Genomic DNA, 71,881 nt, shown 5'->3' with positions numbered 1-71,881 from the left:
AAACAGGGCGTGTGCGTCCGCACGTCCAGGAAGATTTTGAAAATGTGCGTACGCATAGGGGTGTGCGTACGCACAAGTACTAAAATTTATAAAGTATGTTCACTCGCACAAGCTATGCGAGCGCCCCTAACAGACGTTCCTTCTCGACTTGTGCGTGTGCATAGGGCTGTGCGTCCGCACAGGTCGTAATTCTTCATTGATGCGCGCGCGCACAACCTATGCTAGCGTTGCTACCAGAGCCCTTTCCCTTGCCTGTACGTACGCACAGGTCTGTGCGTCCGCACAGGTCTGTGCGTCCGCACAGGTTTGTGCGTCCGCACAGAATAACATTTTTGCAGGGTTGTGCGTGCGCAAAAGGCTGTGCGTGCGCACATACCAGAAATCCTGAAATTCTGCAACTTTGCAGAATTTCAGATTTTTAACACCAACTTTGAATGATCATAACTTCCTCTAGAAAATTCCAAATTTTGCAAACTTTATATCAAATCGAAGGGTTTTCAATAATCTTCAATTATAAACTAAATTCAACAAATTTTGAAAACCGAGGCTAAAGTTATGATCAGACAAAGTTCACCAAAAATCTTTTTTCACCCAAAACCTCAAATCCTCAAAGTTAACCATCTCTCAATTCAAAACCAAACCAAACCATGTCCAACCATCATAAACCACTACTACATACACCATCTTACCATTTCATATCATCCTCCTCAATTTCACACCTAAAGTACTAAGCCATTATATCATATCTCCCTACCAATCCAAAATTTCCAAATTCAATCATAAATCCACACTCATAATCATCATCAACCAACAACAACCTCAACAACTAAAACAAATCTCAACATTCATCATCAACTCCCAAAATCACTAAAATACCAACAATCATAATCAATTCATATAATCATTATTATTATTATTATTCCAATCCCTTCTACACAACACCACTACCACATTAATATCCATCATTATTCGTCCACAATAACAACAACACTCCTCAAAAACAATAATTCACACATTCATCAATAATCAATATTTTTAACAACATCAACAATAATTCTTATCCATATTTATTACACATCTTGCTCCAACACATACATTTCTCTCAATCTCATCATCAAACATATATCACAAACATCAACATATTCAATCCTATTTTAGGGTCAACTAGCCTAAGTGTCCAGAAACATTACATATTACATAAAGAAAACCGAAATCATACCTTGGTCGATTCTTAATATGCTCAAATATCAAACTTGATTCCAATCAAGCTTCCACCAAGCTCCAAACCATCAAAGTCACACTAAAAGCCACCACCAACTCCAAAAACAAGCTTCATACATACAACATAACCATACATCAACAACTAAAGCTCATACTATACCAAACCACAAGGATAAAGAGGTTCCTTACCTTATCTAATGAAATTAGGGGTAAAATTCATCAATTGTCCACTACCAGAGATCACTTAAACAACCAAAACCACAAAATCTACTCAAAATCATAACTCCAAAAATGCAGAAATATAGGGCACGAAACTGGGAAGTGAGACGTGGTTTCTTACCAGATTTCTTTAGATATAAATGTAGAGCTCAACAAGAGCTTCGCGTGGCCGCAAACGGCTCATCAATTGAAACTCCGGATCAAAAGTTATGGCTCCCGGAAGATAGAGGTGAATAGTGCACTCTCTCTTCTTCCTCTCCTCTCTAAAAACCGCAGCCCTCTCTCTCTTAGGGCTGGAAAATAAGCTCAAAGCTCATTAAATGAACTTATATATGTTGGACCTTGGGTCCGGTTCAACCCGTTAGCGTTTTTTGTCCGTTTGGCCAACTTTGGGGCCAAAACCTTTAAGATTAGTGTCCGGTTTTTTATTTTAAAATTATTTTTGTCCTTTCAAAACAACAAATCAATTTTCTAAATATTATTTTCCAAAATATGCGGTACTGGACAGTCTAGAGCCGGTACTGCCAGCTTAAGCGGCAGTACGCTTTTTTACAAAAATCTTTTCAAAAAGGTACATTTTCCAACTTAGAAAAATTCACTGAAATCAAATTTCATATTTTTATTTTCAAATTAAAACTTCTAAATTTTGAATCTATTCCGGGCACTAAAATTATTTTATTAAAACGGTTTTACGTGAAAACGCGGGTTCTTACATCTTACGTTTCTTTTTCTCAGGTTCAGAAAGCGGTCGGACTGGGGGGATAGGAGCAGGAAGAGGAGAAGTAGAAGTAGAAGCAGAGGTTACCATAATTAGGTGAGAGGAGGTCCCCGAATCATGAGGAGGAGGAGGAGGACCGCCAGTAGCCTTCGCAGCATCAGCTCTGGCCCGAGCCTTCCTCTTGGCCTCTTGGACCTTTTGATAGGCAGCACTGGATCCACCCTTCACCATTTATGAAAGGAAGAAATAAATAAGCAACTAGTTTACAAATCGGAAAACATCACAAGTCGGAACCTTCAGAAACAACTATAAAAAATAAAAGCTACCTAGTTGGGTCTGCACAAAACTCGGAAAACCCAGAAGAAACTTCTTTGTATCCAGATTAGAGGCTTTCCCCCAAGCTTCTCGGAAAAACCCCACTATGGCCTCCTTAACCTCGTTCAAGTCATCCAGGCCATACTTCTCAACAAGGGAGGCCTCCAACCAATAAAGAAGAAATCGAGGACAATTGTTCTCATCAAGAGAAAAGGGATGGTGACCCTCTATAGCTTGGACTTTGAAGAAAGAGTTTTTTAAGTCGTGGAAGGATTCGTCAAAAATAGAAAAGACTTTCCGACCCTGAATGGCCCGGAAAGACACCCATTGTTGCTTATTATTAAGAGCACTAAATGGCTTTGTCAGGTGAAAAAAATAAAAAAATATCTTCAAAGAAGTCGGGAAGTCTAGCTCCTGGCCGACAAATTGGTAGATTTTCATGAAACTCCAAGAGTTGGGGTGGAGCTAGGTAGGAGCAACTCGGCAGTGAGACAATACCCCCATCTCAAAATCAGATCAGAAACAACTATAAAAAATAAAAGCTACCTAGTTGGGTCTGCACAAAACTCGGAAAACCCAGAAGAAACTTCTTTGTATCCAGATTAGAGGCTCTCCCCCAAGCTTCTCGGGAAAACCCCACTATGGCCTTCTCAACCTCGTTCAAGTCATCCAGACCATACTTCTCAACAAGGGAGGCCTCCAACCAATAAAGAGGAAATCGAGGACAATTGTTCTCATCAAGAGAAAAAGGATGGTGACCTTCTATAGCTTGGACTTTGAAGAAAGAGTTTTTTAAGTCGTGGAAGGATTCGTCAAAAATAGAAAAGACTTTCCGACCCTGAATGGCCCAGAAAGACACCCATTGTTGCTTATTATTAAGAGCACTAAATGGCTTTATCAGGTGAAAAAAATAAAAAAAATATCTTCAAAGAAGTCGGGAAGTCTAGCTCCTGGCTGACAAATTGGTAGATTTTCATGAAACTCCAAGAGTTGGGGTGGAGTTAGGTAGGAGCAACTCGGCAGTGAGACAATACCCCCATCTCAAAATCAGAAAAAGGCAAGAAAACCCCCAGGCAGGTAAAAAGGCAATCATACATACAGAAAAAGTGAGGGTCAGAATCAGCAATCCTCCCGTAACAAACCCGGTCTTTAGAACCTGGGGCTACCAACTCGTATTTTGGCTCGTCAACTTCGAAACTACAAATCCTATGATGGGTGCAAACGTCGGTAATGAAATCGGTGTCTATTAAAGGCTTCTCTTCCAGTACAGTATCATTTACCCATCTCGAAAGGGACTCAAAAATATGGGAAGACATTTTTCCAACAAAAAGAAGTAGGTATAAAGGCGATAAGACCTACAAAGAAAAATAAAAAATCATCAAAAACAGGGTTTTCAAAGACAAAGCAGTCTTCCTCTAAAAAAGCAAAATAAAGAAAAGAACCACCAGACAGACAAACAGACTTGTGAAGATACTAACACCTCACATTACAAACGAGGGAATAGCAAAGTTGTGAAAACCTCCTTAAACATACAAAACGCACAGAGACAAAGCACAATATAAATGATAGAAGAAGATAAAGAAGAGACTAACCTTTATCTACAGACTTAAGGGGGAGTAGTCACGACAACAACAAAGCACCCCGAGGAGGAAGGCTAAAGGATTTTTCTTTTGAAATAAGAAAGAACAAGAAGTGCAGGCAAGAAAGCTTCGAAGACGAAAGAAAACAGAGAAAAGAGAGGGAAAAGTATTTATAACACGACAGGGACATGATGGTAAAACAACGCGATCATTAAAGAAGCGCGCTGTTACCAATGTAACTGCTCTCACGTGTAAATGGGAAACCCCCGAACGGACGTGATGTTTGATTAGACACGACGGTTGAAAAAAGTTGAAATCACGTCGGTTCCCAACTTGGACAAACCCGAGTTCAATTAATACTCGAATCCAACTCATGAGCAAAGAGATCAGACTCGAGTTGGGGCAATGTTCATACCCTGGCCCAACACTATGGTCCAGGTCCAGATAATAAGCCAAAAAATGCCCAATCCAAAGATTGGCTTTCACCACCCACCTGACCTCTTCCAAAGAGGTCGGGCTCGACATAGACGCCTCCCCAAAGAGGTCGGGCTCGACATGAGCTGGCAATTAACACTTATTCAAATAAGTAACTGCCCCTAAAATCTTTCAACCTACTTCTAGGAGCAATATCTCAACAACCCTAAGATAAAAGGACGGTTATCAACCTTCAGAAGTGGAACTACTCCAACGATAGTTATTGGATCACCACTATATATACCCTGACACCCCTCAGGTATCTCTAAGTTCCAATACTCATTAAACCTGCCAAATCCCTTGCTAACTTAGGCATCGGAGTGTCTTTGTAGGTACCACTGATGCATGAGCATCTTTCTTATCTTTTCCTAGTGAATTTGCATCTAAGTTGTTGAGTTTAATCAAGAATTAATTATATTTTAGCCACTATGGATGCTATTTTGAGTTTTATGAAATATTGTTTATTTTAGGTAGCATTCGACTGGATTTGATGGAGTTTCTGCAGCTCAAGATTCAAAGGAGATGGCAGCGAGGAGCGACGCGTACGCGTGATTTGGAGCTTTCCATGGCGACGCATGCGCGTGACTGACGCATACGCGTGATTTGAAGATTTGCTTAGCGACGTGTACACGTGACCGACACGTCCACGTGACTGCGAAGAAGACCAACGACGCGTACGCGTGACATGTGCCACGTGCAGAAAAATGCAAAAAAATACTGGGGGTGATTTCTGGGCTGTTTTGACCCAGTTTCCAGCCCAGAAAACACAGATTAGAAGCTGCAGAATGGATAAATCAAGTGGTCCCCACCCATCAGCTGAAGACTTGTTAATAAATTCGAATTTAAATTCAAAATCTTATTTTTTTAGGAAAAGATATTATTTTAGTTTTATATAGATTTTAAATTAATTAGGACTAATTATAAAAGGAAGGCCAACAGGGTTATTCCAACACAACATTATTCCATTCCAATTTACAATCCTAGTTTTCTTCTCTGAACCATGAGCAACTAATCCTTCATTGTTAAGGTTAGGAGCTCTGTCTATTTGTATGGATTGATTCATTAGCTCTTTCTAATTTAATTCATGTTTTGATTTATATTTCAATAATTGTTTTCGTTCTTTATTTTATGAATTTGGGTGGAACAAAAGTATGACCCATGTTCTAATTGAGTTCTTGTAAAACTTGAAAAAAGCTCTTTGCTTGAACAACAGCTTGAAAACATATTATCCTGAATTTCTAATTGTTTGTATTTAACGGGATACGTGACATATAATCCCCTTAATTTTGTATAATTAGGATTCTTGTGGCATATAAACTGAAATTTGATCATCACCTTCTAATTGGAATTAATTGACCAAGGAATTGGCAGTTAATGAATTTTAAACAATCCTCGTGGGATCGACCCTTACTCACGTAAGGTATTACTTGGTACGACCCGTTGCACTTGCCGGTTAGTTTGTAGGTTGTAAAATACCACACCAAGTTCTTGGCGCCATTGCCGGGGATTGATAATGATTAACAACTATCAGTTGTTTGATTGCTTAAATTAGGCGTTTTAATTTTAATTTTATTTAAATTTTATTTTATTATTTTCGAAAAAAATATTTTAAATAAATAAATAGCACCAACATTTTTCTTAATTTCTGAAATTAAGTTTGGTGTTACCTAGCTATTTTTTTCAATTTATTTATTTATTTTATTTAGTATTTTTATTTCTTTACACAGATTACCTCACTGGGAATATTCTGCACTCTGACGTAGAGATTCCCATCCTTTCTTGTTTTCTGTTTGTTTATGCGTAGGAACAGAGACAAAGAACATCTCTTAGACTTTGATCCTGAACCTGAAAGAACTTTCAGGCGACGTTTACAACAAGCAAGACTTTACAAGGCTGCAGAATCCACTATGGATCCTAATGATGCTGATAATGCCAATCTGGCAAATTCGAATGGGAATGAGCAACAAAGAAGAGTACTTGACTCTTTCTCTGCTCCTACAGCAGATCTTTATGGAAAAAGCATTGTGGTGCCTCCTATAGCTACAAACAACTTTGAGTTAAAGTCACAACTGGTCACCCTAGTACAACAAAATTGTCAGTATCATGGTCTTCCCCACGAAGATCCAAATCAATTTATTTCCAATTTTCTGCAAATCTGTGATACTGTGAAGACGAATGGAGTAAACCCAGAGGTGTACAAACTCATGCTCTTCCCGTTTGCCCTGAGGGATGGAGGAAAGCTATGGCTAGATTCCCGACCCAAGGAGAGTTTGGATACTTGGGACAAGGTTGTTATTGAGTTTCTTACTAAATTTTTCCCACCAAAGAAGCTGACTAAGCTTAGGGTGGAGGTTCAGACCTTCAGATAGAAGGATGGTGAAACTCTGTATGAAGCTTGGGAGAGATACAAGCTACTGACTAGGCAATACCCTCCGGACATGTTCTCCAAATGGACACAACTAGACATCTTTTATGAAGGTTTGGGGGAAATATCCAAGATGTGCTTAGACAATTCTGCAGGAAGTTCATTGCACAAGAAGAAGACACCAGAGGAGACTATTGAACTGATTGAATTGGTTGCAAGCAACCAATATTTATACTCATCTAACAGGAATCCTGTGAACTTTGAAACCCCTCAGAAGATAGGCGTGTTAGAAGTAGAAGCTCTTAATGCTATTCTTGCTCAGAACAAGCTTATGTCTCGCAAATAAATCTACTTACTCAACACATGGGTGGCATGCAAGTCTTAGCTATCAACACCCAAATCCACCTCAAGAGATCTCCTATGACATGGCAGGAAATTTAGTGCAAAATGACAGCTATGATTTTGCTCAATCCTCCTCCGAACAGGTCAATTACATGGGAAGTGGTTCTAGAAATCCCAATAATGACCCCTATTCTCAGACATACAATCAAGGATGGAGGAATCACCCAAATTTTGGATGGAAGGATCAACCTCAGAGACCTCAGAACTTCAACAATAGTTTTCATGGCGGTTTCCAACAGAACAATAATTTGGAAGCAATATTGACAGGTTTTAGACAGGAAACCAAAGCATCCATCAAGAATATAGAGATTCAAATGGGTCAATTAGCCACAAAAGTTAATGAGATTGATCAGAGGACTACTAATAGCCTTCTGGGTAACACAATTCCAAATCCAAGAGAGGAATTCAAGGCTATCACCGTGATAAGTGGACAAGTGGCAAGTACAAAAGCACAAGTTATGCAGAAAACTAGAGCCTCCATTAGAAACTTAGAGGTGCTAGTGGGCCAACTGAGCAAGCAATTACTTGAGAGGTCTGCATGTAAATTTCAAGGTGATACAGTGGTGAACCCAGGAGAAGATTGCAAGGTTATTCAATTGAGAAGTGGTAAAGTACCTGGCTTTGAGACCAAGGCCAATGAAGAGCTAGTTGAAAAGGAAGCTCGAGAGGAGAAGAAGGGAGAATTGGAGCACGCCCCTCCAAAGCGTGCGGACAACCCATTCCCAGACTCTCTTGACACTTATCCTACTTTGCCAAAGGCTCCTGAGTACAAGCCTAAAATGTCATATCCTCAGAGACTTCAAAAGGAGACCAAGGACAAACAGTTTTCAAAGTTCTTGGAAGTCTTCAGAAAGTTGCAAATCAATATTCCTTTTGCTGAGATTTTGGAACAAATGCCTCTCTATGCCAAGTTCTTGAAGGGACTGTTGTCAAAGAAGAAGCCTTTAAAGGGAGATGAGACAGTGGTCCTGACTAAAGAATGCAGTGCCATCATTCAAAATAACTTACCAAAGAAGATACCAGATCCATGGAGCTTTCAAATTCCATGCACCATTGGAAGCACAACCTTTGAGAAAGCGTTATGTGATCTGGGAGCAAGCATCAATTTAATGCCCTTGTCTGTGATGAAGAAGCTGCAAATCCAAGAGGCACAACCCACAAAGATAGCATTACAGATGGCAGACAAATCTATGAAGCCTGCATACGGATTAGTGGAGAATATCTTGGTCAAAGTGGGTAAGTTCTTCCTCCTAGCAGACTTTGTGATTCTCGACACGGGGGAGGATGAGAATGCCTCTATAATTCTGGGAAGACCATTTCTAGCCACTGGAAGAGCTCTGATTGATGTAGAAGTGGGCAAATTAGTGCTTAGAGTGCATGATGAGTAACTAGTCTTCCATGTTTTCAAAGATGTACATTCAGCAGGTGAAGAAGAGAGATGTATGCAGGCTTGAGCTTATTGATCCAAACCTTCAAAAATCCCCTGATGATACACAGTAGAATCTGTAGCTCAAACCTCCCTTGGCAACAATCAATAAAATTCCTCCTGACATCAAACCTAAGTTTGGTGTTGGAAATGCACCATCTACCAAGAAGGAGGTTCCCAAAAAGAAGAAAATACCCAGAGGATAGAGAAACAAAAAGATCCCCCACTGAAGGTTTCTCCCCAGGAATGAAGGTGGTGTTGAACAGCAATCCAGCATGGGTGTATACAGTAATCAGAATCCTCTCTCTGGAGCATATTGAGCTACGTTATGGAGACACAGGAAATAAGTTCAAAGTAAGAGGTGAAGAGCTGTGCCCCTATGATCCTCCTCCTTAGAGGAGCTGACTGTCAAGCTAGTGATGTTAAAGAAGCGCTTCTCGGAAGGCAACCCGATAAATTCGTATCCGTAGCTATTTTTCATACTAGTAGTTTTCCTTTTTTATTTTTTTTTATTTTTATTGAGTTTACTGTTTCTCTGATCATGCAGCTATGTTATTCCGGAACCGAATACCTCAAGCTAAAAAAAAAAAGAAGAGGGCACACGACGCGCAAGCGTCGCTGACGCATACGCGTCAGATGGGTGTGCATGAAAAATAAATTTGAACAGAGAGTTGCGCGGGAGTGGCGCAAGAATGATGCCTCTAGCAGAAAAAAACCACAAGTGCGCGTCGTTTGTGATTTTCACCATTCACGCAGGCGCGTCAGCGACGCGTACGCGTGACCTGCAAAATCGATGTAAAAGAGTGTTTGGGAAGAGAGTTATGCTGGCTTGGGGCAGGAAGTATGATAGACGCACAAATTTTGTCACGCAGACGCATCCCTGACGCGGCGCGTCATTTGACCAAACGGCCATCCACGCGTTCACGTGCATGATGCGAACGCGTCGTTTGCCAATATTGGTTCCCTAGCCACGCGAACAGAGAGATGTGTGTGCGCGAGGCTGGCTTCGCGCAAATCGCACAAAACCAAGGGCATAGGACGCGTGCCTAGCGCTTACGCGTCATTAAGAAATTTCCGCGACCCACGCGTACACGTGATGCACGTGTACGCGTCGCCTTCGTCGCACAACTACACTTGTTCGCCGCACAGTTTTCACTTTTCTTTCTCTCTCTCCCAATCTTAACTCTCTCTTGTTCTTTTATCTTTATATTCTTCTTTTCTCTCACTATTTATTTTTATTTTCAGTTCTTCTTTGCTTGAGGACAAGCAAACCTTTAAGTTTGGTGTTGACTCTTCACTTATGGATTTTCTGGCACAAAAGGGAGGTGAATCATCTTCACAGAGGAGCACAACTGGAAGAATAAAGCGACCACTAGGATAACTAAGGTGGTTGAGTTCCTTTCATTCTATATTCCTTCCCGCTTTTACTATGTTATGTTCCGGTTTCGTGCTATTTTTCCTGGTTGTTGCATGACCATTTATTAGTTAGATTCCTAGGTTCTAGTTTAGTTTTCTCTTAATTGCTTTAATTCTGAAAAGATGTCTCATGTATTACTCACTAAGCTTGAATTCAAATAAAAAAATACAGAAGTGATGTATTGCATGAGAAATTGAGTTTAATTTTAAGAGTAGTCATATTTACTTAAATGTGGTGGTATTTTCTGTGACTCTAAATGCATGACATGAACAATGCATATTTAAATTTGAATCAAAGAATATTGATGTACAAAGAACAGGAATTTAGAAAATTATTATGATTTCTCTGAATATAATGGAAGTTTAATCCTTGAAGCAAAAGAAACAGCAAAAGAAAAATAAATAAATAAAAGCAAGGTCCAAGACTCTGAGCATCAATGACTAGGGAGGTCAGACATGATTAAAAGCTCAAAGAGTTGTTTCCCTAGTCACATGCTTGTGGTGTTCTTGTGTCAAGTAATCCTTGAGACAAAACATTTAAAATCGAGATCAATTGCAGAGTACGCCAAAGGCTTTGAGCACCACTGTCTGGGAGTGACTAAATATATATATATATATATATATATATATATATATATATTTAAGAATAAAAAATAGAGTTCCCCAGTTAAGTGATTGTGGTGTTTCTGTGTCAAGTAAAGCTTGAGACAAAACATTTAAAGTCACAGTTAGGCTCAAGGTGCAAAGCACCAAAGAAAAGTTGTTGTGTTCAAGGATTAAATTGAGCTACAAAAAATCAGAGAATTCATAATATTATCCGGATTCTAATTCCGAATGACAATGACATCCTTCTGATTCAAAGGAGAGTGAGATGCCAAAACTATTTAGGATTACAGTTGTAAACCCCAATATAAGAAGAGACATGAGTTTAATCAAATTCTCATTCTCATGCAAATTCACATCCTAAAGCCTATGTTAGTTATGGTTGCTTGAGGACAAGCAACAATTCAAGTTTGGTGTTGTGATGCGTGAGCATCTTTCCTATCTTTTCCTAATGAATTTGCTTCTAATTTGTTGAGTTTAATCAAGAATTAATTATATTTTAGCCACTATGGATGTTATTTTGAGTTTTGTGCAATATTGTTTATTATAGGTAGTATTCGAGTGGATTTGATGGAGTTTCTGCAGCTCAAGATTCAAAGGAGATGGCAGCAAGGAGCGACGCGTACGTGTGACTGACGCGTACGCGTGATTTGGAGCTTTCCATGGCGACGCGTGCGCGTGACTGACGCGTACGCGTGATTTGAAGATTTACTCAGCGATGCGTACGCGTGACCGACGCTTCCGCGTGACTTGCGAAGAAGACCAGCGACGCGTACGCATGACTGACGCGTACGTGTGACATGTGCCACATGCAGAAAAACGCGGAAAAATACTGGGGGCGATTTCTGGGCTGTTTTGACCCAGTTTCCAGCCCAGAAAACACAGATTAGAAGCTACATAATGGACAAATCAAGTGGTCCCCACCCATCAGCTGAAGACTTGTTAATTAATTCGAATTTAAATTCAAAATCTTATTATTTTAGGAAAATATATTATTTTAGTTTTAGATAGATTTTAAATTAATTATGATTAATTATAAAAGGAAGGCCAACATGGTTATTCCAACACAACATTATTCCATTCCAATTTACAATCCTAGTATTCTTCTCTGAACCATGAGCAACTAATCCTTCATTGTTAAGGTTAGGAACTTTGTCTATTTGTATGGATTGATTTGTTTGCTCTTTCTAATTTAATTCATGTTTTGATTTATATTTCAATAATTATTTTCGTTCTTTATTTATGAATTTGGGTAGAACGGAAGTATGATCCATGTTCTAATTGAGTTATTGTAAAACTTGGAAAAGCTCTTTGCTTGAACAACAGCTTGAAAACATATTATCCTGAATTTCTAATTGTTTGTATTTAACGGGATACGTGACATATAATCCCCTTAATTTTGGATAATTAGGATTCTTGTGGCATATAAACTGAAATTTGATCATCACCTTCTAATTGGAATTAATTGACTAAGGAATTGGCAGTTAATGAATTTTAGAGGAGACTAGGAAGGTCTAAGGAATTAGGGTCTAGTCACATATAGTTTGCCATGAATTAAATCTTGCATGACTAAATTAGTTAGTAAGAAAAATCAATCCGGAAAATAGATAATTCTGAAGCTTTAACTGTTTTCTCCATATTTTATTCCCAACTCATTGCTGCTTGCATTCTAAAATTTTTAATTTACTGTTTAATGCTCTTTGAATACCAAAACACTCTTTTCTGTTTGTCTAACTAAGCCTATCACTTAACCATTGTTGCTTAGTCCATCAATCCTTGTGGGATCGACCCTTACTCACGTAAGGTATTACTTGGTACGATCCGGTGCACTTGCCGGTTAGTTTGTGGGTTGTAAAATACCACACCAACCACCTCCCATTCTCAAAAACACACAACTCGGATGGTGGCTCCCGAACGCAAACAAGTCGGAGCTTACCTTCCTTTGACGTTTGGGCCTATCCTACTAGCCCAATTCACCTATCTCAGGTTACCCACGTAACAGGATCCTTACACCAATTTCTTTTTAATTAGATTTCTACCGTGACAAAAATATATATTTCGTATCCAAATTGAAGATTTCCTAATTTTTTTTAGGAATTCCTAATTTCTCTCACTTCTATTTTTCATAAAGACAAAACTAACCTTATAAATTTCCTAACATAACACACTTTGCAAATTCACTATTTTCAGTCCTCCTCCTTCTTGCTTAACTTCTTCTTCAACAATGGCAAAGGCAAAGGCAGAGTCCGAGTTATTAAACACGTGTGCATACTTGTGGCCACGAACTGCCATCTTGGGTATATGGAGAAGGATGAGATATGACGACATGACTCCTTCAAACCTTTCGAGGAGATTTGTTCAATCGCCTTCACAAAAGCGCGTTGACTTCCTCCTCCTTACCGGATACCTCTTCTACGCGAACAAGCCTTCTTGCTCCATGCTCGTCAAGGCCATCGAGATCCTCCGCCACCACTACCTCAAGGGCAATCCCGTCCCCTTCTAAGCTGTCAGCGAGCAGACTCTCAACTTCTAAAATTCATCTAATTTCTCTCTTAGATTCCAATTATATTGATCTAATTTTTGCGAGAAATGATCCCAATTCCAAAGACATTCTCCCGTCTTCTTCTTCTTTCATCCATGGATTTCAATTTTCTTCTACAAAGATGTATTTTTTTATTTTATTTTTATTTATAAATAAAATAAGATGCAAATTTTTCAATTTAGCCGTTTTATGTTTATTGTCATTTTTGTTTCAAACAAAAATTAAATTTTTTGTTAGTAGCAGTGGTGGAAAATGAATCTGATATCTTGCATGCAAAAATGGATGTCAATTGGTGGGTTCATCTTATCAGAGGCTATGCTACAATTATACAAATCAATTTGAATTTCTTTGTTTGATTGATTATGCGTTTTACTGCTCTAAGAAATTTGATGCACTTTGAATTATAAAGTAAGTATTGTTTGATAAATGATGCATTGTGTTGTGCTTCTTAAATGAAATTAAAGGAAAAATAAGGTAGTTGATTTTGATCCATGAGTGTTCACAGGGTATAAGAAGCAAACAGAAGAAGAAAAATAAGTTAGAGAGAGGTGAGAAGAGTTAAAACTCTAGTGAGTGCTTTGTAATTTTATATAGAGTAAATAATAGGTATAATGGTAAATTTACTTATTCTTAATGTTTTTGGTAACGATTGTTATTAAGAGGGACCTAATTAAAAAAATATTAGTGCAGAGACTAAATTAAAAAAAAAATGTAAGGACCTAATTTAAAATTTGACGAAACTATAGGAACTAACAAAGAGACCAACAAAGTAATTAAACTTAAAAATAACTACCTATCACATTGACTGTGTGAATAATTATCCAAAAAACGGATGTGATAACACAATTATATAAAACGCTTTACACTGTCAGTGCATCAAAATTAAACTCTTATAAATATTAAAAAGATAAATTTTAAAATATTTTTTATTTAGAAATTAAGAGAATAATTAAGTTAATGATTTAGGATATTTCTTTATTTTTTTGAAAATTAAAAACCATGAAAATAATAACCGTTGACAAAAATAATTATGAAAGATACAAATGATAAATAAGCATCTAAAAGATAATAAGATGAGTTAATACTCAATTTGATCCTTAAACTTGCACGCATTAATTTGTGAAGTTTCAATTGCCTCTCTTTAGTCCCCAAATTTTATAAACATGATCCACATTAGTTCGTAGATAATTTACGACACAAAAATGTTAATAAAGTACTGACATAGACAACCAAATGTCACACTAGAACTTGTAAAACGACACCGTTTAGTTTTGGCGCTCAAATAGTCCAAAATGACGCCGGATTACTTGTTTTAAAAGGAAAAGTTTCAATAAGTATCATTTATAATATTTTTTGGGCTATTTGAGAGCCAAAACAAAAATGACATCATTTTACAGAGTCTAACGAAACATCTGACTGTTGACATTAGTGTTTTGTTAACATTTGTACGTCGAAAATTATCCCAAGAAATAACATGAGTCATATTCGCAAAGTTTAGAAACTAAATAGAGGCAAATGAAATTTTAGAGGCTAAATTGAGACTCGTGTGCAAGTTAAGGGACCAAACTGAGTATTATCTCATAATCAGATATTAGATATATATTTTCAAACAATTTAAAATAATAAATTTTGATATAATTTGTCAATGAGTTATATCTCAAATGGTATAATTTCTTTATACTCATTTAAGGGGTCGCAGGTTCGAATTTTCCTATCTTTGATTAAAAAAAATTGATGTAATTTTGTACAAATATTATTACAAAAAATTTAATTTAGATACACTTTCAACCTAAAAAATATTTAGAATACATCATGTAATATAACAAAAATATATAAATAATAATTAGTATTTTAACATTATAAATAATAAATAATTAATCATAATAAAAATTACATTAAAAATGATTAAAAATATTATTGTTAAAATTTGTGCACATACACATATTAAAAAAAAAAAATAGATCTACATGGACATAAAACTCTAGACTTATGTATCCAATCAATTTCAAGAGTATTCGGCATGGATACGACATGGATACATCAAAGTTTCATATGTGTCCATGTTTCTTAGCTTTCGGGATAAAATATTTTACCCAATTGTTCAATTATGTCTATTTTTTATGATTATTTATGTTATTAATATAAAAAATAAATATTTTTTTTGACATGAAGTTACATGATTAATATATGCTATTTAAATTATTTTACATTGGGAGTATATTAAAATTAAATTCTATTACAAAAATAAAATATTTTAATCTTTAAAATTTAGTAATTTTTATGTCAAATAGGCTTTTTTTAATTTTTTTGAATAATCAAAAATTTTTTAAAAAATAAAAGATAACTAGAGATCAAGTTTCTCTCTATTATTTTATATGTATCTTTTAAATAATTATCCAAATATTTCACAAAAATTTGAATCAAATGCACAAATTTTTTTGATAAATTTAAAAGTCATTTGCCATTACTAAATATATATGGTCCCTGTTTTTGTTATTTTTGAAGTTTTTATTTTATTTTGTACATAATTTTTTAGATAACTAAAATGATAATAAATAAGTTTTTTATTTTATAATTAATTTTAAAATAATCTATATAATTTGTAAAATAAAAAATTATATTATAAAAGATTTTATAGTATAATATAATGCTATAATATAGTATAATAAAAACTAATTCTAATAATGTATATATATAGTATTTACTTAAGTAGAATTTTCTGATAAAGTATAGAAAAGAGAATCAATTTTTTTGTCTATTTAATTTTGATAAATTATATCTAAATAAAAAATAATGTATAAATACTACAAAAAATAAAATTCTACTTCAAAAAATATTTTTTTATCAAATAAAATTCTACAATCATTTATGTAAGTTAAGAAAATAAAATTATAAAAAATTAGAATAAATTTAAATATTTATAATAATTCTTCTTAATATCATTGAATATCAATTGACTTCACAACTTATAATTTAATTTCTATAATTAACAAATTTTAAGAAAGATATAATATATAGATTATTTGATTTATAACATAAAACATATCAAAATAGAATAATATTTTTATAAATATAGTTAATGACAAAAAAAGAATAATAGGATAATTTTTCTCATAAAATAATTTAATAGTGATATTAAATTTATTAATTAAAAGATAATGTTAATGAAAATTATTGGTCATATTTATTATTAATATTAATTAATTAAAAATACTATTAATGGAGGTTGTTGATCAAATTTATTATTAATATTAATTAAAAGATAATATTAGTAGAAATTCTTGAATGAATAGAGAAAAATTACAACATAGAGAAAAAAATTTGTGACAATAGAGTAATAAATGAAATGTTACCTTTTAGTTGTAGTAAAATTTGGGGTAAAAAACTCAAATAAGCCAGGCTGAGAAACATATTACCCAAATCAGCCAAAATGATATTTTTTTCAGCATTCAACCAAAGATCACTTTAATGTAATTCGAATCAATATAATTCGAACTATAATTGCAAGTAATTCGAATCAACTAACTTCGAATTAAGAGCATAGAAATTTACATGTAATTCGAATCAAGTTCTCTCGAATTACAATAGCATAATTCAAATCAAATCGATTCGAATTAGTAGGAGAAAACGAGTTAAACATAATTCGATATATGTCGATTCGAATTAGTAAGAAAAGTAAATCAAACCTTAAAGTCTTTTTCTTATAGTTGCTAACATGGATAGCCCAACGCTGTGTCCCTGTCCCATATACTGATATACCTTCCATTAGTTTGAATAATAAAACTTATTTTGAACAAAATAATAATAATAATAATAATAATAATAATAATAATAATAATAATAATAATAATAATGAGATTTCTTTAAAATATTAATGAGTTATCAATTTGAATTCCATACAATACACTTTTGTCTATTTTTAATAGTTCATAAATATTTTTTAATAAGCACAAGTACTATAAGTGTGTTTGGTAAAACAGCTTTTAAAAATTAAAAAAAATATAATAAACATATTTATAACGAAGAATAATATTTTTTTCAAATTTTAGAGACCAATAATTTAAATATTTATTTGATTTACTCTCTATATTAATATAAATAGAGTTATCATTAGTCAATAATAAAACTTGTACTGATACGTTTATTATCCATTTATATATATTGACTCACTTATACAAATCGCAAAAAATGAAACACATATCTCAAGTAAAATTATATGAAGATTGTGTTAGAATTTGTGAAGGTTAGGTTGAGAAATTAAAAATATATGAGGATTCCAATGGCAACATAATGACAGGAAATATGTGTGGAAAAATAAATAAAATATATTTTTAATTGTTTTGTATGGAATAAATTTTTTTTTTAATTTCTAAATTATTAATGACTATGTAGAGTACTTTATTTAAAATTTGAGTACCTAAGTCATTAGAACATTACAAATTTTTATAGTACTCCTAACATTTTTTAAGCCATTTTTTTAAATTATTTTGCATAGAATAAAATATTTTTTGTAATATAATTTAAATAAATTTATTAAAAAATTTTATTAAAAAGTATTTATGAGCTATTAAAAATGGACAAAAGTGTATTATATGAAATTCGAATTGATAGCTCATTAATATTTTAATAAAATCTCGTCATTATTATTATTATTATTATTATTATTATTATTATTATTATTATTATTATTATTATTATTTTGTTCAAAATAAGTTTTATTATTCAAACTAATGGAAGGTATACCAGTATATGGGACAGAGACACAGCGTTGGACTATCCATGTTAGCAACTATAAGAAAAAGACTTTAAGGTTTGATTTATTTTTCTTACTAATTCGAATCGACATATATCGAATTATGTTTAACTCATTTTCCCCTACTAATTCGAATCGATTTGATTCGAATTATGCTATTGTAATTCGAGAGAACTTGATTCGAATTACATGCAAATTTCTATGCTCTTAATTCGAAGCTAGTTGATTCGAATTACTTGCAATAATAGTTCGAATTATATTGATTCGAATTACATTAAAGTGATCTTTGGTTGAATGCTGAAAAAATTTTCATTTTGGCTAATTTGGGTAATATGTTTTTCAGCCTGACTTATTTGGGTTTTTTACCCTAAAATTTGCTTATCAACTTTTATATAAATAAAATAATAAGATAAATAGGTAGATAGATAGATTTGATAATTTACCACCAAAATGGTATTGAAAAGTTCATTTGTTGAATAATCTTAAAAAATATAAATAACAAATAAATTTTTGAAAAATTAAAAAACGTAATAAAAATTATTAGATATTAAAAATATATATTCTCAGAAAAAGAGTTTTAGAAATCATATTTTTATGACATCTTTTGCAAGTTTATTATTAAAAAAATAAAAATATTTTTATTATTAAAATAATTCGATAATGTTACGTGAAGTGAAACTTTCTTTTCAAGATTAATTGAGTTTTTTTTTATTTTAAAATAAATAGTCTAAATATATTTTTACATTAGATTTTTATATGTACATTCTAAATAGTTATTCAAAGGTTTCTACGAAAATTCGGATCAAATAAAAAAATTGTTTGCTAAATAAAAAATTCTTTATCCCTTATAAAAAAATAAAAATAATATTTAATTTGATTCCTCAACTTACACATGAGTTTTAATTTAATTTTTAATATTATAATTGTCTTTATTTAGTTTTTAAATTTTTCAAATGTAACTTATGTTAGATTTTGTAAAAAATGTCGTTTTTGTTTATATACTCAAATAGCCCAAAAAAATATTATAAATGATATTTATTGAAATTTTTTTTTTAACAAGTGATTCAAATTAAAATGGTATTATTTTACAAATTTTAATTTGATTGTCTATATCAGCATTTCATTAATGTTATTGTGCAAAAGTTTTAGAGACCAATGTTACATCTGTAAAATTTAAGAATTAAAAAAATAATTAAATTGAAGTTGGAGTATAAATTCAAGGACTAATTAAGTATTAATTTTTTTTTTTTTCGGAGGAAAACAACTGTGATTGCCGATTACTCATTAGCCCTCCTTCTGGGTTACAAAACATACAAATCAAATGACCATATTATCCTTTGGGGTTTGAGGAAGGGGTTTAAAAGACCTATTTCGACTTCTCTTGTCTACTCCGTTTGCTGCTACTATGAACTCTGCGTAGCAAAGACCACACAGTGACTGAGTGAGGGTTTCGTTAAGAAGCTTCCAGAACAATGGAAGGCCAATCCTACGCCCGCATGCCGCGCGTGAAGATCCGCGAGCTGAGGGACGACTACGCGCGCTTCGAGCTCCGCGACACCGACGCCTCCATCGCCAATGCGCTCCGGCGCGTGATGATCGCCGAGGTCCCAACCATCGCCATCGACCTCGTCGAAATCGAGGTGAACTCGTCCGTACTCAACGACGAGTTCATCGCTCACCGACTCGGACTGATCCCTCTCACAAGCGACCGGGCGATGAGCATGCGCTTCTCACGTGACTGCGACGCGTGCGACGGCGACGGCCAGTGCGAGTTTTGCTCCGTCGAGTTCCACCTTATGGCTGTTTGCAGGAACGATGAGACGCAAGATGTTACGAGCTCCGATCTCATCAGCTCTGACCACACCGTTGTTCCTGTTGATTATTCTGAATCTGCTGCCTCCATTGATGCTTCTGATGGCATAAGCGGCAATAAGAAGTATTCTTATTCCTCCCTTTCTTTCTTTTCTAACGAATGCAGTTAGGGCACTTGTTAAGGATATTAGATATTAGATGTGGAAAATTTTAACAGAAAAAAAATTATTAAATCCTCAATGTGTTTGATGCATTGGAAGAATACAAATTTATGCCTATATTCCCTTTAAAGGCACAAATGTGTATTTTCGTTTTCAAGTAGGGGTCGTTTTCTTTTCTTTTTTTTCTTTTAGGCAAGGTGATTTTTATTTTACTCATTTCTTGAAAAAATTGAAGGAACTTTTTGGTAATTGTTTTTAATTGATCCTTTTGTTTTTTTTTTTCTAAAATTATTTTGCGTGGAAATTGTTATTTGGTGACACTGTGCAAGTGTGAATTTCAGTGGTGTAAAAATTTTGATATATAGATTAATTCTTGTGTAACTGAAGTCCCTAGTTATTTGAATTGTGATGATATCTGTTTTACCGAAGGCATAATTAAGCTAGTTTCATCGCTTACGTTCATACCTGAGATCAACTGGATGGTGTTTATAAATAAGTGAATGAATTGAAATAACATGGCTATCTTGGTCTTGGATGTGTAATTTTAGGTGGTTTGAGGTTTTTTATTTTTGTTTGTTGAATTCAGGGGAGGGATTACAATTGTGAAGTTGCGGAAAGGTCAAGAGGTGAAGCTGAGGGCAATTGCTAGGAAGGGGATTGGCAAAGATCATGCGAAGTGGTCACCGGCTGCAACTGTTACTTTCATGTATGAGCCGGAGATTCACATAAATGAGGATTTGATGGAGAGCTTGACACTTGAGGAGAAAAAAGAATGGGTTGAAAGTAGTCCTACCCCTGTTTTTGAGATTGATCAAGTAACACAACAGGTTGGTCACTTTTCACTGATATCATTAGTAATGCTAGAATTGCTGTTATCAATTTATCTTACTTATGTGCTCTGTGATTCTTGAATTTTCCTAAAAGTGCTGGTTTGAGGCTTATATTAGACTCTGGTATTTTATTATATAGTTTGTGATTATATGCTTATCCTTAATATTGTAAGCTGCATCTTTGAACAATAAAATGCATCTGCATCTTTTATGTTAAAGTAGGAAAGAACAATGAATTAGAATTAGAATATTAGATGTACTACTTGCTTTCACAATGGGATCAATGATTGGCACTTGTAACTTGATGGTCTGATAGATTGATTACATGATGCTTCTTGTGAGGAAACATTAATTGCTAATGGTCTTAGGAATTCTTCTTCCATTATTTTACAGAATCAAATTGTAATGTAGGCCTACAGAGTCACATAGTGAAGGCACATTCTACAACTTAGAGACAACTCAAGTCTATATTTTGGTGAAGCTAGCTACCACCTTGAAAAAAGTGTTTCTCCCTTTATTTTGGATTAAAGTGGTGTTTGAATATACAGTGTCTTGTCTGCATTCATCCCTTTGCCTTTCTATTTTGGAATCAAACGGACGTTTCTCTAGGGAGCTTTTTATACTTAAACTTTTATGGCTATGCCAAAAGCAAATCTGGATTTTGACCAATGAAAAGTAATCAACTTTGTATGACATCATTCTAAGTTGTACTTCCAAGGAAGATTTTGCATGTAAAATAACAAGTGTATGAATTATGAAAGTAACAAGGAGATTGCTAAAAACATTGTGAAGGATTTGCTGCATCAGGGCCAGTCAGTTTCTAAGCAAGCAATTGCATAATGAACCATAGGTTTCAAAAACAATATATAAAATGCTAATGTTGGGATTAAGTGATTAAGGAACCCATGATTGTAATTGTGCCATCTTACTGATTGAATCAAGCACAAAATGCTGTGTCTTTGAACTGTTAATATATGGCTCTTCATACTGATTTGTAAGTTCAGTTTGATTTTTATGGTGAATCCTTCCTTCTCATTCAACATATCATAAAATACCAAACTTTTCACTGCTATGATACAATTGTATCAAGGTGTTTATTGTAACCAAGCTTCTAGTACTTATCAGGTTATGGTGGTTGATGCCGAGGCATACACCTATGATGATGAGGTCATCAAGAAAGCTGAAGCAATGGGGAAGCCCGGCCTTGTAGAAATCAATGCAAAACAGGATAGCTTTATATTCACTGTGGAAACTACTGGAGCCATAAAAGCTTCTCAGTTGTTGCTAAATGCCATTGAAATCCTGAAACAGAAGCTGGATGCTGTACGGCTATCTGAGGACACAGTTGAGGCTGATGATCAGTTTGGTGAGCTGGGTGCACATATGCGAGGAGGTTGATCAAAATTATTGTTAGATAGCATGGCAAAGTTTTTATTGTTGAATATGCTGGTACATTGTATTAACCAAGGATGCTGATTATCTCACCTTTTGTCATGTGGAGATAGAGAACTTTCAACTTTGTGTAACTTTGCAAACAGTGGTTAGCTTATGGTAACATTTTTTAGAGCTATTGCATTCTAGCAAAGTACAACTAATTAGTTTCTTCACAATAAGTGATGAAGTATTTTCACATAATTTCACTTGCAATATAACCTATAAATCTTCTTATTCATAAAATTTATATTTTGTTTTTAAGTCTCAGAATGATAACTAATTTGAAATATATTAAATTTTTGGAAAAACAATGTGTGAAACAGCGGGAAAGTATGCAGATTCTAAGGTGTTTTCCCTGCGAAAGGTCAAGGAAATGACTTAAATAAAGCAAAGCGATAAAGCATGAAAACTTGGTTCCGAGTTCTGACTAGCACAGCGGAGACTTAATATGACATTGATTTTAAACTATCCAGGCTACTACAAAAGAAACATTTGGTATGATATGATGATATACATTTTGCCAAAACTTGTGGGAACCTGCTTAGATGATTTATGATATTATGAACAACTGATCACTAACAAATGGTGAATAATTTACCAGCTCTTTCTGAAGTATCTTAAACAATATTACTACTTGTATGCTAACGGACCAGATCTAGATACTGCAAACCTAGGGAGTGGACTTGGCCCAGTACTCCCAGAAGTTGACCCTTCAACAGATTTGACTCTATTACGGCTAGCGCCATAATCCAAAGGACCAGAGCGACGAGCGTTCCTCTGCCGGTTGTCCATGCTCCTTAAGTTGCTGGTATCAATCTCATAGATGTGTTCTTGGCTATGTGATGATGACCCTTTGAAATATCCGGATGAGTCATTGGTGTAATGCTGAGGTGTGGAGTCCCCGCGAGGCTGCCTTAAGACAGGAGAAGCATGAGCTAGTATGATGGCAGGTGAATGACGGGGAGATGAATTCAGTATTGCCAATGGGGTTGATGGAGTATCTGCGTAGTATTGGCTGTATATTGAGCGGAGAATGGAGTAAGGAACATGAGTTTCCAATGAGCTTCTTGGAAGGTATGGTGAGATCTCGCAGAGTTGGTCTAGGAAGATAAGCTGTGCTACAAGATGAGATCTGCACATAACCCAATATGTAAAAATAAAAATAACACCAAAAAGAAAAAGATCTTAGTAAACTACAAAATGAGAACGTTCCAGGCAAATATAGCAATGATGTAGAGCTTATAGTAGTCATTTGACGTGCTGCTACATTATATAATACCATATCCCTAAAGGTAAAATTTGATATATTTACCTATGTGTTTCGCTCCAATAATCTAGTATGATCTCAGCAGAGAGCTTCACAAATAACTGCAGCGTGGACTTGATGCTTGCTTCAGCTGACACATGACCTGTTAGTTCAGGATCCATTCCCTCACTAGCATGCACATTTGATAATGACGACCTGTGCTGATGTTCCCGTTCCAATCTCACAAACTCGCTTCCGGCAATCACCGCCGAAATACATCTGCTCAGTTGTAAGGGGTTAGAGCCAGATAAAAGATACCGAAATAAGTATGCGTAGTACATTGATCTCCAACCCCACCCCCAAGAGAAGAAGAGGGAGGGAGGTAGGAAGAGAGGGGGGGAGGAGAGAGAGACAACAATAACATGTAGGCTTGTTGTATGTCAATCCAATTCCAACAGCATTGGGTCAGATTACGGCTATGCAAATACAAGCTCCAAATAATTACAAAAATTAAGCACGATAATAACATATAGCTTGGATAATTATTCATACTGACCTGGCTAAACAGTGGATATTGTTAGTAAAACCCTCTGTGTCAACATTGAATGCGGTAGTGGACCAAATATTTGACGTCATAAATGTTGCAAATAAGTATGGTAACAAGCTCCATGACCCATCACTTGCACCGCCAACTTCCTCTAAAATTGATCTCACCCAAATAGAATCATGATCATTGACCACATCTGCAATATTTGCCACTGATCTTATTCTCTTGATTTCTTCCTTTTCTGGTACTTCATCAGGCAGATGCTTAACCACCCCAGCTAAAAGTGAATGTATCAGGGGAGCACCTTCTTCAAGTACAGCACCAGAAGCCTCAGATAGTAGCCGATCAAAAGCCAGGGCTAGGCCAGCCTGAACACAAAAACCAATCAAAGTTTCCAGATCAACTATTTGCCTCATGGAAGCTTCTCTTTCAAATCTATCACCAGCATGCAGGCTGGTAGCAACTGACTCGAGGACGTCACGGTTAGATCGCAATGATGTGTCAATACAATTTAAAAGAGCAGCTGTGTGTTCTTTTAGCATCCTGTCTAGCCTGTCTACCCCATAGCCACCAAAAATACGAACAAATGCCTGCAGTTCCCTGAGATCAGTGACTGAATCTGCAAAATATCCACCAACAGGCCTTGTACTCTTGAAGCATTTATGGATTGGAACAAACAAGATACCAGCACCAGATATGTCCTTGATTATGTTTTCAATATACCAATTGCATACAGATTCAGTGGCCGATCCTGTGTGTTGGTCTGTTGGCTTCTCAAACAAGTGCAAAGAAGAAACTGGCCCTGAAAAGGATTCTGAAAGCAAAACTTCACGAATACCCTGAGTGATGTCCATGCTGATGTGCTGCTCTGCAAGATGCACTATGCTAACATGCCTCTGAATCAGTGATTCCAGAACAGAAGGCCGTTGAAGATCATTATCTGTTTTTAAAACACTAAGTAATCTTCTCCTGAAGTTGCCAAGAATGCATTCTCTCATGTACTGCAAAAGAAGCATGAGTAAGAAAATAAGAACAGAAGGAATGTACTGGTTTGGAAACAGTACAACAAACAAAGTGGGAGTGAATGTGTAATGGCTTGGGTTTAATGTGTTGATCCATTACTTGAATGCAATCAATATTGGCTGTGGACCTTTAAAAATGAGAACAATACTTCCAATGGTATAGACAGCATTGCCTCCTGTTGTTGAGAAAACCAATGGCTCAGGATTTCACATGTACAAACATCTGGACAACAGAACATGGATGTGAGCTACTCCCTTGATTTCCTTATCAGGGTCTATTTCATGCGCTTCACTCTCTGAAGTGTATATCCTTTAGAAGAGCCATATCGAACCAGTGTCCAATAATTATCATCAGTGATTAATCCATGCATATTATTGTTATTGTTATTGTTATTGTTATTATCACAATTAGACAGTTTTAAATGCGAGATTTCATACTGTACTTCTACACGTAACTAGAGGAATGTTGATGTCATTCAAATTTTGTTTTGAACAAAATATTTCTGGAACATGATTCTCTCGAATAGAGGAAGGAAAAAAGAGGAGAGAAGGGGGGGGGGGGGGGGGGGGGGAAAATAATTCCTTGACTCTCATTCCCACGAGTAACCTTAACCAGATTAAATTGTATAGTTACCAAGTGAGACCTTTTCATTCACAATCAGCAATTCTACTCGTTTAAAAGAATCGTTTTAATAGTTATATGTTTCAAGATCAAACATTATTTCTTTACTATTCTATTCTATTATCTGTATGCTGTCTGAACCAAATCCTTACCAAGCTTTTCCAATGCTTCGATATCTTCATATTGAAACAACCAAGCATCTATGTCACTGTGGCTAGTTCAGTTTATCTGTATAGGAGCTCTAAAAAGCTAGAAATATTGCCAAAAGTAGTAGTTCCATCATAGATTTCTTACCAACCAACATTTATGCAACTTATAGCATTACCTAGATTGTTCTACATATATAAGTAAATCTCAGAAGGGAAAGAAGAGAAACAAAACGAGGATCCATTCTAACCTCTCTCAGAACGAAGACATGGTTTAAAACACATATAGGCTCCATGTCATTTAAGACTGAGCACAAATTAGTCAACCTCTGCATTGCAGCTTCTAACCTGTCAATAGAAAAATCAGCGACATTAAAAATCTATATGTTGCTATACATAATACATTTGGAAATGGTTTACAGTGTCATACATTTTGATAGAACTATTATTTTCAGGTAGGCTCTCATGTCCAGGTAACGGAAAGCCAGCTGCTCCTTTTGGAGATTTAAATGATGGAATAGAAACTCTTGATGCTTGATTCAGATAAGAAGCTGCTTGCTCTGGCAGAAGCTGAAATGGATCTGACAGTCAGTTTTCTTAAATGGAGTTAACTAGTCAAACAAAATTGTTTACCTGATTCTCTAGTGCACCAAATCCTCCTTCAGAGTCAAGAATATTTATTAGTCCTTCCAATCCTCCCATGATGGATTCAATCAAAGATTCAACGTAAAGAACTGCATCCCTTCCAATTTTTGTAACCTGCTTGCAGACAAAAATACAGTAATCACATTTATTTGATATTTCCCAGCTCTGTCAAGGAAGCTTACATGATAAAGTTTCAATTTTTGACCTATATGCTTTGTACTTTTGAGACCAGCATTGTTAGAAGTTTGGATTTGCAATCACATAGAATGCACAGCAACCACACAGATTCAAACAGAACCAGAGTTATTCATTACCTTGAAGTAAGATTAACAATAAGCCATATTTTATAAATGCAACAATTGTATGAACTATCAACCATTACAGACATGTGAAACACCCACTCCTAAAAGATCATTAGGTGCCATTGACTCTCTATTTTTTGCAATAAAGCAATTCTTCATTTTTATTACAACAACAAACCCTTATCACACTAGATGGGGTCAGCTACATGCCTACATGGATCAAACAACACCATTGTGTCTTATCATAGATCATGTTTATAATGAAAAATTTTAGATAGATCCCCTTTGACCACCTCCTATATGGTCTTTTTAGGTCTTCCTCTACCTTTCACCACTGGTCTATCTGCTATTTGATCTACCCTTCTAATCGGATGCTATGTCGATCTTCTTCCCGTATGTCCAACCACTTAAGATGAGATTCTACCATCTTTTCAAATTGGACAAAGGCAGTCACAAATTGTACATTAATGGTAATTTGTTAGGGACTTGGTTATAATGGGGTTCCCAAAGTCCCACATCTAGTATGAGATGTTTGATGTTGTATTTAAGGAAAATAGTTTATCTCCCTTAATAGAGAGCTTTTAAGGTGTGGTTGTTGGCTTCTTTTGGAAGAGTGGTGGGTCTGTCAAACACTCTTGTATCTTTACTATCTTGTTTACAGTTTCATATCAGACGCTGTATCAGCTTTGAATCCATTGCAACAGAATTTGTACTTCTCTTAGATGTGACCAGGTTTCTTACATATTAACATAAATGAAATTCTCTATTGTTCCCTCAGTAGTCAATACCTTAATGCAATTCTTTCTTTTGTTATTATTTAAAAAAAAATGAAAGTTAGAAATATAAATCATAAATATTTGCAGACCACGTCTTCATGTGAGCAAAAATACAGTAGCTAAATATCACACCATAAAAGTGAAACGAAGTACAACTCCATTGCAACTTGCAGTTAATGATTTCAACGTTTTGGTCAATACTAAACAACTACAGTAGAAGAATGTCAGGGAGACTTTGGTTTTACCTCTTCTGGAACAATAGGAGATGCACACTCTGGAAAACTACTAGCAATGCCAAGCCAAGCACAGCAATGTTGAGGCCGTCCTTCGGGACCAAACATAGTATTTCTAAAAACCTTTCATAGGAAAATACTTCGGGTTTTAAAATGAAAGAAATGATATATAACATCAAGTTGCAGAAATAAGTTATGTGGGAGGCAGAGTGGGGACACTCACAGCAGTTAGATGCTGGTGGTAGAAATAGAGCTTCCTAAGACTACCGTGCTTTGAAAGTAGGGATTCCAATTCATCTACACATCTGCATCAAAAGAAAACCAGATATCATCCTGATTTGTTTTAGCTTTTGTTTGTACGTAGAGAATAGCGGTGCAAAGAAAATCAAAACCAGGATAAAAACCTGGACCAATTATAAGCAGCATTCCCCTCAGACAATAAGCCTTCTTTGCCAGTGGAAACTGTAGCTTTCTCCAAGTGCCTAATGTTTATAGAAGAACGTGATGAGGTGACTATCAATAAAATTGATAGCCAATCCTTTCGAAAATCCTGAAAGAATGGGTACATGTCAGAAAACTATAAAATTATTAATAACTATAACAGCATAAAGGACTCGGAAAACTATAAACTATGATTCTGGCACCTAAGAGCAAAGGTGAACTGACAATCTTTGTATGAATCAGCCCTCACTAGCATGATTTCAGAACTTAGCTTTCTTTGTCATAACAGTGACTTGATTTATTATAAGCAAAATGACATGTAAAATTATTGAATGGAAAGTCACAACTGTGATGAATAGTTCAATGCAAGTAAATTTATATCAAAGCTTATGAAAGAAGGCATATATCCTACGTATAAGATTATTATAAAATAGTCCACAAGGATTTCTAACATACCGATAGATCACAAGTTATAGCAGATATATTTTCACCCTGTGGTTTTGGTAAGTTTTCAAGGTGGTGGACAATCTGCTGAAAAAGTCCTTTCAAGCTGGCATCTAAATCAAGTGCTACCATTCCAGGGGTCCCCAGCAAAAAACGGATTCTTCCCGCACATGATGAAAGATATGACAGTGAGTAACCACGAATTGCTGCAATAAGGGGGAAATTCCAAAAAAGATTAAGGCAAAAGTTACACGGAAAGTTAAAGGAGAAAGCAACACTAGTAGTAGTAACTAAGAGTTGCATATAGAACATACAAAGTATCAATTATAATACAAAAATACAATTTAATATATTAAAGAAAATCATGGATCATTCGTTAGAAAACAGCTTGTCAAGGAATTTTTTACACCATTTAATATCTGATTACTAAGTCAAAGCTTCCATACCAGAGACATATCCCAACTTCTACCATTCAGAACTGACAACTCTAGACTAACAGCAAAGTCTCCATGAAAAGAATAACTGCATTTTTCCTTTACAATTTTAAACATGCAACAACACACCCTATAGTTGTCACCAATATGGGAGTTCTCTTTTCTTTTACTGCTAGAACCAGATAATAACAAAAGAAAAACTTTTGCCAAAGAGAAAAGGTGAGATCCCACACTATGGAACAGCCACCATTTCAGATTCATTATGAAAGCTATGATAAAACATGGAGGCTACATGCCTACGACTTGACAGTGTGTAGATTTAGTGGATTTGACAACCCTGGTTAGAGGCTTACAGCAGAATGCAGACATTTTTAAGGGTATCAATAACATTGGAATGTGAGTGCACATTGTACGGAATAATATTCTTTCACAACAATGCAAAACACTTGTTAGATATTATATTCCCTGAACATAGGAGAAGTTAGTAAACATAAAATCAATCTAACCTGCAATGTATTTGCGTACCAAGCAACATAAATGGTCCATTCCATCTAACAGAAATCCAATGGTTGGGTCATTTGGGTCCTGTAACATGACCATGAAACTTTGAAGGCAAGACAATCATCTTATCAATAGATTCGAACAATACACTGAAAGAAAAATAAAAACAAGTAGTAAAGAATAAAAAATCTTTTCACCCAATTACAATCCATCCAGCAAACAAATCCACCGAAGTAGAGTATTTTCTATTTTCTCCTTCTCCATTACATGTAGTCCTTGTTCTTCTTCCTCTCACCACTGTAAACTCTATCTTCCTTGGTAGGTTGTTTGCAAGAGGCCAGTAGTTAGGCAGAAAAGACCATAAAGGAAATAAAGAACAAATGCTTACTATGTCCACTGGTACCACCCGAGTAGTTTTAGATTTTGAAGAAGCAATCCCTACATGTTGAAAATACCATATCACTTCACACTGTGCTAAAGCCAATGCTGAAAACACCATCTGCATGAAAGATTACATCCTCTCATAAACAAGTCATCTTAAATAGCTGTAAAAAAATGAAAATATAACAAAATACACAACTGATTTCAAAGTTATAGAAAGAACATGGTACAGGGCTGAAATTTCCAGGAATGAGACAAAATATAATATGCCATCATGAGGCCACCAAACATCTTAAGAATGTAAGACCAATGTCAGATACACTCGTCAATCTGTATACATGTCAAATATGTTAATAGAAAGAACCTGAATGTTAGGGGCCAATAGACTGGGCTGATCAGTAAAAAACAGCACCATTCTTCCAATTTCTTGTTTCAGTAAAATTCTCCTTTCACGATGTATGGCATCACAGGAATATATTGCTTGTTCATGAACTTCGCTGAAAAATTCATTTATTTTTGTGTTTAACACTGTTAACCGTTATTATGCCATACACATTAAAATAAAATGAAGACAAACAAATAAATATGAAGAATATGAAAGTATGGAAAAAAAATGTGTGCACACATCAGATTTGCAGAAGTGCTTTCTTGTAGTAATGCCAACTTTCTTTTGGAAAAGTAGTTTACATTTTATTCCTTAACATGGCACAGTCACCTCTTGTATACACATTTTAGTTGAAAATGCCACTTATTTTTCCAACAAGTATTTCGTAATTTGTTGAGCACTTGAACCTAATAATTGACGTTTGTCTTTAGATTTATCAGACCTCACCTAGGGGTGTTAGTATCAAATCAAAGTATACTCACTATATTAATTAATACACTTTTTAAATTTTTTAACATGTCACAACATACCAACTAAAACACATTGCATGTGAATGATTTACATGTCCAACACTACATCAAGAGTAGTGATCAATATATCAATCTTTTGAACAATTTAATACATTACATCTTTCTAGAAAGATAGTTTTCATTGTCATTTGTTCTCTAAGAGATCACAGATATCTTACTACTGCAATTACATCCAAAAGATTTTTAGAAATAGATTTAAACAAAAACAAAAAACAAAAGAAAAGAAAACTTTTAGACAACTACATTCTTTCTTCTGCTTTCGTTTTCTTTGTCCTGTTGTTTCTTGGAAAGCTACAGTGTCTGCTTTAATTATAAATTAAGGCAAGCCAGAAGCATGTGCATTATATACCACAAGTAACAACAAAGTATGCACTCCATTCCCTCTGAATATCAAACGGCAATATTACATGCAAATGAATTTGTCAAACACGATAAAGAGGCTGATAAAGCCACTGAACCCAAAATAAAGCAACCGAAATATAAAATCTGATAATCCCAACCCTTTATAAAATCACCCTGAGAACTCATAAATGGTACACTTCCCCAAATTTTTAAGCACATTATTTTCTCAATGGGATTCAGGATTTAGAAGTACTACAAATTTAAATAGTTCCCCTGATTATGTTAGAATTTAAGATATTTACACAGGTATTTTGAATATACCTTATCATTTTCTCAACCTGCTTTGCAACATTATACTCCAAATCAGCCTCTTTTTGCTTTGTACGTCCAGATTTTGCCATCTTCTTAGATTCTAATATTCGAGGCAGAACATATAACTGGTAATCCTCGTGCAAGAGTATGTACTGTATGTTGATTATTACAAATTGTCAGTTACAGCAGTTAAAAGACAATATTTGAAAGCCAATATGTCAAATTTACCTCATCCCTGAATAATGTGAGCACTAGGTTCTCCTTCAAAACAACCTGAAATGCCATGAGCAACCAGAAATTAAGAAGTAAACTTGGCATAACTCCAATAATTCAAGTGTAAAATATTGTTTTAGCTATAATGACGTTTTATTTGAATAACTTGGATGAAAGAATATCAAACTTTTTTTTGAAAAAACGGTAAACTCAGAAGCTCGCATTAAACTAATTGGTAAAGTGCATTAGACCTCCATCTTAACATACACTGTCGGACACATCTCTAAGTTAGTTGTATAAGCATGGAACATACCAAAGCAATATCAATGCTAGTGACACGAAGCAGCTCATCAGGACATACAAGATACCCAAATAATACCCATTCTCGATATGCAGTTACATTTGCAAGATCTTGTGCCCTCTGCACGTTGAATGATAAAAGAACACAGTTTTGTTATAGAAATAATTATCTTTTAAGAATAAAGTATCAATATGTTTTGAAAATTTAACATTACCATGGGATGGGCAGAATTTGTGAGAATGTCTGGATATCGGGGATGATATGGACTTAAAAACCCCTCATTTCTAAGTTTCCTTGTGTCTGTCGATAGAAAAATAATAGGGCCTACAGCCTCTAGTACCTGAGAAATGATATCAAAATTGTCAATGGCAGTATATTAACAGTTTTCCAAATGCAATCACATGTATTCATCCATAAAGGAAACCAACAAAAACAAATTCTTCATACAAAAATAATACGATGTGTATACATAAAACAGTGCTAAGATGTTTAATCTTCCTATTGAATTTGAGGACATTTTGCATTCTTTTGAAAATGTTACGAGTAACAGGCGATGTAGACTCATCATGGATGAAAATCATAGTGGATATGGAAGACTATAAGTAAGCAATGGAAAGTTCCTACATCAATGGTTTTTAACAGACTCAGTTACACAAAATAACAAAGAAAGGAAAAATATAAAAAAAAATAAAATAAAATTTAGGTCTTCTTGTAATCCTATCCCAATTAGAAATTTTCAGTACACACAAAAGAAAGCGACTAACCTCTCCAATACGGGGGCTCACAAAATTTAGGTCTTCTTGTAATCCTTTCAGTGGGGGATCATAAGAGTCAATGAATTGAACCAAGCTGTAGAGAAATAAACATAAGAAATGAAGAAATTAACATTTATTTCCTTCAAAATACGTGTAAAGAAAAAACATGATTTAAAGAATCATGAAAGAATTGCATAATAAAGCTAGTGTAGTCCACTTTTATGATCCTTAACTAATTTTGTCTCAGATCTTACTTTTCCCAATTAAGTCCATCAATCATCAACTCCCGACAATGACACCCCCACCCATTTCCCAAAACTGACTAGTATAGGAGTAATGCCCTTTCTAGAAATGCCGAACCATCTTTACCCTTTTCCATATGTAATGCATAATTACATGTGTAAGGCCTGTCTGCTTTTTTTTTTTTGTGAAGTTTTTTCCCATGTCTCAACCAAAAACAAAAGAATTCTTCTCAGAAAAGAGATATACAATTAAAAAAGGTTATGTTTGTGTATGCCCTCTTTTTTTTGTAAAATACGAACTATGATAACATAAAGAGAGAAAGAATATCAGGATAAAGACGGATATGAGATCCTTTCCAAAAACATGAACTAAGAAAAAAAAGTTATCAATAAAGCAAAGCTTTCTATCTCTTAGCATATTTAAGAGAGAAATTCCCCCTGAATGTGCTTATACATGCACACCTATAAATTGCAAATTTTACCAGAAACCGATGATAATATATGAAAATGTAATCAAAATATCTTACCGATGATAAAAATCACAATCCCGCTCATTTCTTGACATTGCATGTAGCATGTTATACGTCTGTAGCAACATCTTCCTTGGAATCTGTTATGAAAGCATTAGTGTAGATATAATTTCACCGATGTATAATTGGGAAAAGGAAGAGAGAGAGAGGGGGGGGGGGGGTAGGTTTCAATAACGATATAGCTTTTTCGTTCATGACTGAAAAGAAAACCTGCCTTCTCGGAAAAAAGGTTGACCCGCACGAAGGAACAGAAGAGATCCATAAATGCATGTAGTATAAGAGAATTCTGGTGGGGCTGCAAAAATGATGCAGTAATTATGCTATTAGTTTATTTCAAATGCTAAGAATTCTATCATACACTACGACTATACACTAAAGTACCATCTCCACATGAACGGGTAAAAATTGAATGGTTTTGTAGGAAAAAGTTTGATGTCATTGCATATAACATTATGTGTGTACGGGAAAACTAGTTTTAAAATCCATTCAACATCAGAGCAACTCATGTTGAAGGAAAGAAACAATATTCAGACTTACCAACAAAGTAATTACTGTACTACTCAGGTCCAATATAAGCCGCAGAGCTTGTTCACGGAACACCATCAAGTCAAGAAGTAGCTGTTACACACAATGCTGGCTGAGTTAGTTCAGGGAACATAAAGTTGAACTGGAAATCTAAACGATATGGCAAAGGTGAGCAAGTTTTAGTCCACATAAAATTACACCAACGGATCATTTATTGGTCACAATCACAAATCATAACGATGGTGGAACCTATAAATCTTATTAGAATTGAATGGGCCTAACTCACCTCAAAAACTAGCACAAGAGGTGAAAGACATCTCACACTTATAAACACTCTAGAGACCATATCCCTTGAGAGACGTGGGACTTGTAACAAATCTATCTCATTGAAGTCTAATTAAAGGTTATAGACTTAGGTATAAGCTTCATCTTTCACTTTTACTCTCTCCCAACCTTTCCTCCGACACAACTTTTAAAAAAATGAAGAGAAAGAAAAAGCTACAACGAATAACAAATGTTCAAAGTCCTATTCACTCGTGCAAATTAGTAGAGTAAAAAAAGATATTGACAAGTCGAATTTGGCAAGTCTTAACAAACCTCAATCAAGTCAAGCTAGTCAGGTAAGAATTAAGATGAGGGCATGCAATGGAATGTTTAAGCCTTTAATCGACAATTATTCATGTAATAACTTGTCAGATATGAAAGGGGGAACCAAATGGGAAAAAAAGGGAAAGAAAATCACACCTGCACCCAAGGTTCCAAGCTTTGTAGATGAAGTTCTGCATGATCTTGCATTGAATCCCAAGCAATCTTATCTATCTGCAGCCATTTCTTCTCAAATGAGGAAATCCCATGGAGGTTTTGATCAATACACAAAATTCAAAGCACAGCATACATCACTTCTTACACGTTCAAGTTGCAATTTGCTGAAGTGTTCAGGAAATTTCTTAGAGAGCATCACACAGATTCTAGGATGGTTGGGGAATACACCAGCTTTCCAAAACCCATCTGAAAATACATGATTGATGGGATCCGGATAATCCAAAAGCTGGTTCAACCTATACATTTTAGCCATAAGACCTTCGGCAACTTCGGTGAGTTGAACCACCCACTGCATGTTAAGACCCTTATGGGACTGGGATGGCGTGGTGGTCTGGGACTGCGCATCATTGTAGAAATTCTTGGAGCTGGTAGATGACAATGGAGAATTGATTTCGGTACCTAGATAGTCAGTCCATCTAGAAGGACCATCCCACTCCCTCGATCTTGCAGCGGTAGGCGATAACGAAGAATCCTGATTCGAAAACTTTTGCCTTGACCTTGCCATGAACCAATAGTCACCACTACACACAAACTTTTCTGCACATCAAGCGTTCCAGAATCAAATCCATACAAAATCACCACCACTAACCAAAGCTTCTCTCACTTCACAATTCCACAATATTCCAAAATAATTGTCAAGAAAAAAATAATAAAATGGGGCCTCTTAAGAAAAATTCTCAAATCTAAAACAATAACTTCAAAATTCCCTGGAAATTCTAAAGTCCACACCTATTATTTTCCCAGAACAAAAATAAACAAATAAATATATAACACCACAAAAATAATTAAAGAATGAGCTTAGAAGCCAGCAGGATCACACCAAACACAATTCTTGAGGCAGCTAAATTAGAAAGTTCAAAGCATCAAACTTCTATTTTTTTTTTTAGTTTATAAGCAAAACAATTTACTAAGAAAAAAAACCTAATCCCATTTCCCATTTCTGACCATAGTTTCTCGATTCCTTTGACTGAACGAACTGTAACATTGATCAGCAGAAGAGGTGCTAGAAACAGTAAACTAACTCACAAATTAAATGAACCAGAGTTTTTCAGAGCAAAAGCAGTAACGCAAGCACAACCGAACAAAAAAAAAAAAGCAGAAGCATTTTGCTTTAGAAGGAGCCAAAATCAATTGAGAGAGAGTGAGTGAAAAGACTTTCCCCTTTCCACATTTTTCCCGAAAAATAAGAGAGAAAGAGACAGATGAGAAAACTTACAGTGAGAGAAGATGATTGAGTTGTTGGAAGAGGTGCGAAATCAGATCTGAGATTGGAATGAAAATGAATGATTCATTATGAGAATGAGAATGAGAATGGTGGAAGTAGTAATGCAAAAGTGTGGGAGCTGCTTCTGCATTTTTTTCAGCGCTGATATGATATTATTGCTAGTTTTAGAAGCTTGCTGCTTCCCTTCACTCTAATAAATATTTTTATATTTATTCGTCTTATTATTGAAATATATAAAATTATTTAATAAATTTTCACTATTATATTTTAATTTTATCAAATTAAAAATATTTTCACATGACTAACATTTTTTCTTTTGATTTACAAAATTCTCGAGAACGATTTTATTCAATAATATTATTTTGATTTCAAATGTTTTTTATTTTGATATTCGTATAAAAATATAATAATCATTAATTAATTATTTTTAAATTAATAAAATAAATTAAATATACGTTAATTGTTAAGAAAATATTTATATTAGAAAAATATTAACCATAAAGAATATACACGAAACATTGATTTTTTTAAAATCAACTCTTCTTTAAACAGGACTTTATTTTGACTATCTCTTTCAACACATTTCTTTAATCCTTTCTTATCAAATTCGGATACAAAACTACAAATAAGAGATCTAAATTTTGATACTTACTAAATTTTAAGTCATTCCTGAAAATTCGTCGTCTATAAAAATTTTGGTAAATATTTTTAACGAAATCATTATATATTTATATATTAAAGACAAATCAGAGAGTGTCTTTACTCTTTAGTCTTTATTTCTTTCACCAAAGTCTTTCGTTTTCAAATAGTTCTTTGGGCTATTTCTTTGCTTATACTTCGTACCTCTCTGTACACGACGTGCGTCTACGTCTTCGCTTTTTCTGTCTTCTTCGTGTGTGATGACTCTTCCATACATGAGTCACACCAAGCAGCTATTGTGAATCTTCTTCATGTCTTTGTTAGTTGTTACTCTATCTAAAGATGAGTAATCTTTTTTTAAGTGGATTAAAAGGGTCAAAATTTGTTAGAGTAATAAAAACTAAAAATTAAATTTTAAAGTTATTTTTTATACCTATAATTTTTCTTCTTAATTATTTTATATTTTAGGAGTATAATTTGAAAAAATATAATTAATAATATTACATTGATTTACTAAATAAACACTTATTTGTAGAAAAATATATTTTAGAAAAAAAAAAGCTTATCTGAGGAAAGAAGAGACATGTAATTTAAGAATTTAACTAACAAATAATCTAAAGACACTTGTTAACATTAATAAAAGTTAAAAAAAATAACCAAGTAGTGCATGTTAAAAGTTACAAAAGAATATTAAACTGTGATAGTATATGTAAAATATTTTGGTAATTAAGTCTAATTAACACATTATGAATCCAACAAAAAAAAAAATCACACGCGTTTATTACATGGTTTTTTTTATTTTTGTACTTCTTTAGTACAGAAATTTTGTTACAGAGTATAGAATAAAATTTTATTATAAAACACATAAATTTTTACACACACAATATCAAAAATTTTACATATAACACATAAATTTATTAATATAACACATAAATTTTTACATATAATATAAAAATTTATTGATATAATACACAAATTTTTTTATATTACATATCAATTTTTTATATTGTACACTAAAATATTTGTGATGTATATTAAAATTTCTATGTTTAGTATTTTTACTAAATATGTATAAGTAAAGAAGAAGAGAATGATGATCATGATGAAGGAAAAAAAAATTAAATAAGAGAAGAAGACGGTCGTGACAATAAAAAAAATATGACAAAAAAATGAACAATGATTTAATTAAAGACTTAGTTTTAAAAATGTGCCTAATTTTATCCGAATATTAGCTATATTTAAATTTATTAAGATCTATGAGACATTTCTATAAATTTTGTTTATTTAAATTACGTTTAGATTAATTTTTATTATATTACAGAACATAAACATTACATTTTATTTATTCAAAAAATATTTAGCTAATATATATCCTAATTTTTCAATGTATTTATTTTGTACTTATTAAAATAACAAATGCAAGTATTTTTACTAATAATAATTTTTTAGAACATATGTTACCCAAATAAGAAAAAAGTTGTTGAGATTCGTAAACAATATCATTGGTTAATAGTTGAAGCATACCCTTTTGTGGGTCATGAAGATATTATTAGATATGTATATATCTTATGGGTATGTATATAAATCAAGAACAGTTTAAAGCAAAGAACGTTTAAATGAAGGTTAGAAAGACCCTATCATTTTATAGGGCCTATAATTAGATTGCATATATAGACATCATAAATATATCACCACTTATCAATAAAGCCATCATGGTTAAGAAAAGAAAGTAATAACCACGCCATCTAGTAACATCCACTGTACGAGGTATATGTATGTATATATAAGATCACGGATCATGGTACTGTTGTATCAATTTAAATTTAGATTTCATTTATGTACGTTGTTGGTGGATAACAAAAAAAAAAGTATTTAAATATTAATTATATATTTCTATTTTAATAAAGATATTGGATTCAGTTGTCTATTACTTTAGAAATTCTACAGATACAAATATTTAATTACAGGATACTAATAATATAGAAAATCTTATACTTCCAATGTATAACAAAAAAAAATATAGATAGATAATAAAATTAATAAACAATGTGAATAATATAATAAAAAAAATCAAAATTATAAATTGAATAATTAATTAATTATTTTTAATTTTTAATTTTAAAAATTAATAAATAAGAATTAGCAGTTACACCTAATTTAAATTTAACCTCTTTTTTTTATTTGTCATTTTGGGTTTGTATAGACACTCTAAGTGCCGCTTCACTTTTCTCTCTCCGATCTGACGTCATACAGCCTCCAGCCAACGTCCCATCCGTTTGCTGACGCCGTCTAAACAACTCCGCTGCGTGTCAACCGTGCACCCTGCAACCCCGTCTTTACTGTTGCAGTTTACCACCACTATTGACAACAATGACAATCACCTCGGCGCCAACACATTGTTCAAAGTCATGCAGAATCTTCCTTTCGTTCTCGCCTCCCACAGATTTGACCGCAAGATTTTATGGTGGTTCTCGCTTCTTCCTTTCCTTTTTCCTCCACCATCTTCGTCATAAACCACCGTACGGTATGGATCTAAAAGGCTACGTCTACAGCAACATATTAGACGTGCAGTGAGAAGGTATGCAACAAAAGTTTTATATACGCATGTGCATGTTTATTTTTCATGCAAATGAGATGTTTATTCTTAGTGTAAATGGAATGATTGTTATTTATATATAAATGAGATATTTGTTTTTAATGTAAATTGGATGTTTGACGGCAAAAGATGGCGACAGTGGGAAGGAGATTTAAATTAGAAGGAAGTGTAATTAGAGTTAAAAAGAAGGAGATAGTTAAAATTTCCAAGAACAATGCTAGGGAACCAAAAGGGTATTAGCAAAAAAACCAGCCAAATAACTATGGGTGAATCTAAAATCTCTACGAGTTAATATATATGGATGTTTCTTCTGCTAAGTATCAGAATGTTTCTTTTTCATACTAAATGGATGTTCTTTTATATATTTTTCGAATTTTTTTGTATTACAATGGTGAATGTTTCTATTTCTTTAAGAATTTCATAATTTTTTTTAAATTTTATAGATATTTAATTATTTTTGCTAAAATATAACTGGATATTTCTTTTGTTAAGTATTAGGATGTTTTTTTCATATTAAATGAATGTTTTTTTTTATATTTCTGTAATTGTTCAAGAACTCCTTTTGACTAAGATCAAGTATGTAGCATATACCCATAGGCCCAATTAATGTGCTTCTTCCTTGGGCCTCTATCATACACCCTCGCCCACCGAATACTTCACTCCAGTCTGTAGTAGTAGTAGTAGTAGCTGAAGCTGAAGAAGAAGCAATGGCGTATTCAACGAAAAAGGGTTTGCTACTGTACAACGTATATAGAACCTTAACCTACGCTCTCTCGCCGCTGATTCGGCTCCACTTGAGGTGGCGCATTTCCTGAGGCCTCGACTACCGTTGCCGGTGGCTGGAGCGACTCGGTCGCCCTTCCTTACCACGGCGACCGAGACCTCTGGTGTGGTTTCACGCTGTGTCATTAGGAGAAAGAATGGTGGCAATTCCAATGATCAGAGAGTGCGTTCGGAAGATGCCGAACGTGAACGTGTTGATGACAATCACTACTATGTCTGCGTTGTAAGATAAACTCTAATTCGAATTGCGTTATTTGCATGCTTTGTTAGTTGTTTATGCGTGCAAAATTTCGAGAGACGGAGAGGGCCGGTGAGAGAAAGGGTCTGTGTATGTGTATGTAATTGTTGGAGGTGGGTAGGTTAATGTGAGAGAGAAGAGGAAGGTTTTTATAGGTTTTAATTAGGTTTATTAATCAATTTTAAATTTTTTAAATTTAATTAATGTGATTTTATTTAATTTTTGACTAATAACCTTTTAGTTTCATATACTTTTTCATAGTAAAATTAAAAAGATTTTTTTTAAACTTAATTTGGGGTATTTTTTTTAATTTCTCAATGGACTAAAAAATTAGTCAATTATTCACGTTATTCAAATTTTTTATTGTCTTGAGCAGAATTCATATAACAATCATTAAGGATAATAATAACGTTCTAGTCTTAATTTTATGCCACCAATATGCAAAGGGTAGAGGTGCTATTAGTTATTAAAAATATCTATCCATACTAAAAATTAATATATAAGTTATACATATCAATTTATATATTTTTCAACTAAATAATCATCTATTAGAATAATTAAATTTACAATAGAAGAATAATTAAATTTATTTAGTATAATAAATTTTCTTTTATGTCAAACAAATATCAATATATTGAAAAAAGAAATTTTTAAATTTGAATTTGAACGACTATAAACTTATTTGGATGAAATTTTATGGAAAAAAACTTTTTTAAGTGATATTTTTTAAAAAAATCTTTTAAAAAAATAAAAATAATTTTATGTTTAGATATTTCATATAAAAATATTTTTTTATTTAATAATTATGTTTAAATATAATAATATAAAAATACTTTTTGTTTATTTATTATGTTAAAAATATATTTTTTAAGTAAAAATATCTTTTAAAAAAATAGAAATTATAGTTCTAAGAAAAGATATTTTTATTTTTTTTAGTGTTTTTATTTTTACTATTAAAATTTGTTTAAACGCACTAAAAGATAAAAATAAAATTCTTTTTTATTAAAATATTTTTTTAACAATTAATAATACCCAAACAAGCTCTATAAAGATTTAGATACATTCTAAAAGAATAAAAATATTATAAATAAAAAATGTTAGGAGCCAACACTTTTAATATAAAAAATGAGAATTGATTAGTTTAATAGAAAAATATATATTTATCACCTAATATTTTCATTATTAATATAGCCAAATATCAGAAACCTAGAAAATGAAGATGTAGAAAGTATATAAAATATTTTATAAATAACGATGCATAAATTTACCATCTATCCATTTCATTATTCTTCTTCCATCTAACTGATCCTTGGGACCCCATACACCAAAGTGATTGTATATGGAAAATTAATGGTAAGGTATAGTGGGTGAAGGTGATGGCATTCATAGAAGAATAATGATGATGTAGGGCCAGATCACATGTGTATTTTTAATACAAGAGATATGTTAATATAATTAACAACAGTTATGTTGTGTGTACATTTTTTATAATAGACATTCTTTTTATATTAGTATTTTGTAACAATTATATATATTTTTTGTTAATTAAAAAATAATATAATATAATTAATTAATAACAATTATATTTTTAGACAAGTATTAGAACACTATATTCGCTGGATATATGAACAGAATTATTAAATCTTGAATCATTGGATACTGCCTACTAAGACTATATGTGTACTAATTAGTGGGATATATGCAAAAGAAAACGTTGATACTTTGAAGCCAAGTGCTGTATCTTTGAAGCATTTATTTTCCCTCAGCGATTAACATACGTAGCTTACAAATTAAGCTATCATCATTTCATATCTCAATCTAAACTTTTTTTTTTTTTTTTTCCTTTCCAATAGTGTCTAGATGTCAAATATGTATGTTTAGTATTTTTCTTTTCACTTATTGAAAGATGGTTTGAAAGCCTTAATCTACTGGTTAGCTTTTTAGGAGTTTCGATTTTTTTTAGAGGTGTCAATATGCACCCTATGCGTGCATATTCAATCCGACCCAACTCGGACAAGTAAGGTTGTCAATAGCGGATAGGGTAAGGTGCAAGTAACATTTTCGTAGAAGTCGGGTAGGATGTGGATTGAGTCTCAACTCTATCCGACCAATCCGCACTCTATATATGTATATATTATATACTTATATTAAAATATATTTCAAGTGAATGTTAAACCAAAATTTTTTCATTAAATACAAAAAAATTTTACTTTTTTAGCCACTAATTGATAATTTAATACGTTTATATATATATATATATATATATATATATATATATATATATATATATAAAAGTCAATTCTATTTTAAAATATCATCAAATTATATAATAATGTTGCATTTTTTTATAATCCGCAAGTATGGTCGGAATATTATCAATTCACGGATAGGAATAGGATTAGATCCATACTCTATCTTACCCTACCCATTATCACTCTTACCTTTTTGTGGTTTATGTTGTTTAAATTTATATAACAAAGACAAAATAATCTATGTATGGATATACCATAAAGTTTAACTATATATGGGTAATGTTGCATGTAATTAACTTTTTTCCAAGGCTATATAGAAAGATCAACTCTATAAACTTGCTCATAAATAGTAGTTATTCTTTAAAAGTTGTTATTAGTTCAGATAGTAACCAATTGAGAGGAAATGTTGGGTCTGAAAGCTTCAACACCTAATTGTTTTTATAATAATCTACTACTTATAGCGGTTTTAATTATTCCTATAATTTATTACATCACCATAAGAAAGAAGGATGGCAGTTGGCCAATTATGAGGAACCAGTACAGAGTTTTTAATAGATTCATAATCATGGAAAAGTAAAACCTATCAGAGGAAGAGCAGTTAATAGCAGTTGTTGAAAATAAGATGCACTTGTTTTATATGGATTTCTATTCGTATTATTCTTCTTCTTGTAGTAGCGTTTTAGTTTGGTTAAGACAATTGGTCAGTGTCAAAGTAAGGCTGGGTTTGGTAAAGCTTTTTCAGGAGGTGCTTGTGCTTTTAAAAAACACAAGCACGTCATTTTGCGTTTGGTAAATTAAAAAGTTCAAGTGCTTGTGTTTGCGGCTTTTAAAAGTTAGGGGTGCTTTTGAAAGCACCTAGGAGGGAACTTTTCAAAGCTGGCTTGTGCTTTTCAAAATTTAAAAGTCTAATATAACCTCATATGTTAACTAATTTTCAAATTTAATGTTTGCATTTATGTCTATTATAGTATTTTTAAATTTTAAAAGCTATTTTACCAAACACAATTGATGTTACTTATGTTTATTAAAAGTTGTTTTTTATTTGATTTACCAAACATAAATGCTACAACTTTTAAAAAGCCATCTTTTAAAAGTTAACTTTTATAAGCTACTTTTAAAAAGTAAAAGTTTTACCAAACTAAGCCTAAGAGTGATCATAATAACAAAATGGTTTATAATCCCTTTCTCTAGTGAATATAGTCTGAAGTGTTTGGAAGAAAAATGGGTTAAGTAATGACTAAAGAGATGAATACCAAAAAACAAAACTGAAGAGTTAATGAGAGAAAAATTTTGTTAGCAAGTAAGTGAGAGCACATGACATTTATAATTTTATAAACTTATATATTTAAAATATGAAATAATTTCACAGCGAATGCTAATATATTTCGGAAAAAATAAAGTGCAGTGCTCTTTGAAATAATTTGCTATAAAGATAAAAAGAATCAAAAAATAAAATAAATTACATCCTGAATACTAAATCTAAACATTGATATAAAATATAATAAATAAAAAGTTAAAATTTGTTTAATTAACAAAGAGTACAATATTTCTTACTTAAACAAGGATCATTTAAAGATTAACTTAATTTCACATATATAAAAATGAGAATTTATCCAAATTAAAAGCTTGCTAAGGAATAAAAAACTTCAGGATTTTAATATTTCATATATGTAAAATAAATTCATTCGTATACAGATAAATAATCAGTGCATACTTTGGATTTATATATTAAATAAAAATGGATCATAGAAGATTCAGACACCACTTGCTATTCATGTTTTTTTAGTTGGAGATTAATAAGATTAAAAGCTATACCAACAAAGGAGAGATTAGAGAGGAAGCAGTTATTTGTGTGGAGCAATGTCAAGTACACTATTTCCAGTTTGCTAGGAAGAAGAATGGTTGAAAGATTGTAATTAAAATTCTAATAATTAGGAAAACTAATTATACACAAGTTAAGAATACATGCAGGAAAAAAAAGTGTGTTAGGCTTGTGATATAAAATGTGGTGGAATGATTTTTTTTTTTTTTTTGCAGGATAAGTTTCCATGCAATTTCAACAAAATTCTTCATGGCTGCATGGCACATGGATTTCATCAAGTCAATACTCAAATAAGCAGCAGCAACCCGAGACTTTTCCATTCATGGCAAGAGCATTCTTCTCGCTGGCCGAGTGTGAATCAACAAAAGGGACATTTGCAGGCTTTGATTCATGATACTAAAGTTGATTGTCAAAATTGTAGTGTTTTCGCCGTTTTAAGGTATCATACCAGGGAGCAGAGGCACAGATGGCTCGGGTTTTTTTGTTTTGTCCACCAATATAGCCTGGGTAGTTAATACCATACCAGCAACTGAAACTGCACTTTGAAGAGCGCATCTGGCAACTCGACAAGGATCTATCACTCCTGCATTTAGAAGATCTTCATATGTGCCTGTCATTGCATTATATCCAGTTCGCCAATCAAGTGTTCTCGTCTTCTGGACAACAATGTCTCCATCAACTCCAGCATTGGCTGCAATTGATTTTGCAGGTTCAAGCATTGCCTGCAATGCATTGTGTGAAACTGCTTACATATATCTAAAGGCATTCAACACAAGTTCATAAACAAATTGCCTCACAAAATTAATCCCAAGCCTCGATGAACTAATGAAAGTACAGGGGAAACAAATATGGAATGCACCAGATTTTTATTTTTTTATTTATTTCTTTTGAAAAGAAGAATGGTTTCAAATAATATGTAATATCTAAGAATAACAAGGTCAAGAGAGCAATGAGCAATCACATAGAGAGGTTGACAGAAGACCTGACACACAACCTCAACCTCCAGGGAAAACATAATCAAAGTTAAATTCTCCCTGCCAAGTTCACTATTAGAATTGAAATTTCAAGCCCAAGTACCAAGTATTGATAGTAACGAGGGAGATAGCTGATAAGATATCAAAGTCATGATGTGAACTTAACAAGGACAGTATACAGATGAGCAAGTTTCTCTATTAATACGTTTTGGACCATCTTCAAAACAAATAAAGTGATAATGAGAGACTTTTGGCATGGATGAAAACAATCAAAATGAGGCTGGAGTATTTGGAATTTATTGAGACCTCTCAGCCTCAACGACATATTGTAGGGTTAATTATACAGATTCACAAATTGTATGAAGGAGCACAAGTACGAGAGCTAGGAAACTAATAAACATAACCATACCTTAGCCACAATATCAGCACCAATTCGCTCATCTAGATCTTCCATGGAGTTCCTTATTGTTGGTATCAAGTCCAATAGGTGGACATATGCGGCACCCCCTCCAGGAATAATTCCCTCATGTATAGCAGCAAATGTTGCATTCTTCGCGTCCTCAATCCTAAGTTTTTTCTCCTCTAGTTCTACCTCAGTGTGCGCACCTACCTGCACAATTGATACAAAACAAATGTCAACATAAAATGTTATTTGATATTGGACGTCACAAAAATTGTTTTATAGTAGAAGAAGCAAATTTGTAAGAGAGAAGGTAAGTATAAAAAAATGATATATTATTAAGAATAAATCATATTCATTACAGAAAATTTCTTTTATAGGACCTCTTTAGTAAGGAGGTCATGAATTGATCAGAGTACAGACAACTCAATACATGTTTATTGGAGTAGGTACCTTTACAATAGCTACACCGCCAGAGAGTTTTGCAATTCTCTCTGAGAGCTTTCTCGACAGGTTCGCGTTATCTGTTTTAACAAGATCCTTCTTTATCTGTGAAATTCTAGCCTTAATTTCAGCCTTTGTGGCAGGATCAGCAATTATAGTTGTCGAATTACTGGTTATTGTCACTTTCAGTGCAGTGCCAAGCTGATCTGATGTTGCACCTTCAAGTGTGAGACCCAAGTCTCCACAAAGAAAATCACCACCTGTGATTTTAATGTAAACATGATGTCAAACAAGCAGAGCAGAGAAAGTGGGTACATTAATGAAGGAAATGGGAACAAAGTATCCGGGCAAATTTAAGGGGAAAAAAAAAAAGAAAACCTCAAATTATGCTCATACAGTCAAGATATCATGAAGAGCTCCTAAATAGTGACACCCCATAGAAGATATACAATTCAAGTCATAAGATCAGGACTGATTTTTACTAAAGAAAAACAAAGACTAACAAAGAGTTTGCTGTTTATAGAATATGCATAACACTAATGTAAAGGAAGTTTCCAAAGATATTAATTGAGATTATTATATGCTGTAGGAACTCACCTGTCATAAGTGCAATATCCTGTAACAAAGCTTTCTTTGCATCTCCAAATCCTGGACATTTTACAACTGCAACTCTTAGTAATCCTTGCATTTTGTTCACTGTTAACGTTTCCAACACTGGCCTTGAGACATCCTCTGCAATAATTAAGAGTGGAGCACTCAACTGCATAGCCTTTTCTAGCAAAGGAACAATTTCGTTGACAGCCAAAATCTTTTGGTCAGTTACCAAAACTTTAGCATTGTCAAACTCAACAATGGACTTCTCCTGATTGGTAATGAAGTGAGGAGACATGTAACCCTTATCAATCTGCACAGAAGGAACCGAGAACAAATATAACAAGGGAAAAGACAATGATAGTGATCATTCACATCTGAATGACAGGAACACTAATGCTTGTTATTGTTGACTTTTATTCTAATGCATGATACCTTCATCCCTTCTTCAATTATCAGAGAGGTCTCAAATGATGATGACGACTCGATGGAGATCACCCCATCAGAGCCAATCTTTTCTATAGCTTCAGCAATCAAATTTCCCACATACTCATCATTTCCAGCAGAAATTGAAGCTACAGCTGCAAGAGGGACAAAAAATTCCTTCAATATTTTCATCTTGAGAACACCCATTGCTTTGGAAAACTCAAAAAATAGAAGAAGAAACTACCTTTAATATGAGCCCTTCTTTCAATAGGAACACTTTTCTGCTTCAAGAACTTGACCAAATCTTTTACAGTCTTGTCCATTCCCTTCTTCAAAGAAATAGGATTAGCCCCAAATGCAACTGCTAATAGTCCAGATTTAATCATGGCTCGAGCCAAAATAATTGCGGTGCTAGTCCCATCACCAGCCAAATCATTCATTTTGCTAGCAACCTACAAGCATTAAGGAAGGAAACAAGCAATACATCTCAAGTTATTTTGGTCTCAAATTTATTCTATTTAATCCAAGGCAAAACCTAACAAATGATCAACCTCTTGAATTAGCATGGCACCTGCATTCTCAATTGTATCAGAAAGCTCTATGGACCGAGCAATTGTAATGCCATCATTAATCACTTTAAGGTTTCCAGATTCCGAGAGAATAACATTACGTCCTGCACGGTAAGGAGCAAGATGAACAAACTTGTTAACTAGAATCACATAAGCAGCATGTACAATGAGCAGTCAATAAACAGTGAATAAAAATATCAAAATACATATACAATCCTTTTCCAGGACTAAAAGGATGCAAATGGAACCAATTTTCAGTTCCATTATAAGTTAATTAGCTGCAATTCATATTCTTACTGTTGGTACATACACATGTATATTTTGAAAATCATATATACTTTGAAGTATTTCAAATTTCAAACAGCCAGTATTTAATACTTTCTAAGCTCTGCCATAAAAAATATTGGAACATTCTTGACATATGTCAGTTCTCTCAATACATGCTACTACTAAATGTGAAAATTTTATAAAATATCAGTTCTATGGAAACTTGGTTCGTGAATCAGTGCTTTCTGGATGGAACATAATTGAGTATTGGTATAATATACTAGTCATTGAGCATTCAAAACATTGAAATTCATGATGAAATAAATTTGAAAGATGCACCTTTGGGTCCTACAGTAATAGACACAGCATCAGCAAGCTTATCGATTCCTACTTGCAATGCTTCCCTACACTCTTTACCAATCGATATCCTCTTCGGCCCTGCGCTCACTACAAACTGCGGTTTTCTTCTCCCAACACCAATCGCCATTCGGTTCGAACAAAGAAGAAGATTCTGCTGCTGCTGCAACAAGTTGAAAAAAACAATTTTGAACTCAGAAAATCTGAGACAACAAAGGAGGGAAGGGAGTTAAGGAGAACAATCGTAAGGGAGACTTACGGAAAAGAAAGCGTTTTGATTTGGAGGGAAGAGCCATGGACGAGCCATTGAAACTCCAACTTTCATCACTGCCTAGCGGATGTGAAAATCAAACATTCAAGTCTTCAAGAGCTTCTGCACTTTTTATATGACTTTTTATATGACTGCACGCATAATATTCACATATCCGAAGTAATTATTTATATCAGGATTGTGGATAAAAAGTCAGGTTCAACAGGGATAAAAAGCCCACCTAGGAGGTGGTTTTTACCATATATCCGATTTCTTAGGTTAAAATGGACGGCTTATGTTTGTCTAAATAAATAATTATCTCGGTAAATCTCTAACTATTATTTTTTCTCTCAAAAATAAATCTTAACAAATTTTCAAAATAAAAAAAAAAACGATTATCTATATGAAATTACTTAAATAAAAGTGGTCTATTATAAATATGAGTAATTCTTCGCATACAAGCGATTAAGGCTTGTAAGCCTTACAAGTTCAATTAAAACTAACGCTCAAAACGCGCTTCGAACCATTCTTCTTTCTCTTCGTCTTCTCCTTTTTCTTTTCTTTCGTTTCTTGCCTTCTCTTTCTCCTTCTTCTTCTTCTTGCTGCACGTTCTTCTTCCTCTTACTCTTTTTCTTCCCCTTTTCTTTCGTTTCTGCACGTTCTTCTTTCTCGTCTTCCTCTTCTTCTTCATTTACGTTCTTTTCTCTCTGTTTTCTCTTTTTTTTTCGATTTTTCATGGTGAAATCGTTTTTGAAGAAGAAGAAGCAGCAGAAGATGAGAAGGAGAAAGAGAAAGAGTTCTGAATTATGCATAAAATGTACTTCAACGAATTTTGGGTGTATTTCTTTAAATCCTTTGGGTGTAGTTTTGTAATCTTTTGGGTGTATTTTCTGTAATCTCTTGGGTGTATTTCTATAATCGTTTGGGTGAATTCCGGTAACCGTTTGGGTGTATTTCTGTAATTCTTTGGGTGTATTTCTGTAATCATTTTGGGTGTACTTCTGTAATCGTTTGGGTGTATTTCTGAAATTCCATTATCTTCAAAAGGATTACAGAAATATACTCAAAGGATTACGAAAAATACACCCAAAGGATTTAAAAAATACACCCAAAATTCGTTGCATAATTCAGAACTCTTTCTCTTTCTCCTCATCTTCTGCTACTTCTTCTTCTTCAAAACGATTTCAAAACTTGATTTCAGAAACCATGAAAATCGAAAAAAAACGAAGAAGAGAAGAAGAAGAAGAAGAGGAAGAGGAAGAGGAAGAGGAAGAGGAAGAAGAAGAAGAAGAAGACGAAGACGAAGACGAAGAGGAGAAGAAGACGAAGAGAAAGAGGAAGAAGAAGAAGAAGAACCGTTCTTAGTGTAGCGCTTTGAAAATAGAAAACGTTGAATAACGCATTAAAAGGCCTAGTAACTTGTAAGACTTGTAAGTCAAAAAGATTTGTATGTGTAGCACTCCTCTATAAATATATTGACACCTCTTAAATATATTTATGATCTACTAAAAATTTATCTAAATTCTTTGCTAATTTAAGAAATTAAATCCTAATGTGATATAAATTTTAGTATGTTGTTTTATAAATTTTATGATATCTTATTTTTAATTTTTTATGTTGCACTTCAATTTAGAATAATGAGTAAATACTCAAACCGACTCCTGACAATTACCTTAAAGGAAGAACGAAGCTCTCAACAAAAAAAAATTTTTCGACCCTGATCTTTATTTTAATGGGACTGATTAGCTCATATGTCAATAATAAAAAATATTGAAATTATTGACATATGGGCTAATCAGCCCCTTAAAAATAAAGATCGGAAAGGCCGAAAAGAAAAAGATATTTTTTGTTGAGAACCTTTGTTATTTTTCAAAGTAATTATTAGGAATCGTTTAGAATTTCTCTCAAGAATTAATTAAACTTTGATTTTGTGTTATTATTTTTTTTATTATTCAAAAAAACTTTTTAAAAATAAATAAGTTAAAACAGGTAAAAAAATAGATTTTATAGGCAGTTTTTTTTTGTAAAAACTAAAATCAATCAAACAAGACTTTAAAATAGTTTTTTTAAATTATACAAATATACTCAATATTCAATCCAACTTAAAAAAATATAAATATATCTAATTTGATGAATATAGTGCAGATCGAATAAAATTATAGACTATATCCTATCAATACTATCGTTGTCCAGCCCTACCTTTGAACTTATTTTGGGCCAACAGGTAGACAGCCTCATATTAAAAATTTTCAGGCCGATTTTGATGCCTCGAAATATTTTTGACTAAGTTACCAAAATCATCCTTATTTTTAATACAATGACAAAAATACCCCACATTTAAAAATGACAAAATATCTTTAAAATACTATAAAATATAATAAAAAAAATATCCTCATAAAGTTTAAAATATTACAAAAATAACACTATTTAATTTTTGTATTTGATAAATTATTTATCTACTTAATTTAAAATTTTGTAAAAATATTTAAATACACAAAAGATATCAAAACTTGTTCTTTAATTTTTTTAATTTTTAAAATTATTCTTGACCAGTGATAAAGAAAGATATTACAAAAAACTTACTATTATTAAATCTTAAAGATAAAAATATTTATTTTTTAATTATAAAAAAATCACATCAAAATTTAATTTTTAAAATATTTTTTATCGTTAATAAAAATGACATTCTTGTTGGGATATTCCAAAATCCGGGTGATTTTGGTAATTTAACCATAGTTTCATCATATGTGTATGTGTAGCATTTTTCTTTAGATGCAATCTGAAGGTAAAGCACTGAAGCATGCAAGTATCATCAATCTGCATAGCAAAATTTGGAGTTGGCGTGAAGGCGCAGCAGCACGACACCACCGTGAAGAGGAAGTCGATGGCGGAAGCCGCAGTTCCCAAGTGGGCTCAGAAGACTGTCAGTTTACCCGCCTATAAGCGCGGTTGTCATCTCGTCACTTCCAAGGTCCATCCTCTCACTCGTCTTTCTTCTTTCATTATCTTTTCTCTGTTTAATTTTTAATTTCCACGAACCCTAACTATTGATTGAACTTTGATCGGGAATCAGATAGTGAAGGAAATCGAGCAGGACCTGTCTGGATTCAAGTGTGGCCTTGCTCATCTCTTCTGTAAGTATAATCAATTTCGTTTCATTTTGACTTTGATTGTTTGAGCTCAGTGCCACTGAAATTGGAACTGGAACTGGAACTGAAATGGCAGTGCAGCACACGAGTGCTTCTCTTACTATTAACGAGAATTACGATTCTGATGTTCGTGATGATACTGAAACCTTCCTCAATCGAATTGTTCCTGAGGTTCTTACATTTTTGTTATTACTATTCTCTTCTTATTTTTATGTTAATAGTTAACTATATAGCAATTCCAAGAACGCAACTTGTTGGTGTGCAGGGTTCATCGGCGCCTTGGAAGCATACTCTAGAGGGTTAGTTAACTGTAATTCAGTGTTTCTTTTTTTTTTAATTTATTCTGTGAGTTTGGGTTTACAAGCTTAAGATTGAATCGCCGTGATTTTGTAGAATTAATTTTGATTATCAGTGGGTTTAGTTTCATGTGATTTGCGTTTGGAAATTTTTATCTTAAGTTCGGTCGACAATGAATGTTATTTTAGATGATTTTGTGGTGAAAGAAATATGGGGATTTCCGTTACAAATTATAGTTGGAGCTGTGTTTTTGAAGTCTGAACAGACTTTTCCAGTTTTAGACATTGACCTTGCTAGGCACCAACCTTCTATAATGTGATTTTTTGTCTTGTAAGTTATTCATGCTTTCTTCTAGTCTGCAAAACTTTTTCCTTTAGCTGCACTAGTATACAGAACTTCTAATCAATGATTAGCTGCTAAGAACTCATCTTCTAACACCAGGCCCAAGGCCCATAAACCATAAACATCATAATTCAGGAACTAGGCATAATCCTGTGTTTTTTTTCCCTCCCCCCCCCCCCCTCCCTTTTCCAGGCGGGGCCCTCTTTTCCCTCCCCAAGTTTTTCGGCATACATGTTGAGTATTTCTTTTCCTATATTGTATTTTCCATCCATTACAATATTCTTTGGATTTGAAATTTTGCTTGCAGGCCCAGATGACATGCCGGCTCATATTAAATCATCAATGTTTGGTTGTGCACTCACGTGAGAGCTGCTTCATGCTTTAATTTGATTCATTGTGCTGAAAATATATGTTACAATGTACTGATATCTTGTATATAATTTTTTTAAAGGATACCAATAACAAATGGAAAGCTTAACATGGGAACATGGCAGGTACCCAAATTCATCTTGTATTTATGGTTGGGAAAAACCTATTAGTTCACAAACAGATTTGAAATCTCACTACACTTTTCCAAGATTGCAGCCCTATAGTAGATATATATGGACTGTCTTGATCAATATTTTGCATTTCTTCCATATCAACTTGTTAGATTATATTCTCACATCATGCATGCATTTCAAGAGGGACAAGATTTACCAAATTTATAAATAAAACAAGGACAAAATAAATTATAGCAATGGTTAGCAACTTAAAAATACTTGACATTCATGCCTGCTTGTAAGCAAACCTGATTTTCATAGTGAATCTTTGGCCACAGTATATGTAATGGCAACTGCTTACTTAATTTACTTATGGCACTTCATTTTTTAGCATAATAGTTATCAAATGTCATTTGTTTTGTTCTAGGTTTTTCTATTAAACCTTTCTAATAGAAAATTATATTGTGTATATGGTGTTGTTTAGTAATATCTATTGTTGATTATTGATTATGATTAACATCAGACAACATTTTATGTTAGGATTATGGTAAAGTTGGTTGAGATTAAGAAATATGTAGTTACTCTATGTGGAAGTTTGCATAATGTTCCTGTCTCCACATTTTGGTTAACACCCAAGGTTGGATTGATATAACATCAAAATTATTAACGTTATGTTTCTTTTTTGGTACTGTTATGTGGTAGGGCATATGGCTTTGTGAGCATCGGGATCATCCTTCTTCGCGAAGAGTTGTCGTCACTCTTAATGGAATATGAGTCGCTGGCACCCATCTGTTTTACTTGGCCCTTTTTGTATGTATGATGAAGACAGACCTGACGTTGGAGTTTATAGCAGGATATGTGTGTTGCAATGCCTTTTTGTTAGATGTAACTTGAGTAGCGTGCAATGGATGCAACTGTTAAAATGATCGGGATCATGTTAATTTATACAAGTATTCCGAGTAAACATTATCCAAGTATGTTTTTGCTTGCAAGTGTTGGTGGAGATGTTGATGTGTGCTATTGCTTTCAGTTTAGCCGTTCTATAGGGCGCCGGAAAATGGAAATTGAGAAGTAGTTAAAGAACACAGTGTAGTCAAGTCTTAAGAGTGAAGGGAACAACTAAAAATTAAACTCAATTGTTAAGAGTCATGTTGATCTCTTCAGTTTTATTTTATGTTATTTTAAAAATATGATTCTTTGTACAAATCTTTGTCTGAATTCAATATCCTAGGAAAAAAGGCTCTTCAGTGAGTATTTGTTAGAAAGAATCCTGAAGGTCAGTTAATATTAGTATATTAGTATATTACTATTCTTATACCAGATAACCAAGCTCCAAAGATTGCGAAATAATACGAACTATCCCAAACTAGCAAATGATATATATTGTCTTAATATGAAAACTTGGCATACCATATCTTAATTCATCGTAAGCTGGTAACAGGTTTAGTATTAGATAGAGAAAAGCGGAGTCTCAAACTTAATAGAAATATCATGCAACAAAATAAGCACTACTTAGAAGGGTAAAAAAACGCAAGGCTTTTTATTATGAAAATTCACCAGGTTATATGTTTCATACTTCCATGGCAAAGGGAGAGAAATATAATCCTACTGAACCGGAGAAAGCTCGTGAAAATATAAAAATAGAGCAGTCAAAGCAAGAGACAAGTACAAAAGGAGAAGACGACAAAACAATTCTTAGCTTTCCCAATTTAACATGATCTCTACACAACGTATGTTGTAGAGTGCTTGAAAGATATTTTGGGCACACAATTAATGCTTGGAATCTTCTTCTTCACAGAATTTGGAATACTGTTCTGAATCCATCAAGTTGTTTAGTTCACCACTGTCACTGACTTCAACTTTGATTATCCATCCATCTTTATAAGGGCTTGAGTTAACCTATATGAAGGAACATTGCACAACTTTAACATGCATGGGACTGATACTCAACCAAATTGACTGATCCTTAAACATTAAATACTCCCTTCGTTTTCTTTTTATCCGTCATTACCATTTCTTGGTACATTCTTGAATCAATATATCTAATTATCTAGGTACAAAATAAAAGTAAATTGATAGATTAAAAAAGAATGGAAACTCACCAAACCAGGAGAGCTGTTAAGCTCTTCATTAACTTCAACCACTTTCCCTGAAACAGGAGAGTTAATATCACTAGTTGCTTTCACACTTTCAACTGCACCAAAACTTTCTCCTTGTGTTACACCCTTCCCAACTTCCGGCAATTCAACATATACAACATCACCCAAGTGATCTTGGGCATGATCAGTTATGCCAATAGTCGCAGATTTTCCATCTACTTTCACCCACTCGTGAGAATCGCAATACTTCAGGTCTTTAATGACTGTAGGAACATAAAAGGTTAGTTAATAAAAATCTAATAATTAACTTCTGTTTTTTTTTAGCCTTAGTCACCTAACAAGTAAATCAGATCAAAATGGTAATTTTGCTTCTTGCATCATTGCTAACAAAGAGGAGCTCCCTTCTGATTACCTGCATTCTTTCAAGAGCCACAAGAAGAATATTATCAATATTATCATTCTATCTTGTTTGTGTGTTTATTACAGATGATGAAAAGTTAGACACACTAAGACAACTTGATAGGCACTAAAAGGCAAGAGATATTGGATTAATGAACATTGTTTTGGTTAAAGTCAAGATATATCAAGGGCTAGGTTTCAAGGTGGAGACTTATGTTTGAGACGAATATATTTTGGGAGAACTACTTTGAAACAATTAGTTCTCTGTTTTGTAATGTATATCAAAGATAAAAACATTGGATTAGTGAGTATTGTTTGTATAAAGTTAGGTAAAGTTTGCGTACATACTAAAGTGAGAATTAATTGGTAAAACTGTGGTCCAAATACATTTTATTTTTTACCCAAAAATAAGTAGCAAATTCTTGCTTCTTTCCAAAATCTTGTGGGAAATTTACCTATAGAAGCCACAATGAAGTTTGAGAGACTAAAGTTATTCTCTCCAAATATTTCCAAATACACACAAAAGAATTGACAAACGATTTTTTCTTTTCTTTTTTTTTTATTAGAAACAAAGCCTTTTTCCATGAAATTGATACAAAAATTCAATCTTTAAAATGTTAAGAGCATAATGAGAAAAATCATGGTTCCATCTTCCAAAGAGCATGCAAAACCCTTTGAAAATGCATACAGAAACATGAAAGCTTTTTCAATTTCCATTTTCAAATCCATCATTCAAAGATCCAGTGATTAGAAAACCAAAAAAAAAAAAAAAATCTAACCTCTCCATTCTGTCACCATCAATTACCAAAATTTCACCAAACACCAATTCACCATCCTTGTCATTTAGCATATTACAACTACTTGAGCTGGTAAGGCCCCACTAGAATCATTAGGTAGGTCACAGACTCTCACATAACATACAAGAAACCATTTTCTGGTCCCTGCAGCACTAAAGGTCAAAAAATTGAACATAAGAAATAGGGGAATTGTTATGTTAATGCCATTGATGCTGATAGCTGGTAGGTGTTCTTTCCTCCTCCCATCACAACATATAAAGTTCCTTCCCTTTAAAATAGATGATGCAACTACCATTTTAATTTTAATGCTCTACCAGTGTCAATCTAATTTTTTCTTTTATACACGACATTCAGTCCGATACTATCACATAGATAAAAGTAATTTCATTTCTAGATAACACAGGTGGATATTAACTACCTTACAATGTTGAATGCCAGTGCATAAAAATTAGAGTCCATAACATGATCAAGAATAAGAGATCAGAATTTATGACATGAATAAAGGCGTGTCAATTTCCATCGAAATGAGAAAAAGAGTAAAGGTACTAAATTTAAGATGAAGCATTGAATGAGAAACATGCGGTGATGGATCAAGATCCAACAACATACATACAGAAAAGTGATCACGTAAACGAAACGAAAACAGATCGTAACAGGAAGAAGAAAGAGGGGAGTTACCAGCGGAAAAGCTTCGGTTGAAGAGAGAAACCCTAAGGTAGGAAGCAGCTCGTGAAGCCCAGAATTGCCTGCAAGCCATTCTCTCTCTCTCAAGACACTGACACTGCTTCTGCACCGCTGCTTATTCTCAATAACCCTTTTATGTTGCGGGGGGTTGGTAGATGTTTTTGGCTTTTTGCTTTACCTTTTTTTTTTTAATGAATTTAATTTGGATGGATTTCTAGGTTAAAACAATTTTACATGCATATTTAATTAATGTTAAATCCGTGGATGTAAAGACTTACATTTTAATTTGATATAGTAAATTAAAAATAATATTATATAATTATAATTTTTTTTTATTTTAGTATAATATTATTATGGTCATTATTATATTTTATATTTATTCAAAATAAAATATAAATATAAATTTAAAATTTATAATATTCTTGAACCATAAAAAAATTGAAAAAAAAAACATATATAACTATATTAGTAGAATATTAATTTTGTACTAAATTTTATATCAAAAGACTAATAAAAATTTATCGACAATCTAATATTTTATTAAGGACAATGTACTTAAATAAAATAAAGGAGAGAAAGCTTTACTGAATGTAACATTTGAAACTTCCTTAAGTGCTTTTTTTATTATTATGTAATATGTGGGAGCTAACCACAGTTTCCTATTTACATGTAAATCGTTGCTAGCTGGCACGTTTTATGAAGGATAAAGAATGAACATAAACTGTGGTAGGTCACCACGGTTTAGGGAGGCAGAAATATGACCATAAAATCCTATGAAAGGTTTTTTAAACTCATAAACCCTTGTTGGCTGCCACGGTTTATGAGGGAAAGAATTATATATATATATATATATATATATATATATATATATATATATATATATATATATGAGCGAGATTGAAGCTGCTGAAGAGATCATTATCACACAATGGCAAGTGAGGAAGAGAGTTTTCTTGTCCTAGTGCATTGTTCTGGGAAAATTAAAAGAAGCAAAAAATATAGTGTGAAGTTCACTGACAGAGAACCATTGAGTGTATTCATCAGTTCATCAAGCACTTTGTCAGATGTAAAGAACAGCATCTTGCAGAAGTTTGGGATATTTGGGAGCAAGTGTGTGAAGAAGCTATTCTACAAGATTTCCGTCGCAGTTGTCTCGACCGGTGTTAAGTATGATACGTTTGTGCTAGCGGCCGATGAAAATATTAGGATTCTGTTTCATTGTGTTAAGAGTTTTCCGGAGGTCAAAATACACGAGCTGTATGCGAAGTTGGAGGTTGGTGTCGATAGTTCTAGGGCATCAACTCCAGTTCATAGCTCGACTGCCGCAAGCGGTGCATCTAGTTCGATGCCTGTGGCCAGACCATCTGTTCCGCAAGTCGCATCCCCTTCCTTCGCGGCTAATTTAGATCGAACGGAGGTAGTTGGTTCTGTACCGTTGGAGAATCCTGGGGTCTGGCAGCAGGGATTTGAGGTGGATACCGGTGGTGGCATGATTCATGATGTTCAAGACTTCGGAAAACCTGATCGGGTAGAGAATGCAATGCGGGACAATGACTCTGACCAGGAGCCTGTAGATATCATTGGGGACAGCGATGATGACACAGGTGCCAATCCACATGCACAGTACGGGCCTTCAAGTTCTAGCATACAGCAGTACCCTCCACACTTCTCCACTCTAAACTTGGAGGCTCTGGGTCAACAGGCAGACGGAAGTGCTACAATTGGTGGTTCTTCTACAGAATTTCAGATTGGGCAATCATTCCAGAATAAATATGAAGCTGTTCTGAGTGTGAAGGACTATAGCATCTGTCGAGGTGTTGAGTACAGAGCCTTGGAATCAGATCATCTTAAGTATCATGGAAAATACAAGGAGTTCGGCAAGGGTTGTAGTTGGTTGATTCGCATATCGCTTCGTGCACGAAAGGGCACTTGGGAGGTTAGGAGGTACAACGGTCCGCACACTTGCTTGGCCACCTCTATTTCCAGTGATCACCGTCAGCTTGATTACCACGTTATCTGTGCGAAGATTTTTCCGTTGGTTATGGCTGATGCTGCGGTTACGATAAAGGTCAACAAGCAACAGAAGCCGATTACGGGTTCAAGCCTAGTTACAGGAAGGTTTGGATGGCAAAACAGAAGGCAGTAGCACAAATATATGGAGACTGAGAAGAGTCGTATGCCGAGTTGCCACGTTGGATGCTAGGGGGTACAGTAGACCATGGCCGGGACAGTCACTGTGTTGAAGACCTCTTCTGTTCGACTTGGGGATCAGGTCGATGAGTCAACGGTGTACTTTCATCGTCTTTTCTGGACATTTCCACCCTGCATTGAGGCCTTCCGGCATTACAAGCCCCTCGTGAGTATTGACGGTACCCACTTGTATGACAAGTATGGAGGCACGTTACTGTTGGCGATAGTGCAGGATGGAAACTCGAACATCCTCCCGATAGCCTTCGCCCTTGTGGAGGGAGAAAATGCAGAGTCATGGTCATTCTTCTTGTCCAACCTACGATCGCATGTGACGCCGCAGGAGGGTATCCTTGTTTTCTCTGACAGGCATAATGGTATCAAGGCTGCACTTGAGGCCCCCGAGAATGGTTGGCTGCCTCTACGTGCTTTTCAAGCGTACTATATTCGTCATGTGGCAGCGAATTCTAGCCTTAGCTTCAAAGGTAAAGATGCAAGGAGGATGCTTGTGAATGCTGCCTATGCAAAAACTGAAGCAGAGTTTTATTACTGGTTTGACATCATGCAGACTAAGAATCCGGCTGTAACACCCCAACTTTTGACACGTCATGACCATTGCCAAATGTTCAGGTGTTACTGGTCGTGCGGGCCTACTTAGCTCTAGACTCAGATTTTTATAAATTAATATCAATAAAATCCTTTATCGGGTTAATCGTGAATAAATTATTATTCGCGGATTAGCGTTTAGTTGCTCGCAAGGTTAGTTTCTTTAAAGTTATCATGTAAGAAAACACATGGCAACAAAAATAACATATATAAACATATATACAATATACACATGAGTTAAGTTCAAGGATACGTGTCATCTATCAAAGCCGAGTATCACACCAAGTGATATGTACAGATACAAAAGAAAAAATCAGTCCCATCCCTCACACGGGTTTTCTAAACTGGAACCGAACTACTAAGACGTCCTACCCTACCCCTCTAAAAGTAGTACAAAAGCGAGGGAAAGTAATACTAAGATCATAAAAAATGAGCAAAAGATTCACTGCGACTAACTCTGGGGTGATCTCCTAACATCGTTCAAGAAAGCGGTCCAAAGTGTGCTCCATATGAAGACTCCTCCGCGCGCCGGATCCTCATAACTCAAAGGTTAGAACGAAACTCAAAGAGCTCCTCTGCCGGACCCGTCTTGGGAGGGGGGAGAAAGAAAGAAAAGAAGGGTGAGAACCTAGAGTTCTCAGTAAGGTAAAAGGGGAACCTAGAGTCTTTATCTCTAAGTTGTCGCAAAACAGAAAAAAGAACAAACACAGAGACTCAAGGCACAAACATATATATATAACAAGTAAATAGCATGAACAAGAAAGAAATGGCAGTAAATAATTCACAAGAAGTTCATATGCGCAAACAAGATGATGCATGCTTGTTCCTAGCGCAGGCCATGAGCTCATGCGTCAGTTGTCTACCCGCAACCCGACGTTACTCGGAGTGAACCCCGAATATGGTCCCTTTACTGTGTCAATTAGACACATTGGCATCACGATTACCCGTGTCAATTAGGCCTTATTATAATAACATTTCAATGTGTATCACAGTAAGGAACAGTGCTATCAGTTAGGCGAACATTTCCGCATTAGCAATCTCAGGCTATCCGTTAGGCGGGTACTTTCGCAGTAGCAGTCTGGCACAAGGCCCATTCAACATACACTTTTCATAATTTATCATTCGTTTCAACTATCTCTTTCATACATGGTTTTCTCATTTCCTTTCTCTTTATCATGCCTCCACATTACTAACACTATAAAACATACCTCCGCATCACTGCCTAACTATACATACCTCCGCACCACCGCCTAATTATACATACCTCCGAATCACCCATTAACGTTAAACCTTCTTGGGAACAATTTACGCATTTTCATTTAACCAAGTCCCTGAACTTTTATAGAAATTCGGACATAATCTCCCCTAAAATAGCACTAAAACCACCCTTACGGGTTCCCTTAGTTTTAATATCGTTCAAACTTCTCTTAATAATTTACCAGGTAGACATTCTTAATTGGTCATTATACTCTCTTTAATCCCCTTAGTTATTATAAAACCACGGGTTTAGAAAATAAAACTTGGTTCTGGGGCATTCCTACCATAATTGAAACTTGTACAAATCTTTCAAAAATTATGCTATCATTGCAGAAAAAACAACAGCGAGCAGTAAATTTGTTAAATTTATTAAAAATTCAATTTTCACCAATTACCTTTCAAAATACATGTAATTAAACAAGATTCTTCCAGATTTTCAAAAAACTAAATTTCAGATTATTACTATGTCACCTGAAAAAATTATGAGTTTAGGAACACAGCCCTGCCTTTTAGAATGTTATTTTCAAAATTCAGCAAGCTATCCTCATTTCTTGAAACATAACTAATTGGTTAGAAAGAGTTTTGACACAAAATTTAAACTGAAGATTTTAGACACATAAAGCTTGAGACTGCCGTTGGTTTCAGCCCAAATACTCATTAGAATTATAAATTAAGTGAATTGGAAGTTGGTGCTTTTTGCAGTAAAGAAACAGAATTTTCTGCTGAAACCATCAATCTTCAAAAATTCCTTTCTCCCAATCCACTTATCAATTAATTCTAAAATTTTTACCAGATATTAAAAACACATTATATTTTTATAGAAAAATAATTTTATCCAAAATTATGATCTGGAATGCTCCCAGAAATTTGTTCATTTTGCTGCCAATTATGCAGAAATTACAGAATTCTACATAATGCACTTCCAACAACTTCACATGCCAAATCTTATGTTCAAGCCTAGAATTCATCTAAAACTATAATTTTACTTTTATTTTAACTAACTAAAGTTGCTAGAATGGTCAGAACAGCTCCAAGAAAACAAATTCAATAAATTTTACAATTTCAATTACTTAACCATAATCAAACTTCCACTTTTCAGCACTATATCAAACATAACAATTCATATGACCTAACCATCATTCAAACACAAACTAGAGCCATATTTATCATAAATCAAGCATATAATAGTTTATCTATTCTCATCACAAGCACAGCCACAAGAATAATAGTCTAATTGTCCTAACCCTTACCTCTTTTGAAGTTGAAAATTCTATTTTTACTTCTTTCCGGAATCAGAACCCTAACCGTATGGAATTGGAGCTTTAGCCTCTCTTTCAAGAATGAATGGCTGACCTCACCTCAAGCAAGGGAAGAGTTCTTGCCTACGGTCACTACTGTTCTAGCAAGAATTGGAATTAGAATGGCAGAGGTGGAATAAAAGGGAAGAACAGAATTTGAATTTGAAGAAAAGGAAGAAGGAGAGTTGCTGGTTCTCACCCAACAAAGAAGCTTCAAAGATTCAGAGTGATGAGAGGTGGGGTGCCTTCCTTCTTGCTGCGGATGGCTTCTTCCTTCCTCTTCAGTTTCGTTTTGCTTCCCTTCTCTATTCTTCTCCTTCGTCGTGCGTGTTTTGGTTCAAAGAAAATGAGAAGCACTATTAACAAGAGATAGAAGAAAAGGAAGTGGGTGAGGCGGTGCATAAGGCTTCGTGACTTCTCCTCACCTCAACACAGCATCAATGCATGCTTGAAGAGGTGTGACCATGGTTTCAAACGGCGCTGAGAGGAGAGGTGATCAGGGTTGGATTTGAGTAGGGAAAGTTTGGTTCTGTTGAACAGGAAAAAGGAAAAGAAAATCGTGCTTTTGAAAAAGAGGAAGGAAAAACCGAGTTAATGGTTGGTAACGCTTTTAGGCTAATTTCTCAACTAATTCATTATCTACGCTTTATATTTTCATATATCTAATCCTAGGTGCACCAGCGAATGCTGTAAGGAATCAGAAATCACAGGCCTCATGGGATAGGGTGGTTACACCGGCCATGTGTGACTGGACCAACCGGATGGAGTATGACAAGTGGACCCAACATGAGGATAGCGGTAGACGATTTGGGCACATGACAACCAACATTAGTGAATGTGTGAATTCTGTGTTAAAGGGAACTCGCAACATCCCGGTCACTTCGTTGGTTAAGTCAACTTACGGGAGGCTTGCTGAGCTATTAGTGGTCCACGAACAGACGGCAGAGGCACAACTTGGATCTGGGCATGAATTGTATCAGGTGTTAGTGAAGGCTATTGATCGGAACATAAGAGACTCCAGGTGCTTTACTGTCATGTTATACGACAGGCACCAATCAGAGTACACGATGGCTGAGACGACACCGACCGGAAACTTCTCGCTAGGTAGCTATCGAGTTTCCCGTAAGGATTACACATGCGATTGTTGCCACTTTCAGGCGCTCCATTATCTATGTTGTCACGCCATTGCATGTTGCGCCCACTCGCGTCTGAATTGGGCGTCATATGTTCACGAGGTGTATCGTATGACTGAGGTGTTCAACGTGTACAAGCACGGGTTTGTTCGCTTATCCCAGAAGGCCTATGGCCCCCATATGCTGGACCAACAGTCATTCCTGATCCTAACATAAGGCGTGCAAGGGAAGGACGTCCGAAGGCAACCAGGATCCGCGGTAGCATGGATCAGTCTGTGGCAGAACGGCGTTGAATGCTAATGCTGGGGTCCCTCCTAACGCGAACCATGGGTTAGATGGAGAAGCTGCAGGCTTATTGAGGTCAACTGGCAATTGAGGCTAAACATCGTGAACCGGTGGCTGGTACTCAGCAAACTGGGAATGAATCTCAGGCATCTGTGGCCTATAATGGGTCGCATCGTCATCCCTCAGCATGTCTGCTATATCCCTAAAGAACTCTAACTGACTAACAGGATCATCGATGTCCATGCCGACGGCCGCGGTAATAAAATCAGCGAATACCTGTGGCCCGATACTCCCGAACAGCTGAGAGCTACCCCCTACATCGTAGGTGGGCTGATCCATCCCGGTGCCCAAACCTCCAACATCCTCACCAACAGTGTGCTGAGCACCATCATCCTCAGCGGTTGGTCCTCTACCTCAAGCCCATCCACGACCATCCCGCCCACCCTGCCGTCTGGCTCTACATCGAGGAACATGATGATCTACAACACCTCCATCATCAGCACCACCTAGGTCCTCATCCAAACGGTCGTCGAGCCATCGCCACTCTCGATCGGTGGTACGTGTGCCTATACGCCGACGCCGATCCACTCGCTTGTTGTCTGGTTTGTCAGGAACCTGCACCCTGGGAGGTGCCTGCGACGATCCTCTATGACGAGCCTCCTCGGTCAAAACAATCGGTCTAGGATCATGAAATGCAATATTTGGGGATAAGAATCTGTGGGCCACACGACACCACCAGTCCAAGTACTCAACTGATAGACCGGGGTCAGCTACTCAATCGACTGGTATGACTGAATCAACCCGGTTCTCCCAATGCAAATGCCACTCCTGATAATATTTGGGAAACCATCGATCTCAACCCTTTCCATCCTTTGCATGGAGCCAATCTATGTTCAGAGCCAACTGAGGGAGATGCTGAACACCGCCGAACTGTGGTACCACCCTATCCACCTGATGCCACTCAATCGCAGTAAAATATATCAGCCTAGTGACCGCCGTCCATAGCCTACGGTGCTCGTCAACTAGTATATCCGGATGAGCAACAGTAGCAACCTTGGGAGAAGAATAAGGCTCCCACACAAATTATATTGGAAAAAGTAATGTTAGGTAAGACCAAAAGTGTAAACTTGAACCACTACTTGTAAGAGCAATAACTAAACGACTCACATCGCGGACAAGCAATCTATCCAAAGAAAGGTGTGCAGATACCACTCTTTGATCCCCTGTATCATTTCTCGGTAGATATGTAGCCCACCTACAAGTTCCATTGAAAGCATGTCATAACGAACAACAACACATGAAATTGAACAAGTTATGGACCAAAAATAATAAACTGTATCTGGATGCAAGTGAAAACTCGAACACATCAAAACCACTAGGTCTCAAACTGGGAAACCTCCAGAAAATCTAAGACTGTAGAAGCTGTAGTGGCCCGGCCAAGTTAACAATATTTCTGTTTATCCCACGATAAAGACATCTATACAACCAGGCCAGTGCAGCCGAGTCCCAGCTATATCTACCCAAGTCGTCTATCGATGCCAAATAAGGCAACTAGCAAAGGTGATCCCGGTTTGCGTTCTTGTCCGCAAACAGTTGAGAGGACAATAACATCATAATATAAGCACGCGCGTATATACGCACGGTCTCTTCACTCGTGTCTGCTGGGAGAATCTGGAACCTCTCATGGAACCATGTGTAGCACACCGTCATCTGCTTAACTTTATTCTGCGGCGGTAACTCGCCAAACAACTCACGAAACCACACCCATGCGGGTATTCCGTTCTCCATCAGATTCTCAAAGTCAGTCAGGCACCCACTAACGGCCTCGCCATCGATGGGCAAACCCAGTTGATATGCCACATCTTGCAAAGTGATGGTGCACTCCCCAAACGGCATGTGAAAGGTGTGGATTTCAGGACGCCACCTCTCAACCAATGCGCTAAGTAGAGGCTCATCAACCCAGAATCACTGACTATTCAGTCTAGCGAGGTGATACAAGCCAGCGGTCTCCAGATACAGTATAATCCGGTTGTGTAAAGGCATATTCTGTTGTCTCATGACACCGCTAATAACCCTAGTAGGCTGCAAAATGTGGGTAAGAAAATCCTCAACATACGACCAATACTAATAACAGCAAATATAATTTAAAAAAATTATTATACACCCACATTGGTTTTCTATTTTCTCTAATGATAGTAATAACAATAACAATAATAACAATACCAACAGGAATAATTGTATTAACAATAACAATAATAATAATACTAACAGCTTCCAATAATAATAATAATAATAATAATAATAATAATAATAATAGCAACTCAGAATAATAATAAAAATAAAAGTAACAACAACAACAACAACAACAATAATAATAATAATAACTAACCTCTTGGTCGATGTATCCAGCCACGTGTACAACGCCATTTAGTCGGTACATGCGAGTTTCGTCCTCCATGGCTCCACCACCCAAATGGCACCAAAACCTTACATCCTCTCCCTCAAACTCTCTCAACCTCCAAGCTTCAACAAATTTTGGTTTGGCACAAATGATAGCCGTGATGACTATCCACGGATTATGTATTTATACTACTCTAAGCATAAACCGTGGTAGCCAATAGGGTTTTATGCTCAGAGCTTTTTTTTCATAAACCGTGGTGACCAAGCACGGTTTCTAGCTAGCAATTTTCCTTCATAATCCATGGTGAGCAGCCACGATTTATGCTCAAACTTTCCTAAGTGAAAACCGTCCAAGCCTCCCACGGTTTATGCACAAATTCGAAACCGTGGTTAGCTCCCACAGTTTACATAGTAAACAAAAAAGACACTCACGTAAGGACTTTACAAATGTTGCATTCACGTAAAGCTTTCTCTCTTTTATTTTATATTCGTACATTGCCCTTTTATTAATCTCATTAGATTAACAATTTTCATATGATGTTGTGTTCTATATTATACATTTTATTTCAAGTCTAAAAAGTATAGTTATAGATAAATTAGTTATTTCTACGATAAATATTTGTATAAAGTGTAAATTATAACATGTTACTAAAATAAAAATACTATTTTTTAATCTAAATATTACTAAAAACTTTTTTAAACACGATATTTATTGTTAAGGCTTTTGAATTGCTGTCTACGTCTAGAATTAGAACGTTTAGATCATTGCGACTCTTAACTCTTGACAAAATAACGTAAAGTTGTCCATGGATTATCACATTTCACTCTTGATTTTATCTAAAATTTAATTAAAATTAATCAATTAATTAATATTTTTATTTTACGCTCCTTTCAAAATAATAGCATGAGAAAAATTGAAATTGAATATTGTTTAAAATATAAAACTCTTTTAATCTAATCAGAAAATAAAAATTAGAAATATTTTTATTAGTTTCGTTGTAAATTGTATCTATTCTATTATTTGTCGATAAAAATGAAAAATTCATTACCATTTTGAAATTAATACCCTGATAAATTATGCAAATATCTAAAACTAAAAACTTAAGAAAGTGTATTTAAAATTTAAAAACTAACAATCTAAACAAAATAACTTAAGCAAATAACTTAAAATTTAAAAAATAACCAACTAAGTAAATAACTTAAAATTTATAAAGTTTTAAAAAATTTTAATGACGACAATGGAAAATAAAAGGTTTAAATTTATAGCTAAAGAATCCAAAAAAATTGATTAATAATAATATTGTACTTGATAGACTTGCGATCCTTTTCAAAAGTCTTCTTACTTTTAATTCCAGCAAGATATCTAATAATATTTAAAATAAATTAAGATAAAAAGAATTTGTTGTTAATAATTTTGCTAAAATAAATTGATGAAATAAATAAATCTATCAATGAATTTATTTTTTGTAAAATAATAAACTTACCAATCAAATAGATGTAATCGAATCTAGAAACATTGAGAGCGTCAAAACTCACAAAACTAAATTCCTATTGTGGGATACTTGACGATTCCGTAAGTCTGTGCACATCGATACGTTAGTTTTAATTCATCACATATTCATGATGTGTAGTCTTAAAGTTATCTACGTTGTGTCCAACAACAAAATATGTGATTTATAAATAAAATTAAAAAGTAACAATCCAAGCACATAATAATTTATAAATAAAATTTTAAAAAGTTCTAGTAACAACCTAAGCAAATAATAATTTATAATGTTTAAAAATTTCTAATGACGATACCAAAGCAAATAATTAATTCAACAGTATTAAAAACTAATACCTAACAACCTAAGAAAGCGTAATTTAAAATGCAGGTTCCAGAAGGCTTAGAGAAGGAGGGGTTGAATTTATGACCTTATTTAACTTTGATAAAGTGAGTCTTAAAACCAGAAATAAAACTTGGCTACTGTTTGATCTGCACAGCAGATTATGCAGGAGACAATTTCGTTTTGTCTCATAAAAACTGAAAAACAAAAAGGAAGAATGTGATATAGCCATATATCCTGATTCAGTTGATTTGTACAATGCAACCTACATCCAGTCTCTACCACAACGTTGGTGAAATTTTCACTATCAATCCAAGTATTACATACACCAATTTCCTAGGACTCAACGTAATCCTATTTGGGCACATAAGTCTCAACATAAACTTGACTTGGCTATGCAAATACCTATACTCACCACACTAAGTGCTTACCCAACTTAACAAGAGATACCTCTCAAGTACATGACACAAAACAGAAAATACAACCAAAAGAAATCTGAAATCACTCTTGGCTTTTCTCTCAAGTGTTTCTCTCAACCTTTTTTTCACTCTATGACTTTTTCTCAATGTCTCTCTTTCATGCTTTTTACCTTAGACAGAATATAAAGAAAGATATACATTAAAATATAAATACAAACAATAAACAATGAAGGAGATGATGATTCACAGCTTTGACTCTATGCACTAAATCCAGCATCTGAACTCATAACCTTGTTCTTCATCTTGGCGGAGTGCTCCTTTTAATGTAGGTGTAATGCTTCCAAGACTTCAAACTCAGTAGTGAGGATTCACTCTTTGCTATCCCTCTCTTTCTCTCTCGGGTTCTCTCTCCTTGAGCTCTGATGAGATTCAATTTTCTTTTTTGTACCTTAGTCAGAGCTATGATTAGGGTTCCTCCCAAGTCAACTTATTGGACCTTGGGCTTTGAGAAATTATCCCTTCTCTTTCTTCAATCAACCCCCAAAATTAGGAATTTGAAATCTATTTCTTGGCTTAACCGAGGAGTGCAGAGCAGTAAAGATGAGCTTGCTCAGAGATAATGCCAAATTCAAACCCTTGAAATTGTTCTTTAGCTCCAAGTAACAATTTGAGCTTTTGATTTATAGCAGAAATAATCAACCACCATTTTCTTCAACTTTCCCAAAACAGAATTGCAGAGAGTAAGAGAAGATGTGAAGAAATCAACTTGCATGCAAATAAAAATTATTTATCTTTAACTTCTGACTTAGCTTAACATGCTTTTGATTGTCTTGATTTGACAATGTCTTCATTGATTAGATTTTATTACTTTCTCTTTGGTTTTTGAACACAAATTGAAGCTCACTCTTTCTCTCTTGTGTATTTAACCGAAGTGTACTTGTGAGCTTTAGCTTAGGTTTGACTCACTATGATTGGATGGCAGTGGGATTGGTTTGTGGATCAATTTCCTTTCATCACCCTTGAGTGCATTTGGCTTCATTGTTTTGGACTACATCTCAAACAAGTTTGGGCTTGCACAATAAATAAAATAATCAAACCCAATTGGATATTTAATCCAATATATCAATGTTTGTCGTCATCATCATTAAATTAATTGTATTCTTAACTCAACAATCTCTCCCTTGATGACAAACATAATTTCAAAGGATAGAATCAAAGAAATTGAATTAGATAAGATTAAAGCACTTTTCTTTGATGACATCAAGTAGTTTTAATGTGCTTTCGCTTTCTTTCTCAAGGATTGCTCCCCCTAACTTTGTGCTCTTCTTTTATTTCTGTTCATATGTATCCATATAGAGAACACACACATGCTTGTCCAAAAATTTGTAATACAATATTTTTAACTACTTGATAAAAAGGTATCATGCATTAAACTGCACCCAAGCAATGAAATCAAGTACCTAATCAAGATTCAAGAGTGATAATAACACTAAATTGATAATCAATATTAGATCTATTAGCAAAAAAAATTCAAAACAAAGCATGTACTTAATTGTCAGACCAAACCACCAGCAACATCAATGCATCAAGTCAAAACTATCTAATTACTACTGCATCAAGTTAAAACTATCTATTTACCAATCAGAACTATCTAATTACTCCAAACTACTCCTCTCTTTTGTCATCAAAGAAAAAACTAAAGACAACTCAAACCTGCAAAAATTATTAGCACAAAAGGATTAATCAAATTAAAATAAGTCCAAATAAAGCAGTTGTTAATGTTTATAGTCATTCAAATAAAACAGTGTCCAAACCAAACTAAATTGTTCCAAGAGACAAAGAGTTAATATAACAGAAATCAGCAACTCGAGACATTCTCAAGCATCCGAGCCATCCTCCTGAGAATCAAGTGGTTCTTCATGGTTAGTGGCCATGGTTTCGTCCTCATTAATGTTGTCAACATACTTTAGAAGGACAACCATTCTATCCCTTGACTTTCTGAGGATATTCTCATTTCTGACTGCAAGCTTCTTTTCTTGTTAGCTTGTAAAGATTAGATGGTTGGATAGGTTCACAAACTCCTGCAGAACATTTTTAACAACTCCATAAAGGAGTAATTTGTGACCAGTTGAGGCTGAAGTTTCCAAAGTGGAGTGAGGAGGCATGTCATCTAGTTTATCATCATCATTATCTAGGACTACCTTTTCAATTTTCGTAGGCCCTTTCTTGTGCTGTTTCACTGAACCACCTTCTTTTTGACATGAGTGTCTATTTTCATATGATTCATTTGACAGGTCAACACCAAATTGTTCAAAGATGCAAGTTAAAAATATGCCATAAGAAAGAGCCACATTTTTGTCACTCCTTATGCAATCAAACATATGCCTCACCATTAAATATGCAAAAAAAAATTAGTGATGATAGCATATAAAATCAATGTATCACAGAAAGACACCCTCTTATATGAGCCGCTTTGAGGTAAAATAATGTGGTTTACTATTCGGTGCAATTGAGCATGAGAATGGCCAAGGGCAAGATGATTAGGAGTCAGACCATCAATCAGAGAGATATTTTCATACACATGAGTTAGAACATCTTTATACGACACACCCAACCCCTCATCCCATTTATTAGAGGTATAAGCACAGACACTAACATCGGTATATTCTATGGAGTTACTTATTAATTCACTGTTCAGGACAAGATCACGACCTTTGACATAAGAATGAATGGATCCCTCATGGTAGGTCAAATTAGCAAAAAACTCCTGAACTAAATCTGGAAAAACAAGCTTTTTGATTTTGAAAAATTGATTCTAGTACAGAAATTCAAGATTTTCAACAAATGCAAAATCTTTCTTTTTTTTAGATTTGGTAACTCAGCCAAAAATGTAAGACAAATGGGATGATAAACAACAACTCCGTGATAAAAATCATGGTTCACAGCAAAGCAAAAATAGTGAGGGTTATAATTGGAGTGAGAGGTCATAAAGAAATATTTGTGAGGAAAAGGATCAATATTGTAAGGTTCCTTAACTGATTGAAGAGGGATATGAGGATTACCTGTTTGAGGATGCTGAGGAACTGATCTAGGCTTTGGTCTTATAGGTTCAGGAACGAGTTCCTCTGTGGCAGTATGCTTCTCCTTCGAAGAGTTTGGACGAGAGAGACCACTTTGTGGAGCCTTTGGCTTAGAAGACAAAGAATATCTTGGAGTAGTTTTTGTTCTTGCTATTGGATCGGTGCAAGGAGGAGAGAGCGATGGAGTGGGAGAAGGAGTAAAGGTAGGATCTTTAGAACGTGAAGAGGCTCTTGATTTTTTAAGAATTCTGGGAAGTTGAGTGAGAGAACCTCTTCGGGTAGCAGTTTTGTTTCTCATTTTTATGTGAAGCAAGGATTTGGCTTTGTTTCTCATTTTTAT

General features: G+C 34.4%; 6 protein-coding genes across 8 annotated transcripts; 3 read left to right on the top strand and 3 right to left on the bottom strand.

The window, feature by feature from the left end:
- The first annotated feature begins 19,404 nt into the window (after positions 1 to 19,404).
- Positions 19,405 to 22,407, top strand: LOC130976459 (DNA-directed RNA polymerases II, IV and V subunit 3-like). The gene is made up of 3 exons (XM_057901331.1): positions 19,405 to 19,970; positions 20,594 to 20,834; positions 21,963 to 22,407. The coding sequence occupies exons 1-3, from the start codon at positions 19,507 to 19,509 to the stop codon at positions 22,233 to 22,235; spliced, it is 978 nt and encodes a 325-aa protein (XP_057757314.1). The 5' UTR covers positions 19,405 to 19,506; the 3' UTR covers positions 22,236 to 22,407.
- A 193-nt stretch (positions 22,408 to 22,600) lies between these two features.
- On the bottom strand, positions 22,601 to 35,524 carry LOC130976458 (protein NAP1). The gene is made up of 23 exons (XM_057901330.1): positions 35,054 to 35,524; positions 34,891 to 34,965; positions 34,159 to 34,239; positions 33,836 to 33,916; positions 33,619 to 33,701; positions 32,859 to 32,943; positions 32,309 to 32,434; positions 32,107 to 32,214; positions 31,809 to 31,853; positions 31,590 to 31,732; positions 30,376 to 30,508; positions 30,019 to 30,129; positions 29,636 to 29,714; positions 28,708 to 28,901; positions 28,215 to 28,360; positions 28,034 to 28,115; positions 27,823 to 27,933; positions 26,488 to 26,613; positions 26,285 to 26,424; positions 26,106 to 26,202; positions 24,074 to 25,065; positions 23,584 to 23,796; positions 22,601 to 23,403 (listed from the first exon to the last, which is right to left on the bottom strand). Exons 1-23 carry the CDS (start codon positions 35,471 to 35,473, stop codon positions 22,902 to 22,904), a joined length of 4,173 nt encoding a protein of 1,390 aa, XP_057757313.1. The 5' UTR covers positions 35,474 to 35,524; the 3' UTR covers positions 22,601 to 22,901.
- A 9,008-nt stretch (positions 35,525 to 44,532) lies between these two features.
- On the bottom strand, positions 44,533 to 48,991 carry LOC130976202 (chaperonin 60 subunit alpha 2, chloroplastic). Of its 3 annotated transcripts, none has more exons than XM_057900991.1 (9): positions 48,811 to 48,991; positions 48,534 to 48,714; positions 47,910 to 48,031; positions 47,603 to 47,810; positions 47,368 to 47,513; positions 46,939 to 47,245; positions 46,351 to 46,601; positions 45,907 to 46,107; positions 44,533 to 45,245 (listed from the first exon to the last, which is right to left on the bottom strand). In XM_057900991.1, the coding sequence occupies exons 1-9, from the start codon at positions 48,874 to 48,876 to the stop codon at positions 44,958 to 44,960; spliced, it is 1,770 nt and encodes a 589-aa protein (XP_057756974.1). In that variant the 5' UTR covers positions 48,877 to 48,991; the 3' UTR covers positions 44,533 to 44,957. The 3 variants fall into 3 exon arrangements, with proteins under 3 accessions (XP_057756974.1, XP_057756975.1, XP_057756976.1); XM_057900992.1 differs by having other exon boundaries at positions 48,534 to 48,711; positions 48,811 to 48,948; XM_057900993.1 differs by lacking the exon at positions 48,811 to 48,991 and having other exon boundaries at positions 47,930 to 48,031; positions 48,534 to 48,564.
- Positions 48,992 to 51,548: 2,557 nt separating this feature from the next.
- Positions 51,549 to 54,048, top strand: LOC130973415 (uncharacterized). The gene is made up of 7 exons (XM_057897913.1): positions 51,549 to 51,772; positions 51,875 to 51,935; positions 52,027 to 52,121; positions 52,216 to 52,249; positions 52,897 to 52,951; positions 53,041 to 53,083; positions 53,774 to 54,048. Exons 1-7 carry the CDS (start codon positions 51,602 to 51,604, stop codon positions 53,843 to 53,845), a joined length of 531 nt encoding a protein of 176 aa, XP_057753896.1. The 5' UTR covers positions 51,549 to 51,601; the 3' UTR covers positions 53,846 to 54,048.
- Positions 54,049 to 54,583: 535 nt separating this feature from the next.
- Positions 54,584 to 57,195, bottom strand: LOC130973442 (glycine cleavage system H protein 2, mitochondrial). Its single transcript, XM_057897949.1, has 3 exons — positions 57,045 to 57,195; positions 55,174 to 55,433; positions 54,584 to 54,970 (listed from the first exon to the last, which is right to left on the bottom strand). Exons 1-3 carry the CDS (start codon positions 57,121 to 57,123, stop codon positions 54,842 to 54,844), a joined length of 468 nt encoding a protein of 155 aa, XP_057753932.1. The 5' UTR covers positions 57,124 to 57,195; the 3' UTR covers positions 54,584 to 54,841.
- A 783-nt stretch (positions 57,196 to 57,978) lies between these two features.
- LOC130974926 (uncharacterized) lies at positions 57,979 to 59,196 on the top strand. Its single transcript, XM_057899765.1, has one exon. It carries the CDS (start codon positions 57,979 to 57,981, stop codon positions 59,194 to 59,196), a length of 1,218 nt encoding a protein of 405 aa, XP_057755748.1.
- The last annotated feature ends 12,685 nt before the right edge of the window (positions 59,197 to 71,881 follow it).

This window comes from Arachis stenosperma, chromosome 4 (genome assembly GCF_014773155.1).
Source record: "Arachis stenosperma cultivar V10309 chromosome 4, arast.V10309.gnm1.PFL2, whole genome shotgun sequence".
NCBI lineage: Eukaryota > Viridiplantae > Streptophyta > Magnoliopsida > Fabales > Fabaceae > Arachis > Arachis stenosperma.
Note: the sequence above shows the minus strand (reverse complement) of the source record. Positions and strands in the feature narration are given on the sequence as shown.

Bases quoted from the DNA above. Each gene is read 5' to 3' on its own strand.
- LOC130976459 (XM_057901331.1), top strand. From the start codon at position 19,507: ATGGAAGGCCAATCCTACGCCCGCATGCCGCGCGTGAAGATCCGCGAG. The intron at 19,971-20,593 runs GTATTCTTATTC...TGTTGAATTCAG, and splicing joins GGCATAAGCGGCAATAAGAA to GGGAGGGATTACAATTGTGA. The intron at 20,835-21,962 runs GTTGGTCACTTT...AGTACTTATCAG, and splicing joins TTGATCAAGTAACACAACAG to GTTATGGTGGTTGATGCCGA.
- LOC130976458 (XM_057901330.1), bottom strand. From the start codon at position 35,473: ATGGCAAGGTCAAGGCAAAAGTTTTCGAATCAGGATTCTTCGTTATCG. The intron at 31,854-32,106 runs GTATGTTCCATG...ATGGCATTTCAG, and splicing joins CTAGCATTGATATTGCTTTG to GTTGTTTTGAAGGAGAACCT. The intron at 28,116-28,214 runs GTTTTTATCCTG...CTTTTGATGCAG, and splicing joins GCTGCTTATAATTGGTCCAG to ATGTGTAGATGAATTGGAAT.
- LOC130976202 (XM_057900991.1), bottom strand. From the start codon at position 48,876: ATGAAAGTTGGAGTTTCAATGGCTCGTCCATGGCTCTTCCCTCCAAAT. The intron at 48,715-48,810 runs GTAAGTCTCCCT...AACTTGTTGCAG, and splicing joins ATCAAAACGCTTTCTTTTCC to CAGCAGCAGAATCTTCTTCT. The intron at 45,246-45,906 runs GTATGGTTATGT...AATGCATTGCAG, and splicing joins GTGCTGATATTGTGGCTAAG to GCAATGCTTGAACCTGCAAA.
- LOC130973415 (XM_057897913.1), top strand. From the start codon at position 51,602: ATGCAAGTATCATCAATCTGCATAGCAAAATTTGGAGTTGGCGTGAAG. The intron at 52,250-52,896 runs GTTAGTTAACTG...TTTTGCTTGCAG, and splicing joins TTGGAAGCATACTCTAGAGG to GCCCAGATGACATGCCGGCT. The intron at 52,952-53,040 runs GTGAGAGCTGCT...ATTTTTTTAAAG, and splicing joins ATGTTTGGTTGTGCACTCAC to GATACCAATAACAAATGGAA.
- LOC130973442 (XM_057897949.1), bottom strand. From the start codon at position 57,123: ATGGCTTGCAGGCAATTCTGGGCTTCACGAGCTGCTTCCTACCTTAGG. The intron at 55,434-57,044 runs GTAACTCCCCTC...ATGTTCCTACAG, and splicing joins CAACCGAAGCTTTTCCGCTG to TCATTAAAGACCTGAAGTAT. The intron at 54,971-55,173 runs GTGAGTTTCCAT...TCCTTCATATAG, and splicing joins TTAACAGCTCTCCTGGTTTG to GTTAACTCAAGCCCTTATAA.
- LOC130974926 (XM_057899765.1), top strand. From the start codon at position 57,979: ATGGCAAGTGAGGAAGAGAGTTTTCTTGTCCTAGTGCATTGTTCTGGG.